Here is a 72089-nt window from a genome sequence, read left to right as displayed (position 1 = left end):
TCTTCCACAATTCCTAACCACTTACACTTCAAATGAGTGACAGAACCACTTGCATTTTGTTAATGAGACTGTCCTACTTGAGTGTAAGAACCACGTGCCACCATATAGTTAAAGAGCGTTCATGTATGCTCCATTTAGCCAATGTTTCATTTAGCCCATTTAAGGTCTTGATGGAAGACATGTGACTAAATGAAGCATGGTCTAAATGGAGCATATCCGAACTCAGTTAAAGAACTCTCTAATTATGTCCGATTAATTAATCACGTACCGAAGTAACTAAGAACAAAAGATACCACTAATGAGAAAGGGTGGGATTTCAATTTACCTTGAGAAAGAAAATTGATTATAAATTTTTCATTGATTCTAATCTATGAGGCATACAATGCTTATGTAGATTTGTGAATGCTCATAATAATATAACTACAACGGTTACACAATAGAACTTCTTAGTAACTAACTAATACTCTTTTAGATTAAGATTAAGATGATTCATACTAGCTTCTAGATCTAAATGAGTCGCGACATTTATACTCCTTATTCAAAATATCCTATCGGTGGATGTTCAACAAGAGAATATACTGAAATTCCTCGACCTGTCCCCCAGCACAACTCTCTTTGATTCCCCCATCAATTCCAAGCCCTTTTTTGCATCATCTTTGTTCGGCTCAGCCAAACCAACAAAATTATCAAAACGAACCATTCCACTCAAAGCCAAACTCGAATTATCAACGTCACTTTCCACTTTTCCAGATTTCCTCTTGGTAACTAATTCTTTCTTTGCAGAACCACTGTTTTTTAATAGTAGCGTCCTTCTTCGAACTCTTTAGAGTTTTCCCATTAGTTTTTCAGTTTTCTTCAACTTCATTGGGTTCATTATTGTCCCAAACCTTTTTGAAAAGTTCAAACGATTTTTTGTCACGGGATTTAGTAAAATTGTCACCGGTTTCAAACTACTTCAGACTATAAACCTTCTGTTTTAGTTGTTCGCTGATAAGGTCAACATGCAACGATTTCTTCACAAAATTAGGAAATGCGGCTGTGTCCTTCTGCTTCTTTAGGTGATGTTGACCGTCTGGTTTAGGCATTTGTGCTGGAGTTCCAATCCCTTCCCAATCTAACCTGTGTTTTGCAAAGAAAAACCACAATCTAGTACTTGACAAATGACAACATGCAACAACAAAGTTCTATATATGTTTGCACATGGCCCATTATTATATATGAGTTTCATTTTGATAGACGTCAGTGTAAAATAATACATCAACAAATCCCAAAACTAGTTATGATTGAAATCTAACGTTTTGAATATGACAATAATGACCGATTAATAATATATTTCCCCCCTCCAAAGAAAAAAACAATATAATTTTTTTCACATAGACGACTGACGATTAGGATTGATTGATAATATAAGATTGACTTACACAGGAAAAGCAAAAGAATCAGTACTGCCTTCAGATTGGACACATTCCCTTGATTCTGCAAATGTCATCTCATAGTCTTCAATTCCCTCAACCTGCCAAAATTAAGCTTTCTTCTTTTTTCTTTTCAGATGTCTTCTTTCTCACTATCACACGAGCTGATGAAGCCATTTCGTGAGCATCTGTGTGTTAGTTTTAATTCAAGTTAGATGGTTTTAACTCAAATTAGAGATTAAAACATGGTTAGAAAGCTGGTTACAAGTTTGTTAGATGACTTATAGCTATTAGTTAGCAAATTAGTTAAGTTTGTTTTGATTGCTTACTAAGCAAGTTATGTAAATAAGCTCTATATAAGCATGTTGTAAATAGTTTTTCAAAGCTTAATGAGAATACAGTTTTACAACAATCAATTACTCTTCTTCTTTCTCTCAACCCTAATTTTCATAGAAACTCTTGCTTGCATAGCAAGAAACTTAAGTTGCGCTATCATTGTGGAGAGATCAGAAAATTAAGATTTTTTTTTAACGACACGCATAAGGAGATGAGAAAAAAAAGTAGTTCTAAACAATGGTGCAGAGAAAGAAAAAACCCACAAAATATGTCTTTTTTACCGACAAGGTCTATATTTTTCACTAACAAATTATTAAAAGTGAATATTTGTCCTTTTCTATCTTTTTTAACCAAAAAATATATGTACTTTTAGATGTGACGACAATTAACTAAACAGTAATCAAGATAGAAAAAAGACAAAACATACTTGAAGGAAGCCTGCATAGCAAGAAACATGATGTGATCCATCTAGCAAGCCAAGCCATTGTGCTTATTTTTATGTGTGATTTGTTTAGCTCTTTGTGAGGAGAGTGTTGTACATCTTGTCAGTAAAAAAAGATTAATTCTTTTTTTACAAGATATACATATATTTCTTTTTAACCCACTTTGATTAATTCTACTAATTTTTTTTTTTAGACAACCTTATTTAAGAAAGAATCTTTTGCAAAAAACAAAATGTAAGAAGAAAGACATTCGAATAATTAAAAAGACACAAACTTGTTGATTCGTCTATGACACCAAAAACCTTAGGATCCGTACTGGTTTAAAAATATTAAAAACATTTTTTGGGATTTGTATATCTAGAAGAAATGAGAGGGTTGTTAGGTAGTTTTCTTGTGACTTGTGTCCCATTTCATATAGATCTCTTTTTGTTAATTATTATTTGCAATTTGCAATGCATAGTTGCATACCAGAGGAAGAAAACGTTAAAAATAGAAAGTTGGTTGTTTTGTTTTGTTTTTCAGTCTACGTTAAATTATTATTTTTGAAAGAAATCTACGTTAAAATATTAAAATCTGAACTAACATGGTTGCACTTTCTTCTATTTAATAATCATTTAAACGTAGACCATTCAGAACACATACATTATCATTGAAAATTGAGCAAGCGAGAGAGAGTTGTTGTGTGAGTCAGAAATCAGAATCAGAAAAAACCATCTGATGGGCTGGGCAGTAGCACTACATGGTGGTGCCGGCGTCCCATTTTCACTTCCACCGGAAGCCCGTCAGCCACGCGAAGAAGCTCTCCGTCACTGCCTCCAAATTGGTGTCAAAGCTCTCAAATCCAACATGTCCCCTCTAGACGTCGTTGAGCTTGTTGTATGTATTCATCACTCACAATATTTATCACTTTCTTCGTATGAAGCACGAACACTCTTTGTGTCCCTGTGTTGGACAGACATTGGTGTTCGACTCTGACACGACTCCGACACATATAAATTACATTGAATCATGTGATTTTCTCATATTATATATTATTATTGGTGTCGGCGTATCTCTGTTCCTGTCGTGTCCGGTCATGTTTCATAGCTTTCTTCTGTTTTGAATGTGATTCTTATAATAATCATTGATCATAGGTTCGTGAGTTGGAGAATATTCCACACTTCAACGCTGGAAGAGGTTCTGTTCTTACCAACAAAGGCACGGTTGAAATGGAAGCTTCTATTATGGATGGAAACACTATGAAATGTGGTGCTGTTTCTGGTCTTAGCACCGTTGTCAATGCTATTTCTTTGGCTCGTTTGGTTATGGATAATACTCCTCATATTTATTTAGCTTTTGATGGAGCTGAGGATTTTGCAAGACAACAAGTTGGTTTATTTCTTTTCCAATCTCATTTTCTTAAGTTTTCACGTGTAGGACATGTTTGGATTCACTTATTTAAGTTTATTCCCTAACATAATCATTTTGGATACCGTTTATGGGAACTTATAGAAATAATTTACGACATGTTCATATGATGTTTTCAGCTTATTTCCATAAGCTCTCGAGGATATCTTATATGGAAACTGTTTACTTTTATGCTATTTCTTGTTGCAGAAATGACTTACACATAAACACTTATTGATACATGTTTAGTTAAGTTATTTATCCAAACAAAACTTTAATATAACATAACAACGTTATTGTATAACCAATGTTTTCAATCACGATAGTGGTTGAAGTCGCGTATGATACTTGATTGATATTGTTGAGATGTGATCAATCAAAAGTGGCTCATGTGGCCTTGATTGCGATTGCAATATGCATTGCAATCGCAGAGACGTAAAAACTCGACCTCTAAGTGCAAAAAGAATGCATATAGAAATAGGTTTCTGAGAAGGAGCATACATGTGGATTTCATCATGAAGAAACTAGTCACCTTGAACTGCTGGTGGATTTCTAAATAATGATCGTAGTTTATGGCTCATTTTCGTTCATGATCATATATCCTTATTTTGCAGGGGGTTGAGACTGTAGATACAAGCCATTTCATTACTCCAGAAAATATTGAAAGACTAAATCAGGCAAAAGAAGCAGATAGGGTCCAGGTATATAACTTTCATAGTACTAGTAGCATATTTATGTTACATTAGTCACCTGATGTGTTTTTTCCCTTCTCCTATCATATTGAATAACTTATATTCTTCACAAATATATAGATTGATTATACCCAACCCATCCAAAATGATACTACCAAGAGTGAAACAGAAACACCATTTGCCAATGGTGATAGTCAACTTGGAACTGTTGGATGTGTAGCTGTTGATAGCAACGGAAATCTAGCTTCAGCAACATCAACTGGTGGATTAGTGAACAAAATGGTTGGTCGAATTGGTGACACGCCACTCATAGGTGCTGGAACATATGCCAATGAATTATGTGCAGTTTCTGCAACAGGGATAGGCGAAGCACTAATACGCGGGACAGTAGCAAGAGATGTGGCTGCAATGATGGAATTCAAAGGTCTTTCTCTAAAGGAAGCTGCTGATTGTGTTGTACATGAGCGCATACCAAAGGGCACTGTTGGTTTGGTTGCTGTGTCTGCTGCTGGAGAAGTTGCAATGCCCTATAATACACCAGGAATGTTTAGAGCCTGCGCTACTGAAGATGGGTATTCTGAGGTTGCAATTTGGTCAGATGCTATAATTGAGTGATTTTTAGACCTTTATGGTTTTCAAACTTAATTTTGTTATAACATTTTATGTTGATGATTCATGTATGGTTATATCATAAGGAAATCTATTTGATTGGGAAGGTACATATTGTTGTTTGGTCCCTACGCATAGTCTTCTTTAGGGCCTCATATTTTTTTATTTGTAGGTAGACGAAATGACAATAGTCATTGTAAACTCGCACACATAAGTAGATGAGTCAGGATTCAAACCTCGTTCATGACGTCTAACCTAACAATTTCGACATTTTACCTATTGAGTTAAGATATGTGGACTCAAGAGTCTCATTTTACATGACCTTGCTTACTAGTATAGTTTGTCATATAAATCAATGTTTAAAATGTCACTTATTTTAAAATATGTGCCTATATACACACACAATCATATCAATGAAACTATTTCTTTTGTGTGATGAACATAATCCCTAGTGGCAACTATTTCTTTTAGGGAAAGAGAAGTTGAATACTCTTATGTACATTATAAAGTTCACGGTAGTATACTTGCCTTTTCCATTTGGAGGGGAACAGTATTCATTCTTTGTATGTTATAATTCACATTGCGTTACGTGTTGTAATTATCTGTCGTTTTATTTCACTAACCGCTGGTTAAAATAACTTGATTTGGTAATGATGCCATATAACAAGATTAATTTGAATAGACTAAGACATTGACTTAAAGGTGTAGGAAACCATCTTCCACAATTCCTAACCACTTAAACTTCAAATGCGTGACAGAACCCACTTCCATTTTTTTAATGAGATTGTCCTACTTGAGAGTAAGAACCACCTACCACCATAAAGTTAAAGAACTCTCTAATTATGTCTGATTATTAATCATGTACCAGAGTAATTAAGAACAAAAGATACCACTAAAGAGAAAGAGTGGCATTTCAAGTTACCTTATAGCATAAAAGATGATATATTAAATTGACAACAAAACATATAAAGTTGATACAGTCTACACGATCATGTTATTATTATCATTTATAGATTAAAACCGAAGATTTGAAAGTGCTAACATGTGCAGTCATTGTCTTGCTGTTGTGGTAATTTACTTTCTCCTACGTTTTGGTTTTCCCTTAATCCTTGTCTTGTTTCCCACCAGATCTGGATCTCTTCCACAACATCTCTTTCCAAATTTTTCATTCACCTAATTCATATTTTTATGTCTGTTTTTCTTTTTCTATTCAATTTCTTATCGATACTCATTCCCTACCTCTAAATTTCTGAGTCCGTATCACCCTGCCCTACAAGCTTTACACCAGGGGATACAAGAGAGTGAAAGAAGAAAAATAAATGTGAAAAAGGGAAGAAAAAAAAAAGTAAAAGAGAGAAAGTAAAAGTGTGAGAGAGATAAAGAGAAAGACGAATGGATTATGGATCCTTTCCTGCAAATGCAAGAAATAGGAACCACAATATCATGTATTGACCATAATCATTCATTAGTCCAAACCCGTTAAGCGGTGAATGGAATGTTCATATTTTAAGCTCAGTCATCAAGCTAAAAAACTAATAATTTTAATGAGTCGTCTGATCTTCATCTCACAAATGATTAATCAATTTGACTGCAGTGGATCCATTATTTTTATTAAAAACCCCAACATGGTAATCCAAATATAAGCAAATGATGTTAATTTCTTAAAAGGACTTTCGTACCCAATCGACATATCATTAGCTTTGGCCTAAATAAAGATCCGTTCAACTGGCAACAGGAAGTAACTATAAGATTTCATTAACGCATAACAAGTGGAAGAAGAGAAGAAAAAAATTGTTTCCAATCGATTACATTGCTATTTGAAAGAACTGATAAATTATTACAAGTTTTTCTAAAGAACAATCATTCTACTACTTGCAGAAGGGGAAACGATAGATATCCCCAGCAGCCAAAAATGGATTTTCCGACATCTCTTCGCCTAATGCATATCAATTTTCTATTGTATAAGAAATCATTTTGTTCTCTTTCAAAAGTGGTTTAAAAGAAAAGCAAGAGAAGAAAAGAGAAGGGTAAAGGAAAAAATCCCTACCAGTCAAAAATTTCTACTCCTTACTCTGCTGCAAGGCAATCACCACAGATCAAGAGTTTAAAATAATCTGAGATTGCACAATCCATCAGAAATCTCGAAGTAGTGCATTTCAACTCAGGACACAATCTTGAAGATGAGGGAGACTTTGATTTATGTACTTGTCCCACAGTGGCTTATACCTGCCTATAGCTACCTTTAGCCATGGCTTCATATTCCCATTGAAGTGAATAACTGCCGCACTTTCAATAAGGCGGTTGTCAATATTTAGGTCATAACCCAATCCTAGAACATGCCATCTTCTGTCAAGTGGCTCTGTCAAACCATAAAAACACAGAAGAGCAGGAGGAAGTGTCCCCAACTTCCAGAGTGTACCATCAGCATTCTGCTCCTGCCAATAGTGATATCTTGCGGTCACATTCGCCTTCCTCCATGCCACCAAGTCAAAAACGTTCATACCAAATGCCCATGCGCATGCCTGTGGATCAAACCTCGAGCTTATAATTGAATTTGAGAAGTTGAGATACTTGTAATACCGATGAAAGGCTTCAAGACAAGTTTCAACCGCACCATTCACATTCCCATGCAAATCCAGTGAGAAAAGAGGGGTCAGATCTTTCTGGACAACAAGATCATCATCCAGGAAAACAACCTTCTCAAGTTGTGGATAAATCTCGGGGATATAAAACCGAAGATGATTCAATAAATACAAATACTTTGGATTCCGCATTTTTGGTTCAGCGTTTACATCTTGATATAGCCCAAAGTAGAAGGTTCGTGAGTCAGGATTGTGGAGTTGCTTGACAGTTGGAGAATAAGATTCATTCAACCAATGGAACTCCTCAATGTTTTGTACCTCTACAGTAGCTCCTTTAAAGTCATTACTAAGAAACCATGCTTGCATTGCTCCATAATTGATTCCATTGGTGACAATGTGAAAGACCAACTGCTTCGGATGATCGGCATTGTAGACGGTTGAGTTAACAACTACAGATGTTGCCAGTACATTATCAGAAAATATGCAGAAATGATATAGATTGTTGTCTGTGAGCCTTGGGGAGTTTTTCCTCTCATCTGAGAGTTCCTGCAGGGATGGCACCTTTAGCCAGTCGGAGACAAGTTTCACATTCAGGCAATGGAGACTCTTGGGTAGTGCTTCAGCTGCTAGTTGACCAAACACGGCGCTTTGAACTGTTGCTGCATTGGCACGCTCTTCAAGAGCATGAATATGTGATTTCATGGTCACTATTGTAGTTGCAATGTCATAATGGATATCTTGTGCCTTAAAAATTAGAGAAGTAAGGCTTTTAATAATTGGCTCTGCTTCTTCCAGTGTAACAGGCTCCCCAGACATGGCAGCTTTTGAAAGCAAAAGCTGGCAGCTTCTGATCTTTGAGCTAAGCTGCCAGGCAAGGTGAAGATTATTGTGTTCTTTGGCAATGACCACATAAGCTTTGGCCAGAATCATTTGTTGCGCTAACTGCCGAGAAAATGAAGTAACACTTAAAATTTCTTCAGTAAAATTCAAACTCTCTTTGGCAAAATGGTCAACTCTTGCATTTCTCTCCTGCAATGGAAATTCACTTGTTCAGTAAGTTCCCATAATGTTGGGAACAAAGGACTAATTTTAAATTTAACGACAAATAGTTATGCCAACCAACTAAAGAATAATGACCGTAATTCAGTCATATTGGTGTCAAAACATAACTGTCACAGCAGTGTGAATGATTGTAGGATTAATAGCAACGAATATATCTCTTTTAGTGACTGTGTTTTATATAAGGAGATAAGTTGTCTGAGAGTTTGAGCTTTCTTTAATTCAATAGGTATTTGTGAGATTTTCTACAGGCATCGATCGGTAATCGAGACTCATTCTTTTACACTATATGACAACCAATCGCTCAACTTTTGTTCTACCATCATCCAGTATCATCCAGAAACTTAGTATGCAATTCAAATTTTTATATCATTTATACATACTGAAACAAATTGGTATTATTTGAACTATACTTGTAAAGAAACATTTTGAAAAAGCATGTCGTGGTTTTAGAAATTTTACTGAATGTTTGAAGACAGGGGAAATTGATGCATGCACTATAATCCTGGATTAAAAAAAATAATAATAACAAACACAATAATGAAAAGAAGATAATTTTTGCGACGTAACTGGATTTCCGGAAAAAGTTCAAAATGAACATGAGAAACATGATCGAAAAGACAATCAAATAGGTATAGAAACAATTTATGAAGATCCGGTGTTGTGCAAGTGATAGTTACAAGTGAACACTGAACAGCTTCCAACCGTTTCCCATTCTAGTAATTATTATAAACTAAATGATTTTCACCCACAATATCTGTTCTTCAGTCTCTTTTCCTTCAATGGCCAAAATGTAACTAAATGTTCCTAAATTTGTCATCAAGCTTTTCCTAGAACATTGATTTGTAAACTTAACCATGGTTGACTTAACTACAAGAGTACAAACATTTTTGTTTATCTACCTTTTCAATAGGTTCAAAACAGAAACTCCAAAATGCAGATGCAAATTTAGTTTTAGCATGCTAAATAAAACCCACTAGAAACAAAAGTAAACAAATTTGAACCGTAGATTGAGATCTCGCATTGCCCCTAAACCTAATTCAGCAACACACATAGTTACTATTACACATAAGGAATTAACTAAAACTATTTATCTAAACAGAGCTTATATCTAATATCTGAGTAATGTAATGGGTTTAACTTATGGAGAGGATCAATAGGTTTTGATCCTGAACTAAAACAATAAATCAAAAACCCAATAAAACAAAAAAGAACTGGGATCTCCTAACTTAAGAAAAGGGGTTTACGATGACAGTACAACAGTATTGAAGGAAAATGAAGAAATAGAGGAAGTGGTAACTTACGAGTAAAGAATATTGAAGCGGATCTTGGTGATGATTATGTTGAATAATGAAGAGAACGGAAGCGAGAATGAAGAAGAAAGCGAGAAGAAGGCAGATCCAATAAGATAACCTCCGTCGTACCGGGCGCCGATAATCGGCAGCCCGTCGTCGCATTTTCTGAATTTCACTTCACCACGGCAATCCAATCAATTTTGCTGGATGCGTGGGTTCAATCAATCAATCAATCAATCTCAGTGGTATTTATTCAAAACTGTGAAATGAAATGAAATGATTGATTATTTTTGTTGGTGATGATGATGAATAAATGAGAGATACAAGCAAGAAAAGACCCAGAGAATTAGTTAAATTAAATAATTAGAGAAAGAAAGAAAGAGATAGATGAGCTGCGGCTTGGTCTATTCCTATTCTGTCACAACTCTCAATTCAATCAAAGAAACTAAGAAAGGGAACCATGCCTTGCTGTTTTGTTTGCTCTTCACTGTTTATTTTATTTATTTAATCAATAATACTGTAAAAGTATTTTTTGTTTTAGGGAAAAAAATATAAAATTGTGTGAATACCCCATGATTTTAATTCGTATGACCATTTGTATTTAATGATATATATATTGTCATGTCAATTAGTTAATACTCGTTCGGTCCTATTTATAAGAGAAAGTTTCGTCAACAAAAGTTAACGTATTTAGTTAAGAATTTAGTCTAAATACATCTAACTTTAGTTCATCCAACTTTTTCTCATGTTCATTTATTAGTGTGATGATAACACACCATTAGATTGATTCATATGTAAACTAATTAATTGTACATCGGTAAATTATACTACCTCCGTTCCTTTTTAATTGTCATTTTTTGACATTTTACACAAACAAATAAAGTCAATAAATGTTACTACTTTTGATACAATAAATTATCATTTTCCAATAATAACCTCATTCATTTAATATCTTGTTTCAATTATTTCTCTCTCTGTAATAAATAATTAAGGATAATATTGATAAAATAATATTTAATATTGCATTGAACTTTAAAAATGACAATTAAATAGAAACAATTTTTTTTTACAAAAGAGACACTTAAATATGAAATCATGATGTAATTCATGCACAATGAGAAGACCCGATGTGATGAAAGTGAAACCCACACAAGCGACGCCACCGCATGATCGCATGTGATGTCTCTTTTCAGATGCAATCGCCTTTTAAGTTAATTAACACATGGTACAGGTAAAAAGATCATTAAAAAAAATTGTTGGATCATAACAATTATGTGTCTTAAATCAACTGTAATTTAAAAATCATGTGAATAGTTTTTTTTATTAACTCGATTGGTAGTTTAATAATTTTTTTTAATAGATACACGAAATAGTAAAGTCATTATAAACTCACACACACAAGTAAAGGTACCGAGGTTCGAACCTCGATCATGACATCCGCCTAACAATTTCGGCATTTTGTTGATTGATCTAGAACTTATGGATATAACTCAATGAATATTAATACATAAAGGACAAGATTTAAGTTTGGGGTTTCCACTTTTTTACATAGTTTAACCACTAGATTGTTTGACCAAAAATATTTTTCTTTATTCAATCATGACCCTATGTTTTATAATTGGATTGGTGGATCATTTTTTTCAATCATTCATTAAATGATAAATCACTACAAATGACAGAGATATACAATTTAAATAATGGAAAATTCAATATTCTAAACTTGTATCTAGAATGGCAGGAAAAGTGGAAACAAGACCAAATATAAGTTAATATCACTCAGACTCTTATATAATTTATTTTTGCTTGTTAAAAAAAATAAAAATATCACTCATACATTAATACAGGGCCGGCTATAAGGGGGTGCAAACAGTTCTATTGAGCTGAGCCTCCTAAATTTTAGAGCCCAAACTTTGTTTTTTTTTTTAAAATATGCTGCCGTAGAAGTGAATATATATAACAAATGCATTATTAATTTAGACTTTGTAGATGTAGCGCAGTGGTTCATGTTTGCTATTTTGCTTCTTTTATTAATTTAATTGTTTTTTTTTTGACAAGGTAATTTAATATTTTTAGGATCTTCTTTTTGCTACTTTAATTAATTTTAATTTTTTTTAATATCTTATTTTCATTATGAATAGAGGCTGCTCTTTTTAAAAATTGTGATTTTATTTTATGAGAGGCCTATTTTTAATGTTAGAGCCAAGCCTCTAATTCTATAGAAACGGCCCTGCATTAACATCCCATTCTAACATAGCAAGTGTGAGATTTGGGTTGTGTGCCATTAGAATCTAGTACAACGTTAGTCACATTGATGACTATCGAATAAGATCATACAATCTATAATTAAACGTGATATTTTAAATTTAAAAAGAATCAAAATATACATCGAAATATGGATTACACAATCTTAATTCAATAATATCACTCATTGGATGACTATATACAATCTAAATCTAGTAAATGTCATGTATTTTTTTTTCTAAGAGCAAGTGTAATTAACCAGAAGAAAGCTCATTCAAAGTGAAGGACCAAAAATATTCAAGTAAGGGAATATCAATATACTAATCTAGTTAACAGTTTGAAGTACATTAATTGTGGCATAACATATTCAAATTTTAAGATAGATACACCTTTACCTATGTGTATTAGACACAAACCCACAAACATCATAACCAATTTCATTGATATAAGTCACATCGTATCGTATCATATCATATTAAGCCAAAAGCCAAAAGTTTTTATGGCGTTTGGTAGTAATCAAATATCCTCCAAGTTTTTTATTCTTCCTCCTCACTGCAATGGTCATACAAGGGGAGTTCTGTATACAATACTCAGCAACCCCACTTTTTGTTCTCTTTCTTGTCCACTTCCTCATCAAGCACCACAAAAGAGAACGTTTTCTTTGTCCCACCACCAATAAAGACACCCTTTGTTGCTTTGCCTCTTGCACTATTGCAGCACCCTTTTCATCCCCTTCAAGCAATACTATATTCACTAGCACCTGAAACCCATAAAATTCCACATGTTACCATATGCATATATATATATATTCAAACTTCAATGTGTAATATATGTTTAATTATTTTAATTAATCATTTATGAATTGTTTGATCATACCTTATTTATGAATGAACCGTGATGAGTTAAATTATGAGTAAGTCAATAAGTCTTTGTCTTTAGCAATATTTCACATTAACCCAGTTAATAGCGGTGACTCAATAGGATGTGACCAAACAAATTTTAAATACATTTTAGTGTTGAGGACCGTCTCCATTTATAAACTTATGTCGAGAGTATATCTCATTAATGTGAAACCTTGACACAATATTAAGTAACACAACTAAAATTCAAAATCTTGTTTGAAGCTTACCCCAAGTTTCTTCATTTCACACATACTCTTCATGTCTAGGAGAAGTTGATAAGCCTTCAGATTAAACTTCACATCAGACTCGTCGCCTAGGAATGAATCAATAGAACAAAATTAATTAAACTTGTTTTCCCCTTTTCACATTAGTCTAATTAAAATTTCAGAAAGAAAAAAAAGTTACAAACATAAATAGTACAGAATCAATTTTTTTCTGACCTTCTCTGAGGGGTCTAGCTACATGAACAAGAACAACGGTATCTTGACTCTGAATAGTGTGTGAGAGTGCCCAATCAAGAGCTCCTTTAGCTTCAAAGCTGGAATCCACAACAACCATCACTTTATTCCCACTTTCATCCCCTTTATTATCTCTTCCAGAGTCTTGAACTCCGTTGCTTGAAAACTCAGTTCTGTTTGCAAATTTTGATCCAAAAGAAGATGCAGAACATGCTCGAACACGAGGTGTTCTAGCATGACCAACGCACAAACTATTCAACTTGAAACGTGGTCTAACCATGTCTTTGATTAATTGATTCTAAAGCACTCAAGCTCAAATTATGTGTCTATATATATATATATATATATATATATGCATATATCATTTTATACATGCATTTGGGGAACATAATTGAAGAAGGCCAGCTTCATTGTGACACTCACAACTCACACCCTTGACTTTGGACATTTTATTTTGTTTTTATGATTATTTTTCAAATATTAATTAATGATTGCTTTGTTTTTTTCTTAGTGTGTTGTGGGACTAATGTTGAACGTGCATAGCATCAAGATTTTGGATGATGGACAAGAGTTGACAATATTGACAATTGATATGAATTCTTTAATGGCTTCCACACGCATGTAGGAATAATTTATATCAAAATAGTGAAGTTGTACTCACTACTAGTAGATTAAAAGCAAATTATATTTGAATATTATGAGTAATGGAATGGAGATCACGTTCATTTAGAATTTTTATTAAGAGATTGAAACTTGGAGTCACGTACTCTTACATGAGTCAACAAATTCCTCAAAGTTACGGAACATCCTTAGATATTCTTGGATGTGAAAAAGTTCTATGTAAGGAAATGATGAATCAACAACAACTTGCGGTGATGTTGGAAGAACATGGATGTAACGGCAAGGGAGACGAGGTACGGTGATGATTATGTTCAGCAATGTAAACTAGACGACGGCTGTCACTGATGTATTTCATGATTCAATTGATTAATCGAAGATTTTATACTAATTTTGGTGAGGGCTAGGAAAAATTATAGATATCTTAGCTTCCTTCAAAAAAAGATATCTTAACTTTCTACCAATGAAAATTAGCCACAAATAAATGGAAAATGCTTTATGTCTAATATTTAAATTAGCCACGACAAGAAAATTACATACAATGAACTAATTTTTTTAGTCTCTATGAGTTTAATTTAGTTGATGGAGACATTACATAACATATGTAAGAATTGATGTTCGAATTCGAGACACCCACTTCTCTATAATTAAAATGTGTTAGTTCCAACTATTAGACTACTTGACCAAAAAGACTAGTTTTTAATTGCATTTGCAAATTTGTTCATGTAATTATTTTCCATTCTTTGTTGGATAAACTAATTACACGCAATATTGAGTTTAACTCGGTTGATATGGACATTACATAATATATACATGAGTTAGCGTTCGAAGTCAAGACACTCAACACTTTTTCCCTCAACCATTTGGTTAAAATTAAAGTTCGATTTTGTTGATGCTCGTTAAACTAAAGTTCGTCTGAACAATTCGTTCTCCATATATAGAATTTATTAACCATTTAAGTCATCTTGTTATGTTGATCTTATATGTCTAATATCAATTTTTATTATTATAAAATTTATTTTTTGTAACAAATGGAAAAGATAAACTTTTCGATTATTTTTAAAAATACATATTAAACATCCTAATCTTAAAAAACAAATCAAAACTCTTTCACTATCTTTATACCGACATAAATAAACCCTTATTTTCCACTTACTACTTTTTTTTTTTACTTTAGTTTAGTAACTTTTTATTTTATTTTTGACTTTCGCACCGGTTTCCAACCCATTAAAGGTGGACGACTAATCCGACTTGTGCGTAGAGGCACGCGCAGTGGCCAAACATTATTTCCCCTGAAAATGGAACCCGGTATTCCCCGCGTATTAGTAACTCTTTATATAGATGTAATGTTTAATAACTCAAAGTAGATTCTTTAAAAAAAAAAACTCAAATAGATATTTAATTTAAAAATTCTGATAATTAAAGAGGATAATATGTATGTATGTATGTAAACTGATAAATGGGTTATGTGATAAATGATGAATTTCATGGGATGTTAGTATAAAAAAGTATTATATCAATATTGCATATTTATTAATCAAAAATCAGATGAATCAAACCCTCTAAATTTTAGTAAACAGAGACGTTTTTTCCTTCTTTCAAATCCTCCAAATACAAGCGAAACATATAAGATTAAGTTCAGATTGACTCTTTTCATAGCACACAAAAAATCATCAGATTAAATGACATGATCAGAAGCATAATTAAAGAGAAAACCATAAACACCGAGACAATTTAGAACAAGGATTCGATTTTACTAAACCAACCACAGTGAAAAAATAAATGGTCAACAAATTTGTTTGACCTGTAACCTCACAAGCAAATATTAGAACTATCATTCGAGGTTCCACGACACAATAAATTATCTTTATTTGAAATTCTGTTGCTCAAAAGTCACGTAAATAAAGACACTTTCATCAGAGCTTTCTCATTCTATATAATATTTGTAAGAGAAGAGGGCCCATCCATCTCTGAATGAGTTAACATCTGATAAACATATTTAACAGATAGCCATCACCCGGATTAAGTTGCCAATCTCAATTATTTGATTCGTTATCATGCAAGAAAGTACTAAACAAGAATGCACAACACTCCTCCAACTTCTTCTCCTCTCAAGAAAGTACTAAACAACAACGAACAACACTCATTCAACTTCTCCTCCTCCCAAGAAAGTACTAAGCAACAACTCACAACCCTGATCCATTGACCTAGAAATGACTAGAGAAAGCGATCATTTAGACTTTAACAAATTCTATAATATACGTGAACATAATGGAACACCGACTAGAAATGAAATATAATTCTTTTTGACTATATTTTTTTATCTCATGAAAAATAAAAGTAAAGTGCTTGGCATGTTTAAAAAATTTGTAAGAAAAATAAAAAAAATCAATTCAATAAGAATATTAAGAGATGTCTTAGTGTTAGAGGTACACAGTACAATTCTCATATATTTAATGATTTTTATAAGGTGAGGCCTAGGTTGCCTTTGAAAACTCATGGGCAATAGAGTAAAAATGACATGATACACTTAACATATAATGTATTAATTTTCTCCTTATTATTAGGGTTAGGGATGAGAGAGCGCGATAGGCTAGGAGAGAGAGGTGCACCACCGCGCCGGCGGCCCTCTGCGTCGGAATGGCGGTTCACTAGGGGGGAAGGGATCCAAGGTGCCACACAAGGGGGGGGAGAGGGAGGATTGGCTCGTCGTGAGTCGGCGACGAAGGAAAGCACTCAGACAGGAATGTAGCGACAGGGACTGGAATGACAGCAGGTTCAGACAGATTGAAGGAAGGAGAGGCTATGGTCACAGGCAATCTAGGTTTATGGATTCTGATGGGTGGCTTTTGCAGAAGCGGCGAGGACCATATAGGGAACCGGTGGTGCAGTCTGCGCGTCACTCACATAGCAGCTTTGGCAGGCTACGATCAGCTGCGGAAGAAGAAGGAAAGGAGCAGGTGCGTGCATCAGGTGCTGTTAGCGAGAGAGGGGTGAGCAGCGCTTGTGGTGGAGGCATGCGACAGCAGCATGAGCGCGAGGCTAAGGAATTGGAGGTGGGAAGCGCGGACAGCATCCAGGGAGGTGTGCAGCAGGCCGTTCCTCCGTATAAACGGTTCGTAACATTTTATTTTACCAACTTTCCTCCGCAATTATCTAATTTCTATTTACGTAAGGGTTTTGAGGTTTGTGGAATTCTTGAGGATGTAGTAGTTCCAAGTAGACGGAATGTGAATGGGGAATTGTTTGGTTTTGTCCGTTTTTCTAAAGTTCGGGATGTTGGTAAATTGTTACATGCTGTGAATGCTGTTTGCTTTGGTAGTTATCGTGTTAGGGCGAAGTTAGCGCGTTTTGATCGTGGTGGTGAGGTTGAAAGGTCCAGGATTAACGTTGACGAGGAAGTAGGAAGTGACGTGTGTCTAAAGAAAGGTGACGACGAAGGAGAGATGCGGAATGGTAACGAAGGGACGTCAAAGGAAGGTGGTGGACCCGACTTATTGAAGAGTGTAGACAACAGTTTATGGACTGGAAAAGGGTGTAAGGACGTGTTTAAGGATGCGGCGGATGAGGGTTGCGTTAAAGTGGTTCGGGTCGGGGATGTGGTTGTGACGATCCGAGATGGAAAAGGTAAGCATGGACTAGGAAGGGGTGAAGGTGTACCTGAGGATACGACAGGTCAAACGTCTAGGGATTTGTCGGGGGTTGAGCTAGCCGTGGTGGAAAAACAGTTACCAGCTGCTAAGAAGATGGTTCGGATGTTTCGATCGAATGGTGATGACTTAAGGTGGGCCCGATCAGGTGTTTTGGCTAATGTGTTGAATGGGGAGGTGATTACGGTGATTCAAAATCGGATCGCAGATGCTGGTTTCGTTAATCTTGAAATAATTCCTTTGGGTGCGGACCGAGTTTTCTTGAGAAGTAGGTCGGAGATAGATGTTTTGGACATGCTTCGGGAAGCGAAAGATTTTTTTGATCATTTTTTTCAGAATGCCGTCCGGTGGGATACGGAAGTGGTACCTTTTCGTCGGGGTGCTTGGGTGAGATTGTATGGAATCCCTATTCACGCTTGGAGGGAGGATTTTTTTAAATTATGTGTGATGGACTGTGGATCTTATTTGCGTACGGACGAAGTGACGTTGGAAAGACTAAGATTTGATTTTGCTCGAGTTTTGATTTCTACGTCATCCCTAGAGACTATTTCTTGTGTTGACCGTCTTGTGATAGATGGTCAGTTGGTGGACATTAAGATAGTCGAGGATTGGGGAGGGAATGCTGGGGAGGATGCTTGTCTTTTTGAAGAAGAGGATGAGCAGCATTCACAGTCGGATAATGAGGAATTGTTTCGTGATCAGGAAGCAAGTAAAAATATTGATTTGGTGGTAGATGAAATGGTGAAAGAGTTAGAGGTGGAAGATTTGAAGAATGTAGCTGCGTTGAGGGACGGTGTGGATGAAGGTTCTGATCGTGCGTTTTTGGCAGATGAGGGGCCGGGAACTACATCGGTTAATGGGGAGTGTGCAACATCACATCATTCTACTGTTCCTGTGGTGGAGCGACCGAATTTAGGTGTTGAGAAGGTGGCTAGTCTTGCTGGGGAAATGCTGCAAAAAGTCCGCGTGGTCAATTTAGTTAATCAAGAAGGTGTGGATGTTGTAGGGGAGGACGTTCACGTTACGAAAAATGGTTTAGCGTCAGAAGTGGTTAGGCATGTTAAGGCCGTCTCCGGACCTCCTTTTGAAGGTAAGAAGGTGTTATCGGGGCCGTGGAGTTCAGAATGGGTGAAGGACCATCATGGCGATGCAGGAATTATTTTCTCAGCTAAAAGAAAGTTTTTAAAAGTGGGGAAAAGAAAAGTGCTCAAAAGTCGGGAAGGAGAGGATGCGACAAAACGTAGGAAAATTGGTGGTGAATTGCGGCATACAGTACACACCTTGAAAAAGGTGGCGCGACTGTCTAGTAAAGACCGAAAAGCTGTTTTACGTACCTTGAAGAAGAGAACTTGTAAGAAAAAACAGTCTATTAACGTAGATGCCTCGCAGGGTACCTCAGTTGAAGCTTCTTCTTCTGCCTCGGTTAATCAAGAGTGGAATAATTGGGTGGTGTTACATGGGAAAGAGAAGGAGGCGGCTGAGGATGTGTGGGGAATAGGGAAGGCTGTGGGGCTGCATTTTCAAGGGGATATTCATAATATGTTTGGAGCGCTTGCAAAGAAAGGGGAAAATAAGAGGGTGTCCAAGAGAAGTGGTGAGGGAGGGAGTGGTGCTAAGTAGGCGTTGGGAGATATGGGTGGTGGGGGGAGGGTGTTTGTAATGAGGATTGTGTCGTGGAATGTCCGGGGTTTAGGAGGGATGGAAAAGCGAAGGGAAGTTAAGGAGTTAGTGCGGGAAAAGAGGCCTTTTGTGTTGTGTATTCAAGAAACTAAGATGGAGGTTGTTGATGAGTTTTTATGTACTTCGGTTTGGGGTCCTACGAATCATGACTTTTCTTATAGCCCGTCTGTGGGGGCATCTGGTGGTTTGGTTACGATTTGGGATAAGTCGGAAGTGGAGGTTTGGTACACCGTTCGTGGTGCGCACTTTCTGATGATTCATGGAAGGTTTATTAAGACCAATGAGGACTTTTATATTGTTAATGTGTATGCACCTTGTAATAGGAGTGCTCAACAAGTGTTGTGGAATTTACTGTCAGCGAGGTTGCTTTCTTTAGGGAATAACAAGGTTTGTGTTTGCGGGGATTTCAACACTGTGCGGTCAGTCGAAGAAAGGCGTTCGGTTAGAGGTTCTCAGTTGGTGGATGATTGTGCACCTTTTAATGATTTTATTGAAGATAGAGTTTTGATTGATTTACCTTTATGTGGGAGGAAGTTTACTTGGTTTAAGGGGGATGGACGCTCGATGAGTAGATTGGATAGGTTCTTGCTTTCTGAAGAATGGTGTTTGGTGTGGCCTAACTGCATTCAGGTGGCACATTTAAGAGGTTTATCTGATCACTGTCCTATAGTTTTGTCTGTGGATGAAGAGAATTGGGGTCCGAGACCGGTGCGTCTGTTGAAGTGTTGGCAAGATATGCCTGGCTATTATGATTTTGTTCGTGAAAAGTGGGGTTCGCTTCAGGTGTCTGGGTGGGGTGGTCATGTTCTTAAAGAAAAATTGAAACTTTTAAAGGTGGCTCTTAAAGATTGGCATGTTTCAAATACTCATAATTTACCTTCAAAGATTGGTGAGTTAAAGAACAGACAAGCGCTCTTAGACGGTAAAGGGGAGGAAGGGGAGCTGTCAGAGGACGAAATCAGTGAACTTCATGGTATTTCGACGGATATTCACTCTCTATCTCGTCTTAATACAAGTATTTGTTGGCAGCAGACACGTTTAAACTGGCTCCGGGATGGAGATGCTAATTCAAAGTTTTTTTCACTCTGTTCTGGCCGCAAGGAGAAGAATGAATTCGTTGTCTTCGATATTGGTGGATGGGGTTATGGTAGAGGGTGTTCAACCTGTTCGTCAAGCTGTGTTTATGCATTTTAAAAATCATTTTCTTAATCCAAGATTGGAGCGACCGAGTGTGGGTCACCTTCAGTTTAGGAAAATCTCTCTTTTAGAGAGGGGCGGGTTGGTCAAACCCTTTTCTGAGGATGAGATCAAGGCGGCAGTGTGGGATTGTGATAGTTTCAAGAGCCCGGGCCCTGATGGGATCAACTTGGGTTTTTTTAAGTCTTTTTGGCCTGAGATGAAAACAGAGCTTGTGCGCTTTGTGACTGAATTCCATAGGAATGGGAAATTGACGAAAGGCATAAATTCTACATTCATCGCCCTTATTCCTAAAGTTGCTAGCCATCAATCGTTGAATGAGTTTCGCCCTATTTCTTTGGTGGGGAGCTTGTACAAAATTTTGGCGAAAATTCTAGCAAACAGGTTGAGGCAGGTTATTGGGAGTGTTGTGTCTGAAACTCAGTCTGCTTTTGTGAAGGATAGACAAATTCTTGATGGTATCTTGATTGCGAATGAGGTGGTTGATGAGGCAAGGAGATCTAAGAAAGACCTTTTGTTGTTCAAAGTAGATTTTGAAAAGGCGTATGATTCGGTAGATTGGGGGTACCTTAACGAGGTGATGGGGAGTATGTCGTTCCCGACGGTGTGGCGAAAGTGGATTAGAGAATGTGTTTGTACTGCTACTGCCTCAGTTCTTGTGAATGGCAGTCCTACTGATGAGTTTTCTCTTGAACGGGGATTACGTCAGGGTGATCCTCTATCTCCTTTCTTATTTTTATTGGCAGCAGAGGGTTTGAATGTGTTGATGAAAGCGTTGGTAGACACAGATCTGTTTACGGGGTATAGAGTGGGGAGAGAGAATTCAGTGGTGGTGTCTCATTTACAGTTCGTTGATGATACTCTTCTTATTGGGAACAAAAGCTGGGCTAATGTGCGGGCGCTGAGGGCTGGTCTAGTTTTGTTTGAAGCTATGTCGGGTTTGAAAGTTAATTTTCATAAGAGTTCTCTGGTAGGGGTTAATATTAATGATTCGTGGTTGTCAGAAGCGGCTTCTGTGTTGGGGTGCAAAGTAGGTAAAATCCTGTTTCTCTATTTGGGGCTCTCGATTGGGGGCGATCCGCGTCGTCTTTTGTTTTGGGAACCTGTGGTGGATCGTATTAAATCTAGATTGTCTGGTTGGCAAAGTCGGTTCCTATCTTTCGGTGGTCGTTTGATTCTTCTAAAGTCTGTCCTGACTGCTCTACATGTCTATGCACTTTCCTTCTTCAAAGCTCTGACAGGTATAATCTCTTCCATTGAATCTTTGTTTAATAAATTTTTTTGGGGAGGGGGTGAGGAAAAAAGAAAAATATCTTGGGTTAGGTGGGATTCTTTGAGTATGAGGAAGGAGTATGGAGGGTTGGGGGGTTAAGAGGTTGAGGGAGTTTAACATTGCTTTGTTGGGTAAATGGTGTTGGAGGTTGTTATTGGAGCGGGATGCTTTGTGGAGAAAGGTGTTAGTGGCTAGGTATGGTGTGGAGGATGGCGGTTTGGAGGATGGGGGCCGGAGTTGTTCTTCGTGGTGGAGGGAGATTGTGAGGATTAGAGATGGGATAGGTGAGGGTGGAGAGGGATGGTTTGGGTCTTGTGTTAGGAGGAGAGTGGGAGATGGGGCAGATACTGATTTTTGGCGTGATTGTTGGTGCGGAGATGTTCCTCTTTGTGTCCGGTTTAGGCGCCTTTTTGACTTGACTGTTCACAAATCAATCTCAGTTAGGAATATGTTCCTGCTGGGGGTGGATGTGGGCGGGGAGGCGCTGAGGTGGCGTAGGCGGTTGTGGGCTTGGGAGGAGGAGTTGGTAGAGGAGTGTAGGGCTTTGTTACTAACAGTTTCTTTGCAGGACTCAGTGTTAGACAGATGGCTCTGGTTACCTAATCATGATGATGGGTATTCTGTACGTGGAGTCTATGACATGCTGACATCACATGAGCAGCCCCAGTTACACCATAATGTGGACTTAATTTGGCATAAACAGGTCCCTCTCAAAGTCTCTATCCTTGCTTGGCGACTTCTGAGGGATCGGTTACCTACAAAACTTAATTTGGCAAATTGTGGCATTCTATCTGTGGAGGAGCGGTTCTGCGTTGCTGGATGTGGGATTGTCGAAGATGTTACTCATTTGTTTTTGTCTTGTGCAACTTTTGGTGCATTATGGCCGATGGTGCGGCATTGGTTAGGAGTGGTAGGTGTCGACTCTCAATCAACTTCAGATCACTTTGTGCAATTTATTCATTATGCAGGTTGTTCGAGAGGGCGACGGTCTTTCTTCCACTTGATTTGGTTGCTTTGTGTTTCGGTGTTGTGGAATGAAAGGAATGATAGGCTTTTTAGAAATAGACAAAGTATTGTGCCTCAATTGCTAGATAAAGTGAAATTAACTTCGTTGTGGTGGTTAAAGGCTAGTAATGTTGTATTTAGTTTTGGCACTCATCAGTGGTGGTCGAGCCCTCTTTTATGTCTGGGTATTGACTGATTTGTTTGTAATATTTGCTTAGACTCTGACATTTTTTGTGATTGTTGGGCACATCTTGTGCGGTAACAATTGCGGTGTCCGTATTAATATATCTCATTTTTGCCTGTTCAAAAAAAAACTCATGGGCAATTTACTCAAACCAATCAAAAGTTTTCATGTGTACTCCATTGGAATAATAACATTTATTATTTTATTTTGCAAAAATTTAGCAAGTATTTTATTATTTGCATATTCACCCCATCTTAAATTAATGATTTTTTACAATTTAAACCATCACAATAATTAAATTTCACCTCTAATCCAATCACTCTCCAAACCTCTTTTTTAGCTTGGCAAAAATCATTAAAAATTAAAATTATCACCCCTGGGAATCGAACCTGAGTGCTCCCACCTACTTAAAATATACTTTGGAACCACTTGATCAATACATTTTTTATGAAATAATTTGGAATTCAAAATTATGTTATTAGTGAGCAAATTATTTTATTTTTATTTGCAGTGCCTTTGTAACCTAGCTTTAGTAAAAAAAAATCATTTTATATGTGTATAATTATGAAGTAGTAAATTTTTCTTAAGAAAAATGAATTCATTCAATTGATTTTTTATATTTTAAATATCATTCTTTTTTATAAATTCATACTTTTATATAGATTCGATGACCTACAACAATGTTTCATTTGTAATCCACCGAATTATGATTTATTTTAGGCACTATCTTTCATTTGGATCAGATAAATTGTTTAAAGGTAATAATTTTTTTTTTGCAAGGTCTTATAAGTTATAACCAAGCTTTAGTAAAAAAAATCATTTTATATGTGTATATTTATGAAATAGTAAATCTTTCTTAAAAAAAATGAATTCATTCAATTGATTTTTTATATTTTAAATATCATTCTTTTATATAAATTTATACTTTTATATAGATTCGATGAACTACAACATTGTTTCATTTTTGATCAAACGAATTATGATTTATTTTAGGTATTATCTTTCATTTTGATCAGATAAATTGTTCAAAGGTATTAATTTTTTTTTTTTTGCAGTGTCTTATAAGTTATAACCTAGCTTTAGTAAAAAAAAAAATCATTTTATATGTGTATATTTATGAAATAGTAAATATTTCTTAAAAAAAAAAATGAATTCATTCAATTGATTTTTTTTATATTTTAAATATCATTCTTTTATATAAATTCATACTTTTATATAGATTCGATGACTGATGAGATAAAACCGCAAATGCACAGTTCTACCAGAATTCAGGGCATTACAAAGGCAACATGTGGCATAAAAATATTACTTTATATGTATATACTTTTGATTTTACTGTTCATTTAAAATATTTTATTGGCTTAATTGCACTTTTGGACCCCTATCTTTCCAAAAGTTGCGGTTATGGACCCCTAACTAATTTAAATACAAAACAGTCCCCTATGTTTTGATTCTTTAGCAGTTTTGGACCCCCAAGGCAAAAAAAAATTGACAAGTGGCACCTCACTTAGGGTGCCACGTCAGCGTTGACCGAGTCAACAATGGATTGGGGGTCCAAAACTGCCAAAAAATCAAAACATAGGGGGCTGTTTTGTATTTAAATTAGTTAGGAGTCCATAACCGCAAATTTTGGAAAGGTAGGGGTCCAAAAGTGCAATTAAACCTATTTTATTTACTATTTTATCCTTTAATAATATTATATTAAATTTGAATTAGAAAAATGAAATCTCATTAAAATAGGAAATATACCACTACAACAGGAACAATACTTTATATACTTTTTTTTTTTTTTTTGACAAAATACTATATATACTATATATGAAGGGAATAGAGAGTTTGGGCTGAATTTTTTAAAATTTCAATTATACCCTTAAACAAATTTTCCTATATTAATGTTACATTCTTGGTGGTATTAAAAAAAGATAAGAATTTGTATTATATTTGTTAAACTACTGTGTTGTGTGGTAAAAGATAAACATGATTTTTTTGGGTTAGTTACAATTTTAATTTCACAAATATTTGCACTTATAATTTTAATCAAAATCAAAATTTCTTATAAAATACCGTTCATAATTTACACATGTCACGTGCCCGTTTTTTCGCTAGTTATATATAGAAAACTATCTCTTTCAGCACTTTTGGGCAGGATTTTTCTTTCCAAAAATACCCTTAATTTTTAATACAAACAACACATGTAACAAATAAATAAGAATAAATTTAAATATTAAAACAAATGTAACAAATACGATATGTGTGTCTGGTTTTTTTCCTTTATCATTTAAAAAGTGTAACAAACTATATGAGTATATTTAATATTTGCTTTTTTATTATCCCAATTATACCATTAAAACAAAATCCATAATCATCAATCAACAACAAGAAGATCCAACATTTTAAAAAATAAATAGATAAATTTAAAGGAATTTTTTTAAGATTCTTATGTTGTTACATAATATTTGGACAAGATTCTAATTCTCATTAATCTTTTCTCCCACGTCAAGAATATCTCTTTGCTTCTTCTGATTCATATTCATTCATTCCTTATTATTCCAATTTTTAACTCAATTCATCTTCCTATAGATTTGCATCGTTTTTGCTGAACCAAGAAGGACTGTTAAGCAGAAGAATTCCAGAATCATAGATGTAATCACAATAGTTCTCAATGACAATGCTTAAAAAAAATTGATTTTTTTTCCAATCTATCTCTCTCAATCCCGATCTACTCTCTATCCCCTTAAACCCTTTTTTCCTAAACTATTCTTTACCTCTCATGCTCTCTCTTCTCCATCGGATACCATTTCCCCTTCTATCATCTTCATTGCATTCTCCTCCTTCTCTTTCATTTTTGACTTCTCAATAAAAAATCAATCCCAGCTTCAATTTTTTATTGTCGAATTCGAATTCGGATTTGGGGTGCGTGGGTTCGATTGAGAGAGAGGGATTGAGATGATGGATATATAGACAACGGTGTTGATGGTGGTTATCTGGATTTTCTCTGGATTTTTTTTTATGAAGGTGATGAATGAGGGGAAGGAGGAAGATGAAGTATGGGATATAATGCTAGATGTTGTTGGTTCACAGTAAGATACAGTGGACATGCATGATCTAACAATCCTTCTTTATTAAAAAAGATCAAACGGTTTATATTAAAAAAAAAATAGGATCTATAGTGGACCAGTGGGTTCACCATAGATATTTGAGGTTAAAGTTAATTTATTTGGCAAACTGTGGGAAAAGTGAAGGACTAAAACGTGAGTTTTATTAATTGTGAGACCAAAATAAAACCAAAGAATTAAATAAGCCTTTTTTTTTTACTAAAGCTAAGTTATAACTTATAAGACATTGCAAAAAAAAATTAATACCTTTAAATAATTTATCTGATCCAAATGAAAGATATTATCTAAAATAAATCATAATTTGGTTGATCACAAATGAAACATTGTTGTAGTTCATCGAATCTATATAAAAGTATGAATTTATATAAAAGAAAGATATTTAAAATATAAAAAATCAAATGAATGATTCATATTTTTTTTTTAAGAAAGATTTACTATTTCATAAATATACATAAAATGTTTTTTTACTAAAGCTAGGTTATAATTTATAAGACTCTGCAAAAAAAAATTAATACCTTTAAACAATTTATCTGATCCAAATGAAAGATAGTATCTAAAATAAGTCAAAATTCGGTTGATCACAAATGAAACAATGTTGTAGTTCATCGAATCTATATAAAAGTATGAATTTATATAAAAGAATGATATTTACAATATAAAAAATCAATTGAATGAATTTATTATTATTTTTTAAGAAAGATTTACTATTTCATAAATATACACATATAAAATGATTATTATTATTTTTACTAAAGCTAAATTATAAGTCACTGCAAAAAAAAAAAAAAAAAATTGCTCACTAATAACATATTTTTGCATTTCAATTTAATTCATAAAAAATGTATTGGTCAAGTGGTTTGGGAAAACATTTCAAATAAGTGGGTGCATTCAAGTTCAATTCCCACGAGTGATAATTTTAATTTTTAATGATTTTTGCAAAGTTGTTCAACTAAATTTGAATGAATGCATGGTCTTTGGCATTAAATTCCAAATTTGATAAAAAATAAAAAGGAGTGATTGGATTAGAGGAGAAATTTAATTATTGTGATGGTTTAAATTGTAAAAAATCATTAATTTAAGATGGGGTGAATATGCAAATAATAAAATACATGCTAAATTTTTGCAAAATAAAATAATAAATATTATTATTCTAATGGAGTACACATGAAAAATTTTGATTGATTTGGGTAAATTGCCCATGAATTTTCAAAGGTAATTTAGAAAAAACCTTTTTATAAAGAAAATGGAAATATACATGCATGAATTGGACCATATTCCTTAAAGTGAACCATAAACGTAATTAAAAAACAAAATATTTATCGAATTAGTTGTTGCCATTATGCTCAACTCTAGTGTTGCATCTCATTAGTGGGGGTAACTTTTAATAACCGTTTGTTTTGTGCTAAATAGAGTTTTACGAAGTTTACGGACAAAATTTTTCCCTATGAAATTTTGAAGTAAAACATAATTGAACTTGTGTTATTTTCAAACTTGTGGTTGTCTAGCTTGACTCATCTTTGACCCCAGAGAGTTAAACACGACAATAAGATTTATGAATATATATTTGACGGTATGCAATTAACAACTAAGCATATAAGTTTTATGATCTAAAGTGATTATAGAGTCAAACGATGTTGACTTCTATAAAAATAAATTCCCCTTCAAATTGAGAAATAGCGGGGCACCACAACTGATGCATTCTCGTGATCATGAGCATTTTGAACATTAGGCAAGATGAAATAGAACCTAGAAGAGGTGAAAGAGCAAGAGTTGCAAAAGATTATGGACTCGATTACATGCTCTATACATTAGAGTAAGATCAAACAAACCTCCAAGAAGTTTTTGTCTTCCTTGAATGCATATTTGTGGCCAGAAGCCCTAAATGGTTAGAATCAAACAAGATCTATCATTTAATGAATTTTCCTCCTTGTTGCTAACCATTAGATTGTAAATGGATTTTAAAAAAGAAACTAAAACTCGATGGAACAGTTGACAAATACAACACTTGTGTTGTAGGAGTCAAATAATTTAGACAAGAAGAAATTGTAGATTTCTTCAACACTATCTCTCCCATCTCAAGGATTATATATATGTATCAGGGGTAATAATATCTCTTGTTGCTATTCACAACTTAGTGGTACATCAAATCAAATATATGTTAAAAGTTAAAAGTACTTTTCTCAAAAATTATGAAATTTGTTTGTGTATCGTTAGCGTGTATTTCACTCTCTTACTCAATAACAAATGATCATTTTGATCCATATTTTATCATTTGAATGTAGTTTAATTTACTAAAAGGAGAAGAAAAAAACTCACATCAACATTTATTTTAGTCTGCAAGTGTATTTGCCTACATATCTAGTTTAGTTGTATTAAATGCTGCTTTTATCTTTCATTCATGAACATTTTAGTCTACAAGAACATGCTTTTAAAATTTATGTATAATATTTTTTAGATTGACGAAATGACAAATAACTATAAAACTCATACACAAGTAGAAGGACCAGTATACGAACTCCGATCACGACATCCGACTTAACAATTTCAGTATTCTTTTACCAATTCAGCTAGTATTTGTGGACTAAAAATATGTTTTTAAAATTTGTAATAACTTCAGGATTAATGTATTTTTTTTCACATTTGTTTTTAAAAGGAAAAGATTTAAAATTTTCAAAAACAAACCCCTCTAAAAAAACAATAGTAATGTTTTTTTTTTTTAACAAACACATTCTAAAGTTGAACTGTTTCTTTTTATCAAGCACCGAATAGTACATTTTCTTTTTGTTTTTGTTGAAAACTTTGGCACATATCAGTTCCAAACAAAAATCAAGGTATTTAAGAGTTTGTTATTAAGACTCCTTCCTTCAAAAAAAAAAAAAAAAGAGTTTGTTATTAAGACTCCTCTTAAGTCTTATCAGTATCTATACATTGATTTATGAAAGTCACATATTCTTCTACTAAATAAAGAGAAATGTTTATCAAACACAAAAATTAGACACATACACTAATAAAATACCATTTCTACTATTTAAATAATTTTTTCTGACATTCATATTCCAATGCACAATCTTCTTTTAGTTGATATTTATGAGTTCTGTCAAATTTGTATAAAACTCATAATTTGGTGAGATCCGTATAAATTTATTTGTAAAACAATGATATATCCTAACTTCTAACTAACTAATTAGAATAGAAGTTCAACTATCCGGTTTGCTTGTAAAACAAATTAATAACCTCTAATAACTAAATTTTAACTAACTAACAATGATATGTCCTAACAACAAAGTACAAACACTAATAAAATACCATTTCTTCTTTTTTGTTTTAATAATTGTTTCTAACATACACCACAGTGTCTTCTTTAAGTTTATTCATATGAGTTCTATCAATTTATAAAAAAAAACTCATAATTTGGTGAAATCCATATAAATTTAAACAAATTTAAGAAAATATGTTAGAATACAGGTTACTAACACTCCTCAATATACCCAAGAACGCTTAGATGAGATAGAACGAGTCTTTTCTAGTTTGACCAAGGTCCTGGGTTTGAATCCAACCTTGAGCATGTAGCAGCGTTAAAATTTTTAAGGAGAGCTTGTCGTCCATTTGGGTTCTACAAGGCTTGATGGATTAGTCTATGCAGTTGCGCGCAGAGAATATCCTCAATATAAAAACTCCTCAATATATCTCAAAAAAAAAAAAAAAAAAACACTCCTTAATATATATATATATATAGACTTGTATTTATAGCGAGACCATTTAGTATGGCCGGTCCAGCAACAATGTAATTGAGTCAGACATGTTACATAATTACACAATTACAATGCAGGTAGTGAGTCATCAACCATCATATGCCTATATCGATGATATACTATATCTATAGGCTTCCTACAAGCTGTTTTTGGGTTTTGAATAAAGAAAAGTGGTACAATACTACAAATGTACGTAATTATCTTTTTCTGCTACTATTCATTTATAGGACGAATCATCCAAGACGGAAGAATGGCACCACCTCTTGTTTGTGCTGCTGTTTCTTCATTGCAATTCGCTTGTAGGGACCCTGATCTGCATCAACACAACATATTAGGTACATAAAATCAAATATAAATTCATGCAGATGAATATACACTATACACAACGGTCAGAGAGGTGGGAACCTTTGAATTCAATTATACATGAAAGAAAAGACACTAACCCTGTAGTATTCATGGATTCCAATGGTTGTGTTTCAATTGGAGTCACCTCCACACTATTTTGCAGTTCCTTCTCTTTTTCCTTTATCTGCAGGTTTTCACTCAAATCATTTTGTCATGTACTGTTATATTATTCCAAATCCAAACACCACATTCGGCATAGTTGTTAAAAACAATAGCAAAAAAACATCATTACCTTCTTGGTGAGCATGTTGTTATGTTCTTGGAGGGCCTTATCCTGCGTGATATATAGAAGGAAAGTAGTTAAAAACTCAACCATAATGTATGTATGACTATCCCATGTTGATGTTTGGTCAATATTAAAAACCATGTTCACATATTGTTACATAAAAGTGGAGAAAAAATAATTCTATCAATTTAATATATTCAACAGAATTAAGAAAACACAAACTATGATTAACTAATGTCCGTCCCTAAATCTTCTTCAAGAAAAATGTCCGTCCCCAATATTACTATATAATAAGTATGTTGGTTTTGCTTTGAAAAGAATTGATTTTGAGTGAATTGATTCTGTAAACGTGAGTTGTGTTTGGATACATTCATGTAAAAATGAGTTCAACTATAAATGTGTGTGTTAGAATCAATTCTAGAATTAAAAGAAGTAGAATCGCTTTTAGTCACAAAAGTTGATTACTCAAAATAATGTCAAACATAAATTTATAGAGTTAAAATTGCTTCTAGCTCTTGAAAAACACTTCTACCACATCTAAAGGTGAAACCAAACACCCTCGCCTACAAACACAATAATCAATGGACTCTGATTCTCTATTGTTGCCAAACCTCGCACTTACGGCAGTTGATGGATCTCAACTATTTCATAAAGATCGGATAGTTTCTTTTCCAACTTCACCAAATCGCGCTAAGGAAAATGGACCCCTAGCCATCAATTTGATCACACATTCAACATACCAGTGACAATTCGATCTTGATCAAACTGTTCAAAGAAAATCAGATTTTATTTATATTTTATAATTTAAAATACCGAGCTCAATCAAATATTATTTATGTTTATATTCAAGTTTCTCTGGTAATGTAGGTTTTCATGCAAATATTAGACTTCACCAAATTTTAAAGCTTTTCTAATGAAGTTAAAATATGATCCCGTCCGATCACTTTTCGAAATTTAAGATCTCTTGAGTGCATGCTTTCCAAAATTGTTTGCAAAATCCCTAGAAACCATCTACCACATCTTGCACCTCTTTTCAATGGAAAAAACAAATATTGTTCCCTATCGTTTGTCTACACATGCATAATCATCACGATGAAAAAATTTAGGGGAAGAAATTACTCACCTTTTTCTGAAGTTCTGAAATAGATTCATACATAACTTGGTTCTGCGTGAGAATCGAAATTAAGTGAGGATAATTCAATTAAAACGTCAAACTACATCACCAAAAGTATTCTCAATGTAGCATAGTTTAACTTTACCTTCCGTGATCTAATTTGTTTGAGAGCTGAATCAAGTTGTTGTTCCAAACTTTGAAGCTCTTTGAGACCTAAACCATCCAAGTCTTCTCCCATAAAATTCCTGAAACAAAGCAGTTGCCATTGCATATGAATTATTACACAAGAAAACAAAGTTATCTTGCTTGTAAAAATATTAATTAGTACCTTTGATTTCTCTGAAGCACTTCCATCCTAGCCTTGAGTTTTGCGTGCTCTAGAACCCAATTTTCCTAAGAATGCATGCATGCATGCAGAATGATATTAGAATCCAGTTTCAATTAATCTAATGTAGCACTATCCAAAGTTACAATTTGTACTTTATTAATCTTGTATTGGGTAAATATAAGCAAAGACATTGAATTTGGGAATTTATGAGAATCAATTATGCATTATGTAAAATAAGCAAATTTAGGTGTTACGCGTATGGCGGCACCGTTGTATTGTCTCTTTGGTTAGAGGATTGTTCGTCTTGTGCAGGTTTACTCATCTCTTCGACTAAAATAAATAATTAAATATATTTTTTGTCCCATTAAAATTAGTAAATTGACTGACTCGTTTTGTTTTTGTTAAAATTGATTGACTCATTTAATTGTTTTTAATTCTTAAAATATTTCTGTAAAAGTCTATAAAAACACTATATTTGTGTTAACATAGACTAAAAATGAATGAAATTTGTTTGCACCACGTAACATGAGTGGTATTAGCTATGATACCTTATGGAATTTGAGAAAGAGATTCAGAAATCAAACTCGAGTATTAACATAGGCAAATTCTATGGTACACCCACTATATTTGAGTGTACCGGTACACTCACTCTTTAACTTCATAGTTAAATGAGTTGTTTTTTGAAGAAAAATATTGTTTTTTTTATCATTTATAATTATAATAACTAAATCTTATTCATCAAACGTGTCAACGAAATAATCTTTTATTTTTTTAAATTTTTATCACTCATAATTGAGAACATTCATTATTTTTTACTATAATATGTAAAAAAAGCTACTATGATTCTTATAAACAATTAAATGATGTTTTTTCTTATGAAATGTTGTTCTATAAAATATAAATATTGATAAATAGCTATTTATTACATAAAAAATTATCGTTCATTTATAAAATTAAGAAGCAAGAGTATCGGTACACCTTATTTTACGAGTGTACCGTAGAAGTTCCCACTAACATAACATAGTAGAATTTGGAGTAAATCAACATTTTAATCCTAAAATTGAAAGGGTCGTCAATTTAGTCTCTAAGATTTTCGAAACATGAATTTAAATCTTTATATTGAACAATGTCATTCAACTTAGTACTTTTTTCAAATTTAGCACCACGATTTTGAATGTTCGATGTTTGTCATGATAGAATTACAAGAGACCATTCAACTTATTACTTTTTTATTCTATTTTGATAGATGTTTATTACAAAAAGATTTGAGGGAGGACAAGACATCTTTTAAATAATTTAAGAGGCTAACTTGTTATTTCATTGACCCAGTTAGATTGGTCTCGTGGTATTGGACTATTGGTTTTAAACCTTGAAGTATGCTCCTCTCAATGTTTCAGGTTCGATTCTTTTGATGTCAATTTTAGTGGGCTAATTTGGTTTCTAAAAAAGAACTTGATATTTCATAAATTTTCTTGACGAAATTGCTTGACACCCTTAAAATTTTGAGGATTGAAATGGTCATTACTCCTAAAATTTGTATGGAGATTAAAATTGAGATATATAACAACAATGAACAAATATCTCTTTATTTTTCTTTTGGTTGTTAATATTTTTACTTGGTATTCTATTTTTGGATTGAAAAAACATTGAAGGGTAACCAAAAAAACCAAACCAATTAAGAAAACCAAGCTCAAGGTTCATTGAGATGAGGAGATGAAGACCTACATTTGGTGACTGCTCACTTGTAACAAGTTGCCTCTCCATATACGAACATCTTTCATATCGTTCAAGAATTTTTTCCATACTGTTAACAAAACAAAAAAAAAAAAAAAAAAAAAAGTGAGCTTAGATTTTATATACCGATTATATGCATGCATCTTCAGGAAACCTAAAAACAAAAAAATACACATTTGAAGGAAAATCAGTGTCAAGTGATATAGTTGAATTAACTAGGAAAATACATCAACTGGCACTATTACTATATCCGTATTTGATCCTATACTGAATGAAGCTTTCATTGTCATGGGGTTTTGTCACTTTATGCAACATTCGGTCCTTTCTTCCATAACCACGAACTAAGTTGTTGTTTATCCCAACCCTATTAACAATTTGAAAGACTTTTTCACTTCTTTTGTCTCCAGCTGTAGGACGTGTAAACAAGATGGTATCCAAGTGGTGACATGGATAGGAAAGTGAGTTTCCTCCTATTTATTTAACCAGCATGGTACAAAAACAATTCAGCATAATAATGCATCCTCTAACTGGAATTAATTAACGTCTCAATGGGTTTAGGGTTGTGATTATTGATGCCATGAAAAAGGGTGTAAAAAATGAGAAAAAGAAAAGAATGAAAATTAAGAATAATGTTGCTATATACGTGTGTTGATTTGATTGGAGTAATATTAATGAACAGCTACTTTAGCATAAATATTTGATGACATATTTGAGTCCTTTGAGTTGTTGCAGCACCCGTTTTCTGATAATTTTTTTTGAGAAGTTACTTCAACTGACAACTTCCACAGACTAAAATTAGCATGTCAATTATACATCTCCTGCTGACACACTCGATCGGTCAAATTTAAAAAACAATTTGCTAAGTCTTTTTCTTTTTTATTCTGTTAATATTAATAATATATGTTAATTGTTAACTAAATTAATCAAATTTGTTTAAGAATATGTTTTAAAGATTATTACAAGGTGGAGAGATCTAGTTTTTTTTCTTCTCTTAAACACTATAGGAGGAAGAGGAATCTAGTGGACAATTGGGAATTATACATTACCATCAATCAACCACGTCACCAACCAGCCATCAACTTTAAACAAATCAATTCACTGTTTATAAATATCCATGTAATCAAAGAGAAAACAGAAGTATAGCCGTAACATATATTATATACTGATACTAATGCATATATTATATTTAAGTATAGGACAAAAATTGAAGGGGAAATACCGTACAATGGAAGAAAAATTGACAGCACAAATAAAATATTTACAGAAAACAGGCATATAGGTAGAGATGTGTGGCATATAGTAGACAAATTTCAGCAAGATCTATCAATAGTCACACAGAAATTATGATGTTTGGATTTAGATGTAGAAGGAGAGAAATCATTATTATTAAGTTAATTTGAAATAATAATAATAATAATAATAAAATAAACTTATATATATGAAAGAAGAAAACGTACCAAGGATCGCTGGAGTATTCAAAAAGCTTGCCTTTAGTAGAGAAAATAATGAGAGCAACTTCAGCATCACAAAGAACAGAGATCTCTTGTGCTTTCTTCAACAAACCAGACCTTCTCTTTGAAAAAGTGACTTGTCTATTGATCTTGTTCTCAATCCTCTTCAACTGCACTCTTCCCCTCCCCATTATTTTTGGTTGGAATTGAAATCACAACATGAATTGGAGGAGGAGGAGTTAGGTAGGTGCGTACACTATATATATATATAGTATAGTATAGTATATATATATAAGAAAAGTTTAATTTGAATTATATTTTGTTATTATTTATGATGATATGAAAATGAATGAATGTTAATTTGAAATAATGAAGGGCTTTGAGCACATACACCGCAGCTCCTTGGTTCTTTTTTCGTTTTATATAAAAAAGGAAAATATCAGTGGTCAGTATTATAACATATTCTGGAGAAAAAGAGCAAAAAAAGACAAATTATATAAAACCACTGATAGGATTTCGATGGTGGTTTTGGTGAAACCATGGTGGTTTCGTCAAAAGCGTTGTCTCGTTACCATTGGCTGGAGGCTTGGTCCTTTTTGTTTAGGCCCCACTGTTTCTCGTACCAATTCGTTTGATTCTTTTTATTTATTTATTTGTGTCATGGAAAGATAAAACATCCGGTAACTTTGTTCATTAAAAGTCTGTTCAATGTTTTTACCAAACAAAAAAGTTTCTTCAACTACTTTTTCTAATTATAAAGTTTGTAACGTAGTAGTCACTATATTTATCAATAATTTATTATTTTAAATTAAAAGGTGAGGACTCTAGTATGAATCTAGTCCAAATGTGGTCTTACTATTTTTAGTAACTTGAAATCAAATATTTTATTTTCTGTTTCATATTTATTATTATTATTATCATTTTTTTTTTACTTTATATGTTAAAATGAATCAAGAATATTGTACTGTATAACCCTTAGAAATTTTTAATTGTATGCTACAACTGTCCCTATTTAAAAAATCTTTTGCAAGATTTTTCTTGTCCCTTTTTATGGGATAATTTTCAAAATTTAAGATACATTGATTAATTTTTCATTTCATAAAAACATCCTAATAAATTTGGAGAATAAAAAGATCAACAACTTCTCTTTCTTAATAATTGAAAAATAATTTTGAAAAGAGTACAACATAGTTGGTAGAGACATTGTGATATTAAGAGGATAGAGTTTGAACTCCAATTTTATTTTATTTTTTTCATTTTAATTAAGAGTTGAATTTTGAAAAACTTAACTACTTAAAAAGAATATAAAAAAAAACAGAGATAACATGGTCTTTTGGCCATGTGGTCAATTTGATACGTAAGTGCATATATATAATAGCTGACAGTCTCTTAAATAACTCTATGTACCTAGATAAATATGGTGGAGAACATGTGGTAATTATTTAGGCCAATTTGGAACGTGTTGTTAACGAGGATGCGTTGGTAATAGTTCTTTTAAAACAAAGGTTAATAATGTTTTTCACCATTATAATGTTGGTATTTACTAGTTTTAAATGTTTATCTTTAAAAAAAAAATGCTAACCATTGTTCTTGGGGTATTGGATAAGGGGATAAAAATAGAAACATAGCATTGAAAAATGATGAAAAGTGATAAATTTAACTTTTTAAAAGTCAAAATGTTGTTGAAACTAATGCAAACATGCTACTTTTGGCTTCCTTAACTATTGCCCTGAATGCAATGGTTAGCAAGACCCTTAAAAAATAAAGTTTTAAATGTTTAAAACATTTCGACACTAATCAGTGTGTTAGTGACATAATGATAACACTTATTCTATCATATATTTGATGCACAAATGATAAAAAATAGAATAACATTTTTACTAATTTTTTAGGTTTAAATACGTACCATTTTTGTTTTTAAGCAATTTTCATACATAGTAGAAAATGACATTTTCAAAGATAGCGATCTTTGAAACTGTCACTACTTTCATTCTCAAATTAGTTGACATCTTGATCATCTTTAAAGAACTTACAAGATTCATTAACCTTTCAACACCATTTACAAAATTATCACAAAAGTACTTGTTAACCACCTCAACCCCCTCATTAACAACATTATTGACCCTACCAAAGAAGTTTTATGCTTGATATATACGAATACTTTTGATAATGATATTATTTTTTCCATTAATTGTTCATGCCACAAGGAAGTCCAAGAAGAAGAAAGGGATGTTGCTTTCAAACTTAATCTAGAGAAAACCTTCGACAACGTCAATCAGAACTTTCTCAAAGACTGTCTCGATGACTTTGGCTTTCACGTCATCAACCCATTAAGCTCCCATTAAGATGACTCATGGCATGCATTAGGCAAGGAAATATGCTCTGTTTATATCTCTTCATCCTTTGTATAGGAAAACTCTTTATCTCTATTTGTGAAACTGCCAATAGCGGTAATTGACATCCTATTCAAATCTCAAGGAATGCCCTTCACATCTCCCTCCTCCTATTTCCTGATGATGTTCCCCTCTTCACCATGAAAAAAAATTCAATTAAGATTTATCATGACTCTTTTTGATAATACAATCGTATGACCTAAACTCATCTCTATGACATATTTATTCAAAATAAAGTAAAATGTAATAAAATATAAATAAAAAATATTAATTTATTAAATAAAACTGTTGAAATGTGTCTCAAAATTGATGTTGAAGTTTGGAAAAATCGTGGCACGTTTGCAGGGCAACGTGGTACGATTGAATGGTTCAGTTTTTGGGTTGCCACTGGAAAAGTCGTGGCACGATCCAGGAGGAACGTGACACGATGCAGGAGATAAGATAAAGTATTGTACTACTACCAACTCCATCGTGCTACGATGGGCTCGAAACGTGGCACAATGTTGCGTATTTCTGAACACTATTTAAGGCTTCATTCTTCATTTTTTGAAAAGGGCTTCAAGAGAGAGAAACTAGGGAAATCAAAGGAGGTAACTTTAGGGTTGAGGGTCTTTGATTAGGGTTCTCTTGAGGGGTTCTCTTGGGTTGGGAAACATTGTAAACACCTTGGGTGAGTGAAATTTTTTGAATGTCTTGTTCATTGGTGAGATTGGGAAAATGGGAAGAAATTAGGTTTTGTTCTTTGTGAGCTTGTCAAAGCTAATTTCTTATAACTCATTTGTATCTATTTGTAAGAACTCATTGATAGTGGATTGGAGAGATCAATCTCTCCCCAGATTAGGTCAAGTTGGACCGAACTGGGTCAACAATCTTTGGTGTGTTTGTTTCTTTTCTCTCTTTATCTGTTGCTTGTGGTTTTGAGCTTTTCACTTTGATTACTAGATTGATCTAGGTGTTGTTATTATTGTTGTTGCTTGTTGTTTGCTTTGATATTGGTTACTACTTTCCTTTGCTCCATACATCATAGTTTGTATTGGTGTGATTTTGAGTCTGAATTCACAACAAAAACATTATAAAATATAGAGTCTGACCTATCATCTTGTCATGAAGGCTTGTAGTCTGACTGTCACGCTTAACCTAGACCCCTAACCATGAGGCAAGATAGGTCCAATGAAACCATTATGATAATAATTTCACCATTATTAAGGTGAATGTCAACTGTTGAGGAAACTCAATCATAGCTGGATTTGGAGGCCTTCTCCATCACCCATCCGGATCATGAATTTTAGGTTTCTCAGGTTACATTTAAGATACATTTAAGATACATCTAACATCCCTCTTGTTGAGCTTCATGCCATTCACTGAGGCTTGTTATTGCTAAGGAATTGAACTTCCAGGTTATTATTTGCTATATGAATTCCCTTCACTACGTCCATATCCTCGATGAACCAACTCTCAAATTCCATAAGTGTGCTTTGATTCAAGACATTAAAGATTTTCTCAACCTTGAATCATTTGATTCCATTTCCACCTTTGTAAAGGAAATAGTTGTGCTGATTTGCTAGCTAAGTCCAGATCTTCTTATAATTTGGAGTTCACAGTTCACACACCTCCTCCAACAAGCTTATCAAATCTCTTCCTTGTAGACTCTACACGAACTTGGTTACGTAGATTAAAGTTAATGACTGCCACGTCTTACCATGGAATGTTAACACAACCTTGTGGGGGTGAATTTAGGAGATGAGTACCCATGAGCGGAGATAAAGTGTAACGTGGAAGCCAGTTAGTAACCTGCTTTGCCTGCATGTAGATGTGAGTAATAAAAATTCATCAATCCTACATCCTAAGACAATTAATGTGGGAAACGATAGATATACACAAATTAGTCGCTTGTCATTGCTTTTAGATTAAGTCCACAACCATCGCATAGTCAAATTCGATATCCACTATTATCGTTTTGTCACACATTCTATTGAGAGAGCATTTATTTATATGTAATATATATAGGGACAAGATCAATTGAAACCATTGTGACAAACTTAATATTACGACATCAAATTGTATTTCAAAATAAGCCGTTGGATTGACATATATTATAACATATAGATTATGTCTATAAAATTTAACATTAATCGGAAATCATTTACTATGTCAATAAGATAGTACATAATTAACTCATTTTTTAAAAGTTCATAGGACATTAATTTCAAATGCATCTCATTGAAATATCAAATGATTTCTTATTAATATCAAATTTTATAAACATTATCTATATTATAACATCTTTCAATCTAACAATCGATTTTGTATTTAGTTATGCACTAAAGATTAATCGATGTATCATATATTAAGTTTGACGCTTTGATGTCAATTGATCTTAGCATATGGTTAATATGTTATCACATGATTGTCTCATATTAGATAAACATTAACATAAAACTCCATCATAATGTCTATGTTGATATATAATTTTATTTTTGAGAGGGGGCTTATGCTAGGAGTACACATCCTCTCATGTGGATTTCCTGAACAAAGTTGGCATACTCCCAAGTATCAGTGACCTTTTCTCAATCTTGAAGTATCTCATCTCATGTTCCTAGTTTTGAACCTTGCATGATCATAATTATGAGGTCCTCTGAAAGAATTGGCAGGAGTGGTCTTCTCTTTCTTTGAAGCCTCCGCTTAAGATTGTTTTCTTGTTCCCATTTGAAACAACAAGAAACAAAGCATAAAACACTAAACATACTAGTCATACTTCACAATAGATTGCAAGTTATCACAAGGTCTCAACGTGAACAAACATTAGCAAACTAAGGAAACTAATGAAATGGATTAATTTCGTTTTGCCTAAAAAAAAGAATTTATTTTATTTATTTACTTTTGAGTAAACGTTTATTTTATATATTAAATCTTAATGTCTCCTAGTAGATTGAAATTCTGAAACACACAATATAGTCTATAATTTGATGGCAGGCCCTTGGCTATAAATACAGAAAAATTATTGGCATGTCCTAAAAAGGCAACAGCTCATACACAATAGGAGTACAGAAGTGAAGTTATCACCAACTTATAGCAAAAAAGTAAGACATGAATTGGTATCTGTTGCACCATTTTGGTGACATGGAGTATTCATCAGCTATGCTTGCTTAGTACAATGAATGACCCAACATTTAAAAAGAAAATATAAACAAGAAAAAGCTTGTGCTTTTGACAGAGTTATGTGGTGGATACGCTTATCTTATTGATTCATCCAAGGTAAAACGCCAAAATAAGACCCCGCAGGGAAAAGGGTTAGTTGTTACTGTCTCATGTCCACGTAATTTTGTTTGGCCAAATTGGGATACAAGAGATAAATGAAAATGTAAAGGGGGGTTGTACCTTGTGAATGTGAACAAAGCTTGGAAAAGGAATTGGAGTGTGCATGAAACTAATAAATACTCTTTTTTATTTTAAAAATTAAAGGAAAACAAAGACGCTTCCAATTTCATTATGGTATCAGAGTCTGTCGATTTCAAGAGCCACCTACCGATTCACGCAGCAAGCTCAAAAAGTGTTGTTGGGTCCATGTCCCACATCGGATAGATAAGACTCTTGGTAAGAGCTTATATGGAGGAGGCAATCCTCACCTTATGAACCAGTTTTTAAGGATGAGTTAGGCCTCCAATTTCATTATGGTATCAGAGCGTGTCGATTTCAAGGGCCACCTACCGATTCACGCACCAAGCCCAAAGAGTGTTGTTGGGCGTGATGGCCGATTCGGGGTGTATTGGGAAAAACCCATGTCCCACATCGGATAGATACGACTCTTGATAAAAGTTTATATAGAGAAGACAATCCTCACCTGATGAATCGGTTTTTAAGGTTGAGTTAGGCCTCCAATTTCATTATTAAAATTTGACTCAAAATCACCCCCTTAATGAATAAAATAGAAAAGAAAAAACTAAGGCCTCACTTATTAAAAGAGAAATGTTAAAGAGAGCCCTTGGGGCATTGGTTAAGAGAACATAATTTGTTGAAAAGTGGTGAAAAGTGTTGAATTCAAATTTATAAAAGTTAAAAAGTTGTAATTCCCAATGCAAAACTACTACTTTTAGTTTTCTTAACAAGTGCCCTAAGGACACTTGTTAACAAGACATTTATTAACAAGTGCCCAAATGTATAGTGTTTGGGCACACACATAAAAGTGTCATTTTTTGAAATACTAAATCATTTTATAATCAATTTCTTTTTTATTATTAAAGAATATCTTGTAATGTGTGTGCCCAAATACTATGCATTTGTATTTGTGACTATAAAAGAGTTTCTCATAAACAACTTGTTGTCTTGCTATCAATAGTTTTATGTTCCCCTCATTGAAGTAAATAGAAAATTAGGACCAATTTATTGGAGAGGGAGAAACAAATTGTTATCAATTGCTATCAATAATTTTATGTTTGCTATCAATATTTTTATGTTCACATGACTATATTTTACTACAATAAATTATACTCCTCCTCCCTTGGATTCCCTCTCATATTCACTCTTGCTTATTAACACTAAACAAGATCGGCTAAATTGTATTTTTGGTTCCTTAACTATTTAGGTAATATTGCTTTGGTTCCTTAACTAAAATTTGATTTATTTTGGTCCTTTAACTTATCTCCGTTACACATTTTGGTCCTTTCGGTTAGTTTTAATTCAAAAACGTTAGGTTTTCTTCATTTTCTTATGGAATTTTTCTGGGATTCTTGTTGTTGAAGGTTGGTGGAGATGATATGAAGATGAAAAAGAGGAGAAGAAGATGAAGAAAACCTAATGTTTTTGAATTAAAACTAACAAAAAGGACCAAAATGTGTAACAGAGAGAAGTTAAGGGATCAAAATAAATCAAATTTTACTTAAAGGACCAAAGCGATACTACCTAAATAGTTAAGAGATCAAAAATGTAATTTAGCCAAACAAGATCTATCAAATCATATCATCATATATCTCTATTTTACTAATTTCCTCTTTCCTAAAGCAAATTCGACTAATTTAGTAATGGGCCTCTGTACTATCCTCCACAATTGACATCTCTCAAGCAGTTCAGCTTTATTTCATGAATTCTGCTCTTTACCCAATAATTATTGCTCGCTTTCAACCGAACTTCTCAAAATATCCATATGTGAGTTAACTCACGCAGTGTGAATTAATTCACGAAATTGTTAATTTTTAACGTGAGTTAACTCAGGCAAGTGTTAATTCCAACGTGAGTTAAGTTGCACAACATATGTTAAGATGGGCAGATTTTAACACTTGCATTAGTTAAGTAGCGCATGAGTATTTTCGGTATTTTAATATGGCGCGAGTAAAATGTGTTAAGTGAATAGCAGAATTCTTATTTCATTGCTTGTTCTGCAGTGCAGAGTAAAACACCTCCTTGAAAGTTTGAAGAACTTTATCTTGTTATCATTGGATAAAATTAGTGGCTGGTCCAAATTTTTATTTAGTGGACTCAAAACATAAACTTAATTTTGATTTTTTTTAATTTCAAAACATAAAACCATCCGAAACGGGCCTTTATTTTTTTATATGCTCATGTAACTTAAAGAGATCACCACAAGAGAATTAGGGAAACAAACATAAATTACCCGTAATATAAGTCTTTTTAGCGTGTTTTATCCTCACTTGCACGTTTTTTCAGAAACTTCCTATCCCGAAATAGCTCGAGATTAAGCACACTTAACTGTAAAATTCTTATAGATTTGGTTTCCAAAAAGAAAATGCATCTTGTTGGTATAGATAATACCAAATAATTCTTATAAACCTTCATTCAATCATGTAGTCCCATATATGCATGGCCTCAAGATCTCTCTCATTCCGATATAGATTCGATTCGTCCAGAAGTTTTCAGGAACCGTTCATTATCATGCATTGTTCATCGGCAATCACTCTCCGTCCTCGTCAGCCTCGGGCGATGAAAAAAAATCAAACATTAATATCTTATTCGATAATTTTTTTTAGATCATATGCAAAATTTAGAATATTGGACATGCTAATTAGTTATCTATATTTTTTTCTTTCCTTTTAGTTAAACAAGTGGTTTTCACATATTTTCAATCTTATTTCGTTTGTTTTGTGATTTCGTTGTCTTAACACCACATTCTTTGTTTTGATATCCTGTCTTATTGCGGTGTGTTTTTTTTTTTTTCGTCGTAGTGCACTATTTATTTGATTCATGTTGAAAGATTAACTTTGCTCAAGTGAGCGTTGTAGATCCGGGGACATGAGTATTCTGATGACTTGAATATAATCATATTTATAGGCATATATACTCTTCTGTTTTATGTTATCAACATTTAATATTGTTAAGAGTTTGTTTGCAGATTCATCTTTTTTTTAGCGGCTTTAAATTTGTATTGAATTTTTTTTTGTAACAAAAGGGAAGAAAAAAAAAAAGGGGAAAAAAAACAAAGAAGCTAAAAAAAGACCCTAGGGTCGAACAAACTTAACACCTATTGCATCTGCTAAGAGGACGGAGACTATATCAAGAGGGGTTTCATTCAAAATAGCAAGGCTACTTTTTAGCTAGAAAATCAGTTGCAGCATTACCCTTTGTATTGTATTGATATACTATATCAATTTAAATTAATATCATTTATTTTTGTTTGTGAAAAAAAGTTAGGTTATCCATATTTTCAAAATCTATATAACATAAAATATGATAACCAACATCAATGATAACATCCTTTAAAAAAAATCAATGATAATTTTTTTTTGTATAAATAAAATTTAGATCAGGGGAGTACGTACTCTCATTGAAGATTTACAATTAAATTTATGTGTAACAATTTTGTTACATAATTTCAGACACCACTATAATTCCTCAAAAAAAATAAAAAACACTGATGTGAGCAGAAGATCCAACCATTATGCTACAACCCGTAACTTTTTTTTATTAATTATCAACTCAACATAATCTTTCTTTTTCCATCAAATAAAAAACGAGAAAGGTTAAAGAAAAAGGTGAAGTTAATTTTCTTTACCGTCTGTAACATAGTATACTTTAGAAAAAAAAACTACTAAGCTGCATAATATCACACAAGTATTCTCCAATTTCTCCCTACTCCACGTTAACAGATTCCATGAGCATATGAATTGATTATTTCCTCATCTAGGTATATGTAAGCAGTAAGCCAAAGAGGATGAGATATATATTCATCCATCTTCGTGATTGGATTCACTTTGTGCCTCGCAATCCGATCATAACGATATTCTTAAAAGATAGGAAAAATATACTGTGTAAAGGAACAGGTCAAAGAAAGTATATGGATCATACATTATAAAGGATGATGTTGGGAGGCAATCCAAACTATAAGAAAAATGAATGTTTTACTGTCGACTTGGCGCATGTTTTGAGATAGGTTACCTACAAAGGATAACTTATTTCGCCGTGGTGTTATTGATATTGAGTCTCGGAGGTGTGTTTTTGGTCGTGACTATTTGAAAAACTCATCTCATTTATTTTTACACTGTGAAAGTTTCGGATCTGTTTGGAACTCTATTTATAGGTGGATCAGAATTACTATGGTTACTCCTTGTTATGTAGCGGACCATTTTAATCAATTTACTTATGCTGGTGGTGGGACTAAGGCGTGACGATCAATAATGCATGTGCTTTGGTTTGCTACCGTGTGGAAAATTTGGAAAGAAAGAAACAAAATGATCTTCAATGCAAAAGAATGCTCCATCTCACAAGTGGTGGATAAGATTAAGGCTCTTTCCTATGTGTGGTTGAAGGCGAAAATTGTCTCTCTTCCATTAAATTTTCATGGGTGGTGGTTTAGTCCGTTAACTTTGTTGGGCATTAGCTAGTTCTGTTTCTTTCTTTTTGGTATTTGGTGCTTTCGTTTTTAGTTTGTACATATTGTAATGACTCTCTTGTTCTTCTTTGGTACACCTTGTGCTAGGAAGAACATTTTGATTTGATAATATATTCCATTTTAACTTCTTCAAAAAAAAATAAAAATTGTCGACTCAAAAATTGTTGATAGCCATTGTAATTAGAATATATTTTTCTTGAATTATTGTAAAAGTTATACACATTTTATATTTAATTTAGTATTTTTTTTTTCCGTAAAAGAAGTTGCTATCAGTCCTACCTTGTCCATTAAGTTTAAATTTTGACTCATTTCAGAACATAAAAGTTAAAATATTTTTTTTCAAAGATAGATTATCAAAATAACATTAGATAAAAGTTAAAGATTTAATTCATATAGACTTTCAATATAAATATGTTTATACTATCAATCAATCGTAATCATTAAATTTTTCAAAATGATTGACTAAACTGTACTGTAAAGTCATATAAATTTTTCATTGTGATTTGTTGATATGATACTGTATTTTTTTTTTTTTGCTTTTTTCATTGACCGTGTAACACAATTGAATTGAAAAGTTAAAAGGGAAAAAATGCATATGTTAACCTTTTGGATATTTGAAATGATACATCTCTCACTCTTTTATTCTAGTAACCTAATCGAGTACAACTATAGGGAAAAATTTAAGTTCTACATATAGAATAAAGATAAATCTTAAAATGAGTTTATAAAAAGTGACACCTTTTTTTTATGATAAATTTATTTTTAAACTTGAGTTTCATTTAATGTAAAAATGAAATATGATATGAGAGTTTATCAATTCAGGCTCTCACCACCTCAATCAACATGTTGATCTTACGATCTGATTTTGTAAGATGAATTAAATTTAATATATAAACCTAATAAACAAGAATCTGGTGAACAAGAAAACACTAACATTAATAAATAAATAAAAAATGAAAAAAGAAATGTGATCCAACCGAATCTTGATAAGAAACCTCAAGAATCCAATATAAAATGGAAAAAACTAAATCAATCAAGAATCTATTCGAATTTTTTCATCTGCATTTAAGATTGTAGTTTAGGAGGTGAAACAAACTCTTGACCATAGATGTGCATCTAATTATTGAAGTTTGTACTAAAGTACTTCATTGTTGAGGTTCCATAACTGTTGAATGTATATATATATATATATATATATATATTGTACATCATCTTTTAACATAACTTATAGAATGAGATTCAAGACTATTTAACATGATATCAGAATTAATTTAAAAATTGCAATGTTATAACTGAATTTAGTGCCACATAACTAACTTTTAAGATGATATCCAAACTCATGTAACAATGTTTACCCAAATATTCTTTATACATGAAATTGTATAAATTACACGGACAATAACTGACGAGGAATATTCTTTTATCTAATGATACTTTTTTTTAGGGATTGCCTAATGATACTTGAAATTCAACATAAGAATAATGAGAGGGGTAGTTAATCTTCCATTTGGCAAAATTCAACGATCAATTCAACTTAATATTGGAGAATACCTCTACTTTCCACACTTCAGTGGACTACATATCCATTGAAGGATGAATAGTATTTTTGTTATTTTTTATCTTCATAAAGATTCTTAGCTAGTCCTAAGTTTGTGCATAGAAGACAAACCTATAAAGGCCCAGCCTAGCATATATATGTACACCAGATGATTTTTTTTTTTTCTTTTCATAGATACAACTCCAAAACAATATTATTTGAATACATTGAGTAATGATATTTGAACAACTATTTTGGTACAACTTTTGGTACAACCTTGTTGTTCTCTCTTTTTATTGGTCAAAAACAATGGAGAGAGAAAAAGGAAGAGAGAGAATAAGAAGATAATGTGGGTATGAGAGATAAAATTGTACAAAAATGATTGTACAAATAACATTTCTCTTATATAAAATGAACAAAAATAATTTATTCGCATCAATTTATAATATTTTTAATGTTGTGTACGCGCTCAAATATTTTTATTTAAGTGTATGTCTCTTTATTTCTCACGGACAAAGGTGGATTCCCTATCATGATGGGGCAAAAAATCAAGTACGTGGCTAAAGTCCGTTTGTCTCTTTATTAAAAAGAACAAATAATTACACATTTTATTCCTTTGACTAGAAAGATAATTTGGAAAAGGGTGAATATAGACTTAGAACCTTACTCCTATGATATTAGCATATATGCAGTATGCTTATCTCATTCTGACGAATAAAAAGCTTACAAGTTTTGAATAAATTGATCAATATACGAATATGCAACGTTAATTGTTGGTTCAGGAGTTTTTATGACAATACTACTTTGTCATTTTTATTTATGTGAACATTGTTGATAAATAATGCTAGACACATTCGTTACCATTTCTTTATAATCTTTATGGTGTGAAAATTCAATGTCATCAGAGCATCCACGTCATAGCGTCGAATCCATTCATTCTTAAGGATGATGCTCCATCAGCAGAACCCATCGGATTGTATCTGCATATAAAATCAACAAAACATTTACTATTACCATAAAAAGAAGAAAAATAAAAACATTTCAACAAGTTTAATTTACATACAACGTCAGTATAATAATTTATACCATCAATCAATCATAACTGTGAAATCATTAAAAATATTTGACTTTATTCATAACTACGTGTATGATTAATTGTGATCTATAGACTATATTACGTTATATAGAAATTAAACTCATAAAAACCGTGTATTTCGTAAAAATATTATTAAATAATTTTATGAATAGTTTGACTTTACCCAATTTGCAAGTTGGAATTTACTCCCACATGGTGGAAAAACCTATCTGATTGTGAAGGAAAGGGTGCATGATGGAAATTAGATCCACCAGCTTCCAAAGCCAATATTCTACCTGGAACTTGTAAGTTATCGGTTTCTTCTAACTGTTTCAACATAGAATTTTCATCAGAAGCTTAATTGTTGTTTTACAATATTCTTTACCTGAAATATTGTTATACTGATAGGTAAGACATTAAAACAAATTTTCAGCAATGTGCAAATAGTATAAATGGTTGAGACTTGAAAGCTTAACACCATACCATGGCTCAAATCCAATTTGTACCAATACCATAGTTCATGTAATTTTCTTTTACTCGCATCAGAATTGGAACATAAATTATAAAATTCAACGATAAACCTTTTCCACCAAAACAATTAGCAAAAAATAAAAAAGCAAAGTCTACATTTTTGGACAAACGTAACCAAAAAAATCTTTCTTGGACAAATAAGTGACATACATACTTAGACCTTACTATTGGATTCATCTTACCATAATTTTCATTCTAGTATTCATACTTTATAAAGTCATCAATTTAAAAGTTTGTTTTGTTGGGTTTGATTGTCAAGTTTCTTGAATAAAGAAGGAGGTTAAAAATATTAGCTATTGGTGATTATGTCCTACATCGCTTAGTTTAGTGAAGCAAGGGAAAGGCTAAGACTATATATTGAACCTAGGTTCTTTGTTTTTAGATGCACCAGCCAGTAGCATTTGACTTAGAGTGTGGTCGGTTTAGACAACGGTCGTGGTTTTTTTTCTTCCAATTTTAAATTTTCCACGTTATATTCTTGTGTTATAATTGTGTTTATTTTTCTTCTTCAACCCTGTTATTTCCTAACATGTTTTAGGTCTATAAATAAACATGGTGGGCCCATTTCAGAGGAAGAGTCCATGTCCAAAGTATAAGAATACTAATCCAAGGCTAATAAGAATTTTTTTAAAAATTCGTTGATAGAGAATTATGCTTACAATAGTTATGCATTACTACAACTTATACCTAAATTACCGTAAGAAAAACCAACTTGTACCTAAATTTCAATTGAAAACATAAGATCAGTATTTGGTTTCGAAATAATTTTTACCTTACTTCTCAGATCGTTATTTGTTTCAACAAGCACCGTTTCCTGCATTGTTTAGGTATAAGTCAAGTTACACAAATCATTTGTAAAAAGAAAAGAAAAAGTGTTGTTTAAACATTAGGCTGCGACTGGTTAACGATATTCTGGTCGTGGTTTATACAGTCGTCAACAATTTTTTCGCTTTCGATGAGTAAAAGAAGAAGAATATTGGTAGCAACACATTCTTTTACACAATTTTCGACACTCCTTCTATTTATTAAAATTTACGTGAGTTTCATCAAATTTATGTGGAACTCATATAATTTTTATGGGACAGACAACCCGATTAAAGAGCGTGTATTGAAAAATATATGTTAAAACGTGTGTTGCTAACACTTTTCACAACAGAAATAAACACATACCCGATAGTGAAGATCATTGAGTTGATCAAGCATGAATTGAGTCTGAAAAATTCCAACATGTTAAAATCTATCCAAAGTTGATCAAAAATACCATTCATCTCTCTCAAAGTTTCATCAACAATTATCTGACTCTATTTAGTGGAATAAAATTTGATTGTTGTTGTATAGTATATCAACAATGATAAGTCATATATTTTTATACGATATTGAATACGGTTGTCAATTTATTTTTGTTCAAATAACACCACTTTTAACTCATAGAACAGATGATTGAAGTTGAGCAATGTTACCTTTGTTGATCTTATACTCTTAAGTGCTGCCTCCAAATGATTTTCAATTTGCTCTAGCTCACCTGTATTCATTTGTGCAATATCTTCCCCAAGAAGGTTCCTAAAGCATTTAGAAACATTTATCCACTCAAATTAGTTAGTATTTATCAAAACCCTCAACAGATCAAAGTAAGAAGAATTCAAGTGCATTTTTCATTGGGTCTTGTGTCAATTACCTTTGTGAACGTTGTAAAATTTCTACATGTGCTTTTAATCTCACATATTCTTGGTAATTCTGCAAGGTGACACATTATTACATCATCATTGAAGCAGAGATCAGTTAGTACTTAGTAAAATTTAAAAAAAACATTATCCACATAAGTATGAAAAAGTAACAAAGATTTACCGGAGTATCATTGGCTGGTTGGTTGGTCTCCAGTTCATTATAACTGTACTTGTGGTATTTCTCCAATGTTTTCATCATGCTATATGATACAAGGAAAGACTCTATGAGATTAATGATATTGATTTGTAAGAGAAATAGGGATGGTTCTGCGTGGAAATTAAAGTGTCTAATGTTTTCTAGGGTAGAATTAAAAGTGTTTTCAAACTTTAATAAATGATTTTTAGGTCTTGTTAACCAGTACCTTTAGGGTAGGGCTGGCAATGAACCGAACCAACTCGATTATAGTTCGACATTCGACTCGATATCTAATCCGTCGAACTTGGTTCATGAACCTAACGAGCTGGACTTGAGCTGAAAATTAAATTCGTTAATTAAATGAGTTGAACTTGAGCTACATATAGTTCGACTCGTTAGGTTCATGAGATGGCTCGATTATCGATTATATATATAAATCAATTTGAGTTAGTTTTTAAAAAAAATTAATTCTAATGTGGTTGAATACAATTTTGTCTTGAAGGGAAGAGCAATTGGAGTTTAAAAGTAAAAGAATATTATGAATTTTGTTCACAACTAATTGAATTTTGTTGGATGTTTTTTTTTGTCTCTATTACTTGTATCAGATATTTTTCTTTGTATTTATGCAACCTTTAACTTTATATAATTTATGTTTATTATATGCATGCTTGTTGGAACTTTTATTTTATATCAAAGATCTATAAATTAACTTTTTTTATAATTTTTTTTGGACAAGTTGAGCAACCGAACTGAACCTAACGAGCCGAACCGAACTATTCGTGAACTTTAAACGAGCCGAACTCGAGCTGAAAAAATAGTTCGTGTCGAACTCAAGCCGAACCAATTCTTATCGAGTCGAGCCGAGCTCAGGCAGGTTCGGTTCGACTCGACTCATTTCCAACCCCACCTCAGGGTAATGGTTAAGGAAACTAAAAGTAATACTTTTTTATTGAAAATTACAACTTTTTAACTTTAAGAAAGTTGAATTCAACACTTTTCACTATTTTTCAACAAATTAATTCTATTTATTTTCTTTTAACCAATGCCAAAGGGAACTCATTAGCATTTTCCATGTTTTTATAAGCAAAACATAGGGGTATTCCAACTTGTAAATAGAAGTTCATGGTACGGCTTGCTATTCACACAACTGAAATGATGACGGGTGATTCAATTTGTGTAGGTTTGAGAAAAACAAGAGAAACGAATATAATATTAGTGCATCAAAATTAAATTAATTTATATCACTTGTCCGTTGTTTTTGTTGAGTCGATTTCAAGTCATTGTATTTCAATTATAAGTATTATAATTATAATAAATGGAAGACCATAAATTTCTACTTAAAAATCGAAGTATTAGTTTGGTCTCAACAAAATTTTGAATGATTTTCAAAGTCTTGTTTACCTTAGATTACATGTAACCCTTTTTTTGTTTTTTTGTCTAGTAACTTAGTGGCTAGAGCTCACACAATTTAATTGTTGAGAAGTGAAGTATCGGGGTTCGAACCCCAATCCCTGCATATAATATGCAATATTCCTACCAACTGAGTTAAGCTCACGGGGATGCAACCCTTCTACTCTACTTTTTTTTTTTTTGAAGGAAACCCTTCTACTCTACTGTGAAACATAAATTTGAATACTTTTGAAATGAAATATTACAAACACTTCCCAATTCCAAAAAAGAGGAAAATAATCTTGGTTTTATATTTTGTGGATGCATATATATACATATGACCTTGAGGCTTTTTCCCGTGAGAACCTCTTATACTCCTTTCAATAAATTTTTTTGCTTATAAAGAAAAACAACAACATTAATAATAATAATAATAATAATTATTATTATTGTATATCCTTTATTTTTGAACATTCGTTCACCACATTATTTTCTCTCTAACTCTCCTTATTTCAATCACATCATCAATTTATTATATCTATAATATCATTATATTTCTTTCTTTCTCTCAAGGTGTATATACATCAAACATTTTTCCTATTTTTACAACGATCGAAGTAGAAATTTATTACTATTTTCTTTATTTGCAGATCGAGTACACATTCACTTAGCCAACCTCATTGGGTGACATAGTTTTTATTTGATTGTTACTTTTTTCGTACCAGATTATGTGATATAGTTTGATCATGTATATTATTTCCATAAACTTATTTTGATCATATATTCTATTAAGATAAAAAAAAAAAAAAAAAAAAAAGACAAATAATAGCATATAAAGTGTTGAATTTATTTCGACGAATACTTTTAAAATATCAATTTTTTATAATTTTTACTAATAAATAATTAAATATAAATGTTAAAATTATGCATTGATATATGTGAAATAATCAACTACATATGTCATTATCAAATTTCATTAAAGAGTTTTTTTTTTTGGACAGAATTTCATTAATAAGTTACTAACCAATAGTTATTTTTCAATAAAAGACAAAAACAGATGTTTTTTCTTTCTTTTGGTAGATAAAACAAATATATTCTATGACATAAGTTACTGCAGATAGAAAATGAGCAATTAATGTTTTATTTTTTGGTATATGTTGTGAATCAAACTAGCTATTCCCCAATGGTTTTAAGGATATAGGTTGATTTACAGGCTTTTTAGAAGCAAAAGATGCCATTTTTCTATTTCTCTCTTGGAACCATCCTTAAATTGCAATGCAAACGAAAAGTAAAAACAGGTTTGCAAATCAAACATCCCATCTCTGACACCAAATCACAACAGTAAATCCTAGCCTAGTCTGTTAATACTCTATATATCATTAATTATAATTTAGATGCATGTGTATGTAGGACAAAAATCCAAAATTTCAAATATATCTGATGATTGTTAGGGCTAGTTCATGGTTTAATTATCATTAATGTAAAATAACCCAATTTAAACACGTTTTAACAGACTTCGTTTTTTTTTTTTTTTAACTTTTACACTCTTTTACATTCTGGAAATATGATGTTGCCCTAGTTAAGGACCTATCTTGAAATAAAAGCAGCAAAGCTTTTCCAAAACAAGAACTTAATAGAGTAAAAATTTCCACTACATGTGGAGTTTCTGATCTTCACGTGGGGTAAATTAAACAAGAAAACTAGTTTATTGTTGATTTAATTAATCTGGAACATGTTCAAACAGAGTAGAAATCAAAGATTGGAACTTTACACTTAGAAGTTACAACAAATCTGGGCAATAAAAATAAATTATTCATATATATATTCTGAGACAAAATGGACCCCTTTTTTCAAAGCTGAGAACTCATGTTTGTGCAAACTGTTGCTTTGATTTATAAAAATTCCCTTTGTTTTATGAAGAAAAAAAAAAAATCAGAAATAATATTAACATGAGGAGATCATAAGGACTGAATTGCACAGATCTTGAACACACAAAAAATCAGAAAGAAAACAATTGTGCACAAAAGACATGCCATATTAACTATATGTTCGATTTGGAGTAGCCGAATTAGAATCTTAGTTGAAATAATTATTTGTCATATTTATTTATCTTTCAGTTAAACTCCGAATTATCGGTGTCCCTCCTAGTTAAACTCCGAATTATTTTCAGACTCGAAACATTATCTATATGTTTGCACCACACATTCCAACCACAAGAAACACACAAGCAGATAGAGAAAGGAATTTGATAAGAGAAGAGTTACCAGGAGGTGCTGCTGAATTCATATAGTTTGCCACGGTTGGAGAAGATGATAAGAGCAACTTCAGCATCACAAAGAACTGAAAGTTCATAAGCCTTCTTGAGTACACCATTTCTTCTCTTAGCAAATGTGACTTGTCTATTAACTTTGTTCTCTATTCTCTTTAGTTCAACTCTCCCTCTTCCCATTTTTGTTTTGTTCTCTCTCTCTCTCCCTAGCTTTTCTGTATTGGTTAAGAGATGAGAATGCTTTCTTAAATGGTCTATTTTCTTATGGTACCAAAAGGGATAAAACGATAGTACACAAAGAGAAGAATTAATAAAAACCGTGAAAAAAGGTTGCTTTGCTTTTTTAATCTTTAATTTGTATGTTGTCACAAAAAATATGATTACAGCCTAACAATCTGATAATTGGAGCAATTTAGAACTTCAAATAAACTACAAACAATTTCAATATGCAAAAGTAGTTACTTTTAACTTATAATAATGACTAAAATCTGATGGCAATTTTTTTTATAAGTGTTTTAGAGAGAATACTTATTTATATAAAAATGCTAACAAATGCCCTTAGATCATTCTTAATGGAGGTTCTCATCATTTTGAGACTTTAATGGGACAAAGGTCTCAATTCAATTTTAAATAGATCCTACCTTTTTAAATATTTAAATATTGAAATGTAATTATATAGAATTATTGATAATTAAAGAAATTTGTGTAAGATGTTGGATTTGAGGGATTGAAATGTAAACAAGTGATTTTTTTTGATTTTTTGAAACGGCATATATTATAAGTTAAGCAAGCGCAAGACGCACAAAGCCCGCAATAGGAGGAAAAAGAGTACACGTAAGGCCTATAAACGAAGGACCTTACAACACCAATACACCAACTTAATAAAAATAACCCCTAAATTCTAGTTCCAAAACTGATAGGAACAAGAAAAGGCAACAAGGCATGTGTATATATGGTGTTCATTTAAAGAACAAAAATGAATGTCTCGGTTATGTATGTTTTTAATGCATTGTTTAATTAAAGTTACAAAATTTTATATAAAAAAATTATGTAATTACAACTTTTATGCGTGTTTGATTTGTATTTTTAATATATATTTTTTTAGATTTCCTAAATAATACCTTTAAGACATTTGTATAGTGCAAAAGCAAAAAGTGCTAGGGTAGTAGGATCAGCTATATACTCCCTAGGGTAGTTAAGTGCAATGAATAAGAATCTAGACAGAGAAAAAAATGTTCAATGGTTAATAACAGCATCATTATCTATCATATAGTATTTTATTATCCAGTGGCGGAGCCAGAAAAAAGTGTCAGGGTGGGCCACTAAAATTAACTATTGAAAAATTGTTTAAAGTCTCGTAAATTAGACCTATAATTGAATTATTGTATAAAATCTCGCAAAATAGACATATAATTGAATTATTTAAATTTTCGGGTGGGCCACTACACCACTTTGTAGGAATTTGGATCAACCAAAACATAAAACCGACACAAAATTACATAAAATCTCGCAAAATAAACCTATAATCGTTGATTTTTTAATTTTTCCGGATGGGACATGAAGAGCTCCGCCACTGTTATTATCCATGCCTGAAATTAAGCCAACTAAGACACCTGAATATGTATAGTCTAACTGATTGACTTTTTTACGATATACTTGAATTTTCAGTTACACTTAAATAGCTAGGTTATGTCGTCTGTCGTCGGCATCAACTTTATTATTGGTACTTATTGGGTCAACAAGACAAAATATATATAATTGATACGATATTTCTTTTTATCTCAGGCTTAACAAGACAAAATAGATATTTTTTATGACAATTTCTTTTTTAATCTTATTCTCTTCTTACATGCTTTATTTATCGAAAAATACTTCATTTGAATTACATAATTTGAACGTTTGTTTAGTACTTTTTGGATTATATAACTAAAAAATTATCTAAATTTAAAAATCATAATATAATTGATATGAAGATCCATGTTGACAATCGTATTATCCTCACATAATTTGAAAACTAATTTTGAGATAGTATGAGTGGTTAACAATGACCATGATATAATAACTCACTCTCAAAAGAGCAATGATAACTAAACACGAATTTTTAAACACAAATACAACATCAAGGACATTCTCGTCATTTCCCATAAAGTACAGGGGCATGATTGATTTTTCAGCTTAACCTTCTCTCACTTTCATCTTCCTTCTCTTTCCTTCTCCGCGTTTTCTGTTTCTCCTAACCACCATCCGCTAACAGGCTCAGACCACCTTCCTCCACAACACCTCCGTCATTCTCACCGTCCTCACCACCATCGATCTGCTCATATATGTTCTCTCACGTGTCGCTGCCGGCGATATCCTCTTCTCCCCCATGCTGCCAAAGAACCATCACCACAACCACGTCGTTGATGACCCGTTCAGACCTGTAAGTGACGGCGGCATGGAGGATCAGATCGGAGAAAGGCAACACCAGTGACGACGTTGGTGGTCGCGCGCGAGAGAGAAAGGAGGGCAAAGAAGCGTTTTTTTTTTGTATAGGCACAGAGGCGTGTGAGAAAAAAGGAAAATGATTTTTATTTTATTTTAAATACAAGTATAAAGGAACAGTAAAAAGAGGTGTCTGTATTGTGTTTGTATTTGTGTGTTGAGTTATCATTTCTGCTCTCAAAATTAAATTTAAGATTGAAATTGTAGAATAAATTAAAAGTGAATAATGAATGAAAATATTGAAGGACGCAAAGCTATTTATAGCCATAAAATGTTCCTATACTATAACTATAGTAAAAGGAAATTTATAATGTTTATAGTTCAATTAACATACCATAAACTGTCCAAATCACTTGTAACGGCACAATCCACGTTATGGGATGGTCAGAATTATATAATTTGAATTTATTCCCAAATATTTTGGATAATCTAAACCAATCTTAAATTGTGTTAAAACTTGAGGTTTGGAGGGTTTAGAACACATGAAATTTAACTTCAACAACATAGATTAAAGTTAACAATTTCAACAAGATAATTCTGCAATGTAAAATAACATGATAAAACACAAAAGATCATGGACCAACCAAACTTAAATCTTCATCTGGTTTATTCGTAGAAGCCTTGATTTCTTTGTAGGTTCAAACCAGAATCAAACTTTCCCGATTATCTTTTGCTTTTTTGTGACTTTAGTGACTTTTTTTTGTTTATTTGTGTTAATTAGTGAGTTTGAATTGTCACAAATCCGCTTTTTTAACCGTTGCAGATAGCTCATTTTCTTGTATTTGACCGAAAGTGATCGTGATCTAAGCGAGGGTCTCACTCGCTTGGATTTGGATCCTCTAAAATGAGTATAGTGAAAAGTGTGAAATTCAAGGATTGTTATTTTACAAACTCATAATTTGTTACATACAATTTCTACCTTGATTTGTTAATTAACGATTGATATTGTTGACTTTAAGTCTAAAGTGACTCCCACTGAGTACTAAGTCTTATGTAGCTATCCTAAATAAACTTTTCCTAGATGACCATTTCATCTCAAATCAACAATTGATATAAATTGTTGCGCAAAACTACATTGTATTTGATTGCACTCGATCGCAATCTAAGCAAGGGTCTCACAACCTCAATCTCGATCTCTACCATAAAATAAAATAAAATAAAAAAAATAGTAGTGACTTATACGTTTTATCAGTTTCAATCGTACAAATGAGAGAGATATATAAGGCTACGGTTCACACTTCATTGTCCTTACCCATCTGGGTCGGCCATGTGATCGAGCTCCAGCAATTGAATTTGAATGTCCCACTTCAAATATATAGTTTTCCTATGGCTACCTATGCTATGCTGCTATTTAAGGAAGAGCTTGAAATAAATCATTCTCCCCAGTCAATAGTAGTTTTTATATGGTATATGGAAATTGAACCAATCAATACCACCACTTGCACAATTCTTTTTATATGATATGTTCCATCAACCCATTTGCAACTTCTTTGCTTCGCACATGAATGAAAAGTTAATATCACCATACATCGCCTTCTATGCCACACAAGGCAAAATCCTTTTTTTCTTACTTTTGGATACGTTAATATTACGTTCATTACAATTTCGTCTATGTTGAATATATTTTGTTTTGGCTTAATTAATGATGTGGTCCTTTAAGTTATTTGTTTGTTTTGGCAAAAATTGACGGTGAGGATTTATTTGGCTAACAGATATTAAATTAAAAAATCAAATTGTAACGTTAATAACTTATGAGACCAAAATGTAACCAACAAATAACTTAAGGGACCAAATCATTAATTAAGCATTTCGTTTTCCTCATCTAGACAAATGTAGGTTGATATCACTGAAGTTGGATCTAGCGGAAGAGGTGATAAACCATGTACGAATGACCGAGAAAGTTGCCCACATTAAGTGTTTGATACCACAATGATTAGAATAAAAATAAGAACCTATATTGTAAAAAAAAACTATACATTGGAAAATACAAAAAAAAAAATGTGTATAGTTTGCATAATTTTTATTCACTAACTTATAATTAAAAATGGTATTTGCTTTTTCTTAAAAAAAAAAAAAATGGTATTTGCTTTAGCATGTACTCCCTTCGTTTCTTTATAAGTGTCTTTTTAAAAAATTCACACCAAAATAGCGATGTGTATTTTTGCACATTTTCTTCCTATTATACCCTCATTTTAATCCACCAATAAATTCCTATTTTTTTGCACACACTTTATCTTTTCAATAAAATTAACATGTTATCTCTCTTGTAACAAACAATTGTTAGTTGTTATCTTTTTCTCCAACAAATTTCTATTTTTTTTATGCACTATCTCTCTCCTAACAAACAATTGTCAATTTGTGCATATCTTTTTAATTATTTTAAGTCAATATAAAAATTATTCCAACTTCACATTAATTAAAAGTTAAGAAAAAATTAATTTTCTCCAACTCCTTTAATTAAAGTTAAGACTTCAACTATGGCTTCAACCAATGCTAGAGTCGCACTTGAAAATTTTAACAATTGTTACTCATCTTATTTATAGAATTTTAACTCTTCTTGGAACCATGTTTAGAACAAAATTTTGTTTAAATTTCAAAATAACAAGAAACAAACTTTGTTTAAAAAATACAAACAAAATTTGTTTAAAAAAAAAAAACAAACTTTAATTTTCCAAATAGATATTATTAATAAGTTTTATTGAAAAAGATAAAAGTAATTGACAAAGGGTATAATTGACAAATCGTACCTTTAAAATACCAAAAAGACAGTTAAATATGAACGAAAAATTCATCCTAAAAAGACACTTAAAAAGAAACGGAGGGAGTAATTTTGTTTTAAATGGAAGTATTAAGGACACGCATGTTAATTAGATGGATAAAACAATAACAAAAAAACACAAATAATTGTGTGCTTATTTTGCCTCCTTAACATGTATACTAGTTGAACAAGAGCATATTTTTCTCTTGTTTATGCAAAAGCAGACCTACCCCATTGTATTTAGATTAGCATAAATACGTCTTAATTTGAATGGAAATAGTATCGGGATGTCTATTTCAATCTCCAGTGAAAACTAAATCCTTGATACAAGGTGAATTTGGCGGGGATTATCTAATCCTCTCAATCATTTGGGTCCATAAAAACTGTCTCAAGAAATACAAGGTGAACTCATATGCCCTATCTACATCTCCCTGATTAAAATAATGATGACAAGATGAGGTAGATATATGGACTATTGAATAAGTTGAAATTACATTCCACTTTTAAAAGCTTGAATGATATATTAGGTCAAAGTGATTCGTCCCATAAATGAAAGAGTCTTGTTTTCCAATCACTAATTTGATGATCAACGTTTTTTTAAGAGTAAAAGATTATTTTGACTAACAAAGTGCATAATCAAATTCTATTTTACAAATTTAATACATTCAAGGATCATTTTAACTACTTCTTACACATTCAAAAACAAAAATAATTATCACTCTAAAACTAAATATCGAAACAAATACAAGAAATTTATGGTCTAGAAATTTTATGTCAAAATATTTACAAAGAAATAATCAAAATCCTAGTTGATAGGCTTATTTCCAGTAGTATTGCATTACTTTATCAATCATATCATTGGTATTTTTTCTATTATACCATTGACAATTGTCTTCACCGTCTCATTGTGTTAGTTTCTCTCTTTGGAATAAAGTTTTTTTTGTATTGCCTCATGGATCAGTAATTTTATCTCTCAACAACAACGTACTTCCTTGCACTAATTTCTCTCTATGAAATAAAGTTCACATCCATTATATTTCCACCCCGCAAATAGATGCTAGGGTGTCTTTGGTTGTAAGGAGAGAGTAAAATAAAGAAGTAGATGAAATAGAATATGAAAAGAGATGTATAGATGAAAAGTACAGTAGATTTAGTATATTGTTTGAAATAAAAATGTCCCGTGAATTTAGCTCAGTTGGTAGGGACAAATGCATAATATATGCAGGGACCGGTGTTCGAACCCCAAACATCCCACTTCTCCACATTAAATATGTGTGACCAAAAAATGGAGAGGCCGTGGTTGTGTGGCGTCATACCAACACAAAATTATTTATTTTTATTTATTTTTTTTACAAATTTTGAGTTTGTTTTAAATTTTAATACTATATTAGTGATATTTGACAAGGCCCGCACTATATCCCTACCCAATAAAAGCTTGTTATTAGTAGTCATAAACATGCATTCTACTTCACTTTGATTTTCCTCCCCACCACACAAATAAAACACGTCACACCCTCTCATATTTTCGAAGTTTTATTTATTAAAACCAACAATATTTCCCTACCCAATTTTTTTTTATTTTTTTTTATCAAGAATGAATTGTAAAATTGTATGGGAGATTAATGATAAATGAGAAAATAAGAGAATCGTTTAATATTTTTAAAAAATGATAAATCATAAATAATAATTATGATGTGTATTTCTGCTTTCAATTTTTTTAACAAATGCTTTCAAAAATAAAATGTAATATATATATAACACAAACTCACATCAATAACCATCAGCATCTGCTTCTGCACTAGGAATAGGAGCAAGGCCGGTTCAAGGGGTTGCCACTAAAGAGATTTAGGCCCCTGAGTTTTTTTTAGGTGTATTAGCCTCATATTTTTGCCACTAAAGCAAAGGGATTTTAGGATCAAATTTTATAAACATGGTCATTGTATGGCATACATACAGTTATTGCAACATACATACTTACTATGTTGATGGTGGAGTACTGATAGAGCTGCTAGAGTTGGACTCTTGGTCTTAACTTAGGGTAACTGGGATGGAACTTCAATGGAAGTATGGTGAAGATATTTCTTCACCAGGAATACCATCACACAACTATAATAATGAGGCCAACCATCAAGGATGGTGCAACCACCTTCCATAGGAAATGCTTCTTGTGTTTGTGGGAGATGGATCTTTGATGTTTGAGGTAGGGAATTTCAAGGTGTGGGCATTGATGGCTGTTGATGGAGTTGGAGGGGCTACAACGGAGCGAGGAAACTCCATTGTAGCTAAAATGTCACTGACAGAGGAGAACAACAACTATGATAAGAAATTTCATGACGTCTTAGAATGAGAATTATCAAAGATAGGTTAAATCACCAAATTTTATGGATATGTTTTCATTGGCTTATTTGAAGTCATATACTAGCCTAACTACTAACTACTTGTAGGAGTCAAGAGAACTTGTGAAAACAAGTTATGAGATGTTCATAAACTATTTTCATAAATTATTCAATATAGTTTATGAAAACAAATTAACATCAATAACTATAAATAAATGATTATTAAATTTATTATTCCACTAATGTTGAATTTATTATACATTCATATAATAAATTCAACATTAATGAAAGATCAACACAATTTTTACCAATTGATTCAACAACACAAAAGCATAAACATTCACAAGAGAAAATGAAAGATTAACATTCAACACAAAAATATTAACATCTAACACAAAAGAAACCTCATAAAAACATAGAAGAGAAAACCTTGTGAACTTGGATTCAGAAATTGAAAGTAACGGTCATAAGGGGTGGATTTTCAATATTTTGAATCCAACCCAACATTCAAGAACCCATAACAACAGTAACAATACTCTTCAACAAGATTTAATGTCTACAACTTAATGGTTAAAGTTCAGTTCATTTAGTTCATAAGTTACCTCGATTATACGTATATGTACGTGTGTGCGTGCACAGTGGCGTAGTCAGAACCTTGGGTCAGGAGGTTCAAACTTCTTTTCATTTTTTTTTTAAGGAAGGGGGTTCAAACTTCTAAACTTTGATTAATAATCATAGTAATATATATTAATTTTTTTGCATTGTATTAAAAAAATTACATACATACTCAACAATTGTTCTCTACACAATTTAGTCTTCACAATCTTCATTTGTAGTCTTCACAATCTTCATGACCTATGAAGGGTTGTAAGTTTTAAAATCTTAGACTTCGTCAATTTACCTTTCAAGAGATATAATTAATTTACTTTTGTCAAGCAAGCAATGTAGAAAATGATAAAGAAAAATCTCAAGAGCGGGCCTATATTTATGAAGAGATAATAGCATTATGAATTTTAAGATATATTAAACAATATGTACATACTTTAAATATATCTTAAGGCCAATATAATTCAGATGGTGACTTTGGCTCAGTTACAATTCTTTTGTTTAATTACCCACAAGTAAATTTGTGAGTAATTATTTATTTTGAGTTGCAACCTATGAACTAATTAATTATATAACTAACTGTAACATGTCATTGTCATTGGACAATGTGCTGCTGCAATGCGAGTGAGCTTTGTCACAACAGCGTACCAATTAGTAGCAACCACAGAGTGAGAGAGGTGCAATGTTTAGATTTGAGGGGGTTCAACATGGAAAAAGCCTAACATTTTGAATGTAAATTTAAGAAGTGAGGGGGTTCACTTGAACACCCTGAACTCTATGTAGCTCCGCCCCTGTGCGTGCATGCGTTTATGTGCGCTCGTGCGTATGAAATTATATGTACTAGCTTTATTGTGTTTTTTTGTTATTGGTTTTGGTAATTAATTGTTTGCTATGTGTTTAATTTTTTTTTTTTTTTTTACGTAGTATTATGCATGTATAAACTTTCTATTTGTGGTTGTCCTTTAAACATATCTCACATCCAACCCCTAAATAAATTAAATGGAGCATTGCTTAAATTGAGCATACCCGAACACCCACAATAGTTAAAATCACTGAAATTGTTAGTTGTTGCATGTGAAGTTCATGGAGGAGCTTCGATGGGGTTAGGAAACCCCATTTTAGCAACAATTCCATTCATGGAGGAGAACGAGTATGAGAAGTTTCATGATGGTTAGAGGGATAACGAGAGTGGTGAAACTCTCTGAACTTGAATGTATTATTTGTGAAAAACACCTATATATATTATGGTTTTTGAGTTAACACCTAAGATACGTTAACAAAATTTTTATACTAAAACTTATATGCATGTAAAATATTTGAAGAAAATCATCATTGATTACTTTTCATTATTATATTATTATAAAAGTCACAATTTTTTTAAAAAAATGTGATAAAAATAAAATAAAAAAATGTAATGTTTTCTTATAAAATTGAATCATATACGTTCCCACTGAATTTTCACAACATTGTCTCACTTTTTTACTCTTCATCTTTTATAGGATAGATATCTTTGAAGTATCGTAAAAGTATCATTGTGTATATGTGAAGTACGTATCCGCAAATATTTTTCTTAAAATTAAAATAATTAATTCCGATACAGGTACGTCTCCATTTTGGAGTATCTGGACTTCATAGCGTTCTACATAAAGTTCAAAGGGTCATACACAACAATGTCATAACTCGTAGGTCCATGAATATTGTGTTTACGAGGATTGGTTTTACTATCCAAAAAGACCTAACGGTACAGTTTGTTGCACGCTTGCCTTCTACTCATATGTAATTAATCGTTGATATATATATATATATATATATATAATGGTTTTGCATTTTTAGTATTATTTAAAAGTAAGAAAAAAGTAATAAAAAAATATTATTTAAAAGTAAAACTCGTTGGTGGATGAAAAATTTATATATAAATACGTGCATGAATTCTTGAGTAATTGTTTAATTTGATCCTTCTATAAAACAAAATGTTTAACTTGGTCTTGAAAATGTTTTATTCACTGTTTTTACGTTATTTTATGTACGAGTTTGGAGAGTACAAGGATTGAGTGGTGCATATAGCACATGCATTCTCTATATTTTTGGTGTCAATAGTATATGGATTAAAAAGTACAGGGCCCAAATACAACTTATTCAATGGGCCCCCACATGTCTTTCTTGATTCTTTCTTCTTTTTGCTGTATACATGCCTTCAAATTGCTAAACCTATTGGAACGTAACTTCCAATAAAAAAAATATATATATTGCTAACAAGCTCTATGGGATTATAGCTTCGGATGGATGTTTTTGCATTGAATTTTGAAGTAATAATGAGAGCTCTTGAGCAATTTCCATTTTTTTAAGTGGGTTTAATGTGATCTCGATATCTAATTCTATGAAGATTTTGTTTTGAATTGATCAGAATCTCTCCTTAAGATCAATGTATTAAAGTTGGGAGCGTTGGCAGGAGTGTGTTGTTGATATTCAACCTGCACCCTCCTCCAAACACGCGCCATTAGTAAAAAATATAGTTTTTTTAAAATACATTTACTTATTCATTTTATATATATTATAAATTTTGGTCTCCTCTTAATATAAAATGTAATTTTAATATAATTGTATTTTATTATTGTCTTGTATATATGGAAAAAGCTTATGAGAAACTTGTTTGGTTTATTTGTTTTGTAAAATTGTTGCATAAGTATATGGCTTACATTTTTGTTTTCGAAACTAAAAAATTTAAGACAGATAATATGTTTTATAAGTTTATTACTAGTCATGTTAGAAATTACAACGTAAGAATTAGATCCAAAACCCTACATTAGGACCGAAGGTGAATATTGAATGTGTATTGAAGTTCCATATTGTCAAATGTCTCTAACTAACATGTATATAGAAACTCTCTTATCTTGAGTTAACTTTTAAAAGTGAGATCCAAATCAATTTAATATTTACAACCAAAATGTTTAATTATATTTTTGGTCTCCTTGGCTTTTATACCGTGAGATTTTGAACCTATTAGTTTAAATTGAGCAATTTTGGCTCCTTAGTTTTTTAATTGGGTGATTTTGAACATTTTTGTTTCAATTGAGCGATTTTTAACCCACTTGTTTACTCCGTTTCTGATTTCATTGCTCCCACACAAATTTGGGTTAAATTTTGACTAAATTAAGTTGTGGTGGCATTTCATTTAACCAAAAACTAAGTAATTTAGAACCCCTAGTTAACCCCATTTTTGATATATTAATTATTTTAGATTCATATTTTTTTAATTTATCAATTTTCTGTAAATAAAAACGTCACATCAACATAATTTAATCAAAATCTACTATGGAGTCAGGGAGTAAATTAAGGATCAAATTCGTTCAATTGAAACTTTTAAAATTGTACATATGCAATTAAACCATTTGATTATTATTTTTCCCATCCTGTTGTCTTCTCGCGTGCCTTGCAAAAATTCTAAAAATACCCCTGATTCGAATAACGTATTCCGAACCAGATTGTTAGTGTTTTCGGAATATATAATCCAGACAAATACGCTATGAATATTTTGTGTCTTTCTTTGATGTCAAGGGTCTCTGTTGACCGTTATACGATCCCCGCATAAGCTGCAACGCAATTGCATGGGTCGTATGAGCGGTCGACAATGACCATGACACCATAAACACTCCTTAAAGCTACCTAAAAAACTAAAAAAAATTGAAGAAAATGTAAGAAAGGGGGGTGAAGAAGAATGAAGGAAAATGTTGAAGATCCAAGCCTTTTATAGCCTAAAACAAGTCATGGGTAATTTGAGGAAAACGTGTTTTTCATTCAAAACCGTCCAAAGAACGTATTAAAACTCCACTAACCGGCCTAACCTTTGCTGAAACGTCACGGCCAAAATGTTTTTGAAAGTTTCCGGATTTTATAATTCGGAATGCTTGAAGCTATTCCGGATTGTAAAGTCTGAACTACATCAGACCATTTTTTTTATCGTTTTCGTTGCAAATGTCTCGGAAAAAAAATAGAACAAAGGTACATAACATAAATAGAAGCAACATAAGACAAATAAATAGTTAAAAAAACGATAACAACATAAATGATGAATATTTTGGGAAGTTGTTTTCAAGAGGATTTCTTTAAGTTGGATCCTGCTGTCTTGCCAAATGACATATTCATCTGGCAGGCAGCAAGATCTAACTCATAGCAACCTCTTGATATTTTTTACTTATATATGTATCAAGAAGGCATCAAGGAGTATCTATATATTTTTGACAGCATGCTGAAGATCTTCATCATGCTGTTATATAGAGATCTATATATTTAAAACAACATGAGAAAGATCCTTAGCACGATGACATAAATTTGCATGGTCTATTTGGTGTGTTTGTTTGTATTTTTGACAGCATGCAGAAGATGTTCATCATGCCGTCAAATAGAGAGCTAACTCATCTATTTACGACAACATGAGGAAGATCCTCAGCTTAATGACAAAAATTTGCATGGTTTTCTTTGGTGTGTTTGTGTGTTTTGATGGTATTGATGCTGAAAATCGGAGAGGATGTATTTATAGAGGTCCTTGGATGTTGTCGACCACATAAACTCTTGGTGCAATGTGGTCCATACAAAAGAATCCTATGTTGAGGTATTCCAGATTTCGTTTTCCGGAACACACTTACGCCCTAGGTCAATCCAGATTTCATAATCCGAAAAGCATATCTTTGGTTATTTTATCAATTAAATGAACATTTTTGACGTAAATTAAAACATAATGAAAGTTTAAATAATATACATATTATTCAAAACATAATGCAACAACACATATTTTATCGGCCATTACTAGTCCTTGTAAATATTTGTCAGACATCATGCTGTTGTTGAGCGTCTTTTAAGTACACCTTGTGCTTAAAAGGTGTCTCAGTTGTTATTAATATATTCCATTTTAGTTTCTTCAAAAAAAACACACGATTAATTAAAACATAGCACATTATCACGGATCATCTAAACTAATTTCTTCGTAGTTCCTGGTTCGGTGCAAACTTTTCAGAAATTTGTTCAGCAGATCTAACCAACGAAGCGTCCAACTCGATCGGTCCTGAGTTTCATCCGGCTAAAGCGAAGAGATCCGGCTGAGTCAGACAATGGACATCGATATTCAACTCCGACCACCCTCTATGTGTCTCTGTGGTTGAGTTGACGGTTGATTTGATCCAGCTCATCCTTCAGCCAGGAGAGGGTGACATCGTCTCGAATCCTAAACAGATGGGGGTGGTGTTCCACCGTTGTAGTAGACTGCCGCTAGCTTGGTGTTCGGATCAAAGCCAGGGAATTCCATGATTTTTTGTCTGATGTAGTTTACTTGTAATGAACACAGGGACCACTATTTATAGAGGTATCTGGGTGTTGTGGATCACAAAAATTGTCGGTGCAATGTGGGACACACAAAAGAATCCAATGCTGAATAAATCCGGATTCTAAAATTCGAACCAATCCTCACCATACACAAAGTCTCAAGTTTCCCTTTGGTTCACGCCATGATCTTATTTTTCTGGAATATGTAATTCGGAATATATGTGTAATCCGGATTGCATATTCCGGACTGCATCAGAAGAATTTGGTCGGTGGTCTGCACCACAAAGAAAACGTTTTTCAAACGTTTTGGACGGTGGTCAAGTTAAAAAACGTGTTTCTACACGTTTTTTGACCGGATTTAATGCCTTCCCCACCTTTTTTCATCCCCCCTCCCCTATAAATAGCCTTCATTTCCTTAAAAAAAAATCACACCTTCTTCTTTCTCCTCTTCTTCTCTACAACGATGTGTTTCCATTGTTGACCTTTCACAGAAAGATGCCTCTTTGAAAATCCATCAGGGGTCATATGATCGGTCAATAGGGAAGGGGTCAGTCTGGGTGTCATATTGACCATCATGGTCTCTTATTCCCTAGAGGCCTCTGTGCCCCTCTGTTTTCCCACCAACACCAAAGCTACTGGTATGTCCCATCAGGCAGCATTGGTTTCTTCTTCCATGCCAATGCCGCCATCTTCTTTCCTCCCCCCCTCTCTCCTCTCCACCAGTGGCTGGAGCCACTGGTATAGCTTATGTAATAAGATAAGATTAGAAATAGATTTAGGATCTTATGTAATAAGCTTAAAAAGCTTGAAAATTATTGTAATGTATTGTTCATATATTAATAATATGAATTGTTTTTATGTTTGTGTCTTTTATTTTATTTTACGAATTGTAAAACTTAAAATTGCAAAAGTTCTAGTAAAACATTATTCTGGATTTTAAAATCCAGAAACATCTGCAAAATTCTAACAATACAATCCGAAAAAGAAATCCGGACCAAGGGTAAAATTGGAAAGAAAAAAAAATAGGGCGCGCGAGAAAAGGCATAAGGTAGGAAAAGTAAAACTCAAACCATTTTATTTGGTGGTTGTGGCTCAATTGACAACACAACCTTATAGTTGGGAGAGCCCGCTAAGAAGGAGAGAAAAACTCTTGCTATTGTTCAACGAGTAAACCATCAAATTGGTCTTTGTAAGGGAATCTGTTAATATTTTAAACTAGATCTATCTTTGAAAAAAATTAATTAGATCTTTGTCTTTATGCTTTTGTCACATGATGAGGGACCAAATTCAAAAACTTTTCATAAAAACATGGATTAACTTGAAATATTACTAGAATTGTTGGTTATTCATTGTTCAATATTAAAGGAATGGAAAATTAATAAATTATTACAGAGGCAACATAAGGATGTATAGGCTCAATATACTAACAAGTAACAAATACTATATTAGTTCTAACATCGATCAATGAATAGGTTGCAAATAAGTTTTGTTTGGTGTCATTTGAACACCAAAATTCAAATGTCTTACCAATAAGAATGTTAAACATGATAATAGCATCTATCTAGTTGTCCATCTACATACTGTACTAGATAACACCTGTGAGGCTGTAACCCTGTAACGCAGGCATGACTCATACATTCGAATGAAATTTATGTTCAAGGACCACAAACAGAACAGTGAAAATGGAGCTATGCACACAGGACCGTTTCTACGAATTTGGAGGCTCAGCTATGCACACAGTAACAATGTTTTATTTAAATTTTTTAAAAGATAAATGCAAGGTGTCATATATATGCGATAAATCCAAATGTGAAAATCACGAACGTATACATGACGAACCTCAAACCACCCTCCCAAAAAACAATCACGTGATACCAAAACAAAGATGACTCAATTCTAATAGGCCTAAAACAAGACAACAAAGAGGAAAAAGAAATCAAATTGGGGAAGAACAAACACTTTCATTAATAACATTTAATTCAACATTAGTACTATCGGATCATGATTTTTTTTTGGCAAAATTACACTTTTAGTCCCTTAACTTAATTTTAGGTAACAGTTTGGTCATTTATCTTTTTTCATTTCAATTTGGTCCTTTTTGTCCATTTTCAAATACATTTTCAAGCTTCAAATCTTATATTCTTATGCAAACATAGACGATGATCATAAATTTGAAGACTGAAAGACCATAAGAAAATAAAATCATAAATTTTAAGCTTAAAAATTCATATAAAAATGGATAAAAATGATCAAATTGAAATGATAAAAAGATAAAAGACAAAATTGTTACCTGAAATTAAGTTAAGAGACTAAAAGTGTAATTTTGTCTTTTTTTTTTTTTAAATTCGTACCTTAGAAAAACCCAATTCCATTGAGCTCTTTGCACGCTCCAAAGTGCAGCAATGTATACACACATCTATCTTTTAACAACCAGTAAGTTCGATTCAATAAATAAATATCCTATGTTTTCGAAGGGGGTACACACAGACACGTAACGCAGCTACATGAGTATATATAACATTGATTTTATGAACTTTTGCAATAATAATGGCCTAACCAGTCCACCAAACCTATTGCCTCCCTATTATTCATTCCTATGTGTCTTATTTAAACGGATTTGTTAACAAGCGTTTTAGTGTCTTATAAATAGAAAGTTTTACTTTAATCAATATCTTAAGAATACTTGTTAATATTCTCTTTATTTAAAATAAGAACAATTTTTATAAAAAGAAAATAGATTATAAAAATTACCATTGTAAATTTAGGACTTAAATATCATTGTAGTCATTCATATACTATTCTCCATCCTATACTTACGACTACTTTGATAAATAGTAGGTTAACACTTTTTTTGAGAGAAGTTCCCTTTATATATGTTGGGCATCGATAGCCAATTGTGTTAAATAAATGTTTTCATATAAATATTTTCCAACTCCAATTGAATTAAGTGAGTTTCATAATGTTTTGTTTCTTATTTTCTTTTTCTCTTCAATGGAGGAAACATCATGTGGTAGGGTGTATCATCAAATTTAAAGTTTGTTTATTTTTTCAAATTAAAAAGTTGCAAATAAAAAAAATAATGGTATTGTGTGCCTTTAGAACATTGGTTAAAATACTAAAAGTTGTAAGTTTATAATAAAAAATTAATTAATTATTACATTTATAAAAGTAACAACTTCAAAAAAATAAAAATAACAACTTGTATTTTCAAAACAAAATTTCTTTTAATGAAATCCTTAAACAATGTCGTTAAAGAATTTGTTTGCAAGACCAAACAAAGTGTGAGTTTCATAAAATTGTTTAATTTTTCTCATCATTGGAGTTTGTAGCAAATTATGTATGAGCTGAGCTGCATAAATGTGATATGAGATTGTCGAAATCATTTAATAGCAATTTTGGCAGGTTTGAATTCCTTAACAACTTACCACCAGAACCAGAGATATGCTCTAAGATCTCAATATTATTCATACATAATAATATATTTTTACACGCTCATTCAAGTCAGTTTTATAAATTCAAAGTTATAAGCTAAAACTTTCAAACTAATCGAGTTTACGTAACAACGACAAAACTCATTAGTATAAAAAATATGCTAATCTAAACATTGTTAGGACTCCAAGAGTATTATCCATATAAATTGTTGGTTATTGTTTAAAGGAATACAAGACTATTTATTGAAATTATATAACAAATAAATCACTTATATCTAAGCCATTTAATATGAATTATACCAATACCAATTAGGTTATATGATACATAGGCCTATTGGAGTCATGACTCATGCATGAGTCCCGTTCAAAAAGGAAAAAATATCAATTTCTACCGGAGGAATGCTAGCATTTCTCATTTCTCGCTATCAACATACATTCTAACACATATTTTTTAACACACTTTTTTTGATTGGTTAAAATTCACATGGATCCCATCAAATCATGTGGGTCCCATATAAATTTGATAGGTCTCATATAAATTTAACCAATCAAAAGAGTGTGTTGAAAAGTGTCTGTTAGGATGTGTGTTGCTAGCATTTATCATTTCTACTCTTATGTTTCTTTTAAATCCTGGACGGTTGGTTCAGATTTTTGATATGGACAATTTTGTCAAAGATCAACTATGGACTTAGATTGTCTTCTTCCAATTTATCTCCTTCCATCTTCTAACTCTCTATGTCTTTCTTAATTTTACTCTCTTTATTAAAAATTACAAAAACAATCAAGAAAAAAAAAAAGGAAGGAGAAGATCCAAGATGATCACCGTTAATATTATCATTTCTCAATATAGCGTGTCTAGTAGAGAAACAATACTATAAGACCCCTCAAACAAAGACAACAACTTGACCTATTATGTTGGCCACAAAACTTGACTCATTTTCAACCTTTTTTATGGATAGTGGTAAAACTTTTCATACTATCCCTAATCTCTAATATAAGAAAGTTTCAACCTAAAAAATAGTAATAAAATACTATATCCTGTCAAAAAAAATTGCTTATCTTTATGCTAATTATTTGAAAAATAAGACTAGAATTAATTAATACTCCCTCTAGGTC

At 32.4% G+C, this 72089-nt stretch overlaps 5 protein-coding genes across 6 annotated transcripts; 1 reads left to right on the top strand and 4 right to left on the bottom strand.

Annotated features, from left to right (window-relative positions):
* The first annotated feature begins 2744 nt into the window (after positions 1 to 2744).
* Positions 2745 to 5002, top strand: LOC25493911 (isoaspartyl peptidase/L-asparaginase). Its single transcript, XM_013602566.3, has 4 exons — positions 2745 to 3067; positions 3325 to 3558; positions 4192 to 4278; positions 4390 to 5002. The coding sequence occupies exons 1-4, from the start codon at positions 2909 to 2911 to the stop codon at positions 4882 to 4884; spliced, it is 975 nt and encodes a 324-aa protein (XP_013458020.1). The 5' UTR covers positions 2745 to 2908; the 3' UTR covers positions 4885 to 5002.
* A 1605-nt stretch (positions 5003 to 6607) lies between these two features.
* On the bottom strand, positions 6608 to 10279 carry LOC25493910 (hexosyltransferase GAUT11). The gene is made up of 2 exons (XM_013602565.3): positions 9824 to 10279; positions 6608 to 8489 (listed from the first exon to the last, which is right to left on the bottom strand). Exons 1-2 carry the CDS (start codon positions 9974 to 9976, stop codon positions 7035 to 7037), a joined length of 1608 nt encoding a protein of 535 aa, XP_013458019.1. The 5' UTR covers positions 9977 to 10279; the 3' UTR covers positions 6608 to 7034.
* Positions 10280 to 12309: 2030 nt separating this feature from the next.
* LOC25493909 (uncharacterized) lies at positions 12310 to 13749 on the bottom strand. The gene is made up of 3 exons (XM_013602564.3): positions 13398 to 13749; positions 13185 to 13270; positions 12310 to 12815 (listed from the first exon to the last, which is right to left on the bottom strand). The coding sequence occupies exons 1-3, from the start codon at positions 13693 to 13695 to the stop codon at positions 12531 to 12533; spliced, it is 669 nt and encodes a 222-aa protein (XP_013458018.1). The 5' UTR covers positions 13696 to 13749; the 3' UTR covers positions 12310 to 12530.
* A 16108-nt stretch (positions 13750 to 29857) lies between these two features.
* LOC25493907 (truncated transcription factor CAULIFLOWER A) lies at positions 29858 to 35564 on the bottom strand. Its single transcript, XM_013602562.3, has 8 exons — positions 35155 to 35564; positions 33689 to 33767; positions 31964 to 32028; positions 31781 to 31880; positions 31645 to 31686; positions 30528 to 30569; positions 30334 to 30419; positions 29858 to 30203 (listed from the first exon to the last, which is right to left on the bottom strand). Exons 1-8 carry the CDS (start codon positions 35337 to 35339, stop codon positions 30104 to 30106), a joined length of 699 nt encoding a protein of 232 aa, XP_013458016.1. The 5' UTR covers positions 35340 to 35564; the 3' UTR covers positions 29858 to 30103.
* A 12002-nt stretch (positions 35565 to 47566) lies between these two features.
* LOC25493906 (MADS-box protein EJ2) lies at positions 47567 to 54370 on the bottom strand. 2 transcript variants are annotated; one of them, XM_013602561.3, is made up of 8 exons: positions 54038 to 54370; positions 50370 to 50448; positions 50200 to 50258; positions 49985 to 50084; positions 49695 to 49736; positions 49297 to 49338; positions 48178 to 48320; positions 47567 to 47898 (listed from the first exon to the last, which is right to left on the bottom strand). In XM_013602561.3, exons 1-8 carry the CDS (start codon positions 54220 to 54222, stop codon positions 47820 to 47822), a joined length of 729 nt encoding a protein of 242 aa, XP_013458015.1. In that variant the 5' UTR covers positions 54223 to 54370; the 3' UTR covers positions 47567 to 47819. The 2 variants fall into 2 exon arrangements, with proteins under 2 accessions (XP_013458015.1, XP_024637221.1); XM_024781453.2 differs by lacking the exon at positions 48178 to 48320 and having other exon boundaries at positions 54038 to 54356.
* Positions 54371 to 72089: the final 17719 nt, after the last annotated feature.

This window comes from Medicago truncatula, chromosome 4 (genome assembly GCF_003473485.1).
Source record: "Medicago truncatula cultivar Jemalong A17 chromosome 4, MtrunA17r5.0-ANR, whole genome shotgun sequence".
Classification (NCBI taxonomy): Eukaryota; Viridiplantae; Streptophyta; class Magnoliopsida; order Fabales; family Fabaceae; genus Medicago; species Medicago truncatula.
This window is presented reverse-complemented; position numbering and strand designations above follow the sequence as displayed.

What these genes read in the sequence shown, in the direction of transcription:
- LOC25493911 (XM_013602566.3), top strand. Translation starts at nt 2,909, where the DNA reads ATGGGCTGGGCAGTAGCACTACATGGTGGTGCCGGCGTCCCATTTTCA. An exon ending in AGGATTTTGCAAGACAACAA is followed by an intron (nt 3,559 to 4,191) that starts GTTGGTTTATTT and finishes CTTATTTTGCAG; the next exon opens with GGGGTTGAGACTGTAGATAC. An exon ending in AAGAAGCAGATAGGGTCCAG is followed by an intron (nt 4,279 to 4,389) that starts GTATATAACTTT and finishes ACAAATATATAG; the next exon opens with ATTGATTATACCCAACCCAT.
- LOC25493910 (XM_013602565.3), bottom strand. Translation starts at nt 9,976, where the DNA reads ATGCGACGACGGGCTGCCGATTATCGGCGCCCGGTACGACGGAGGTTA. An exon ending in CGCTTCAATATTCTTTACTC is followed by an intron (nt 8,490 to 9,823) that starts GTAAGTTACCAC and finishes TTTCCATTGCAG; the next exon opens with GAGAGAAATGCAAGAGTTGA.
- LOC25493909 (XM_013602564.3), bottom strand. Translation starts at nt 13,695, where the DNA reads ATGGTTAGACCACGTTTCAAGTTGAATAGTTTGTGCGTTGGTCATGCT. An exon ending in AGCTAGACCCCTCAGAGAAG is followed by an intron (nt 13,271 to 13,397) that starts GTCAGAAAAAAA and finishes ATTCATTCCTAG; the next exon opens with GCGACGAGTCTGATGTGAAG. An exon ending in GTGAAATGAAGAAACTTGGG is followed by an intron (nt 12,816 to 13,184) that starts GTAAGCTTCAAA and finishes TATGGGTTTCAG; the next exon opens with GTGCTAGTGAATATAGTATT.
- LOC25493906 (XM_013602561.3), bottom strand. Translation starts at nt 54,222, where the DNA reads ATGGGAAGAGGGAGAGTTGAACTAAAGAGAATAGAGAACAAAGTTAAT. An exon ending in GAATTCAGCAGCACCTCCTG is followed by an intron (nt 50,449 to 54,037) that starts GTAACTCTTCTC and finishes TGTATCATATAG; the next exon opens with CATGATGAAAACATTGGAGA. An exon ending in AACCAGCCAATGATACTCCG is followed by an intron (nt 50,259 to 50,369) that starts GTAAATCTTTGT and finishes GTCACCTTGCAG; the next exon opens with AATTACCAAGAATATGTGAG.
- LOC25493907 (XM_013602562.3), bottom strand. Translation starts at nt 35,339, where the DNA reads ATGGGGAGGGGAAGAGTGCAGTTGAAGAGGATTGAGAACAAGATCAAT. An exon ending in CAAGTGAGCAGTCACCAAAT is followed by an intron (nt 32,029 to 33,688) that starts GTAGGTCTTCAT and finishes ATGCATTCTTAG; the next exon opens with GAAAATTGGGTTCTAGAGCA. An exon ending in ACAACATGCTCACCAAGAAG is followed by an intron (nt 30,420 to 30,527) that starts GTAATGATGTTT and finishes GAAAACCTGCAG; the next exon opens with ATAAAGGAAAAAGAGAAGGA.